This window comes from Melanotaenia boesemani, chromosome 6, assembly GCF_017639745.1.
Source record: "Melanotaenia boesemani isolate fMelBoe1 chromosome 6, fMelBoe1.pri, whole genome shotgun sequence".
Taxonomy (NCBI): domain Eukaryota; kingdom Metazoa; phylum Chordata; class Actinopteri; order Atheriniformes; family Melanotaeniidae; genus Melanotaenia; species Melanotaenia boesemani.
The window spans coordinates 11,338,202-11,399,149 of NC_055687.1; the positions used below are offsets into that span (position 1 = coordinate 11,338,202).

The following is a 60,948-nucleotide window of genomic DNA, read 5'->3' on the forward strand; positions in this document are numbered from 1 at the left end:
ATGTATGTTAGGATAGTCTGACTGTGTTTCAAGGAAGTTTTGTGAAAGACAGAAATACATAAAAGTTAGGATGCATGCCGTGTACACAGTACACAGTTTTCTATCGTTTAAACTCCACTGTTGGCTGAATACATCTTCTGACACTGATAAATTCCCACATTAATCACACTACTCCAGATCCAATCAGATTTCTGTAATTCCTAACCAATCACAGACAGAGAAGGGCAGCGTTCTTCTGTGTCTAAACCAAACTTCACTTCATATGGAGAAGTACTACTGAAAGCTGTTTGACCAACACCAACGAAATAGCTCCCTGAAGGTAAGTCTGTTTATAGATAAAAAAAAAATAAAAAGTTTTTCTCTGGAGATGGAATGACATGCCTTTGCTATTAGCTAATTCTACTAAAGATTCTCACAAGATAGGAAAGTAAGCTGAAATGGCCGCAGAGTGCAGAGGTAGGGAAATGCCCTTTCCACCATTCCACCACTAGGAGGAGTTCCAGAATTGAACACACACATCGGTTTGTTCATCGTCCGCTTAAGCTGGGCACATGCATAAAGAATATCGGGCTGATTTTCACCCCTCCCGACCAAGGACAGCACACACCCGATTATCTTAAGTCTTATAAGATTTTCTTATAAAATTATCATTTGGTCTGAGGTGTGTTAAAAGTGAATTTGTCCCAACAATCAGCTCCAAAACGGGTTGTGGCCGACAATCGGAAGTATTTAACATGTTCATTATTTACGACCAAAAATCTTCGTGTGTGTGTGTGGAAATTCGATGATTTTCGGATTTTGTGGATTGTGACGTGGAACGGAACGTAGCCAATCAGAGAGCGAGTTGTCTGGGGAGCAAGGAAGGATATAAAGTCCGTGTTCACGTTGTATCCAGTCTGTTATTTTTTTTCAGTTCTGGATTTTTCTGTTAACAATAATTGCAAAAACCACGACCATTTTTTCATTATGTTTGTCCTCTGCTATGCTGGGTGTTGTGTTTTCCGTTTGTTGCCATGTTTCTTCTTCTTCGTTTTTGTTAGATCATGTTTGATTTCTCGGTGGACTAGATTCTAGTTCGGCTGCGGGACAGAATCATTATGTGTGTGTTGTTCTGTGCTGAGAATATTGGAGCACACCACATACAGTATGATCAAAAATGTTGAATGTCTGATTTTTTATCTTCATGTGTGGGGTCTCTAGCAGACAAAAAATCTCTGGTACAAAAAAATCTTTGGTATACACATAAGAATTTAGAAAATCCTTCTGTGTGTACCAGCTTTTAGCACTGTGACATTTGTACTTGTGCATTTGGATACGAGGGGTGTAGTTTAGATTGCCAGGTGTTGAATTAATGCCACTGGTTAAATAAAGCACCTGAAACCATGCTGATTGGTCAGGGACAATGACAGAGCAGCCTCAAGCCTATTGCTTGCCAAAAGCATGTATTTTTATACATTTTGGGTCATGAACAAATGTAAGTAATTCTCATTAAATGCTGACAAACTACATACCAGACACAAGTAGACACACTTTATGAGTTATCGATTTTAATGTACTTAATGATTTTGCATTATCGAGATATTTTATAAGGGAGGTAGCCTTCTTAGTGGGAGCATCACCCCATATGTGGTTTTAAAGTAGATCAATGGGGATATCAATTCTTAAAGTTGGTGTCAGTAGCATGACTGAGGTTACCAAAACATGGGCTCACTATATACTGCCATCCATCAGCCATTGCAGGGAACTGCAGTATGGTCACTCTTCCTGTTGGCAATGATTATACAAGATTTTTTTTAATCCAAGGCCAAAAACATAAACTACACATAAAATCAATCAATTAATTAATCAATCAAAAGTAATATGACACTTTTCAAACAAATGAGCAGCAAAGTAACAACAGTAATAATAAATACAGTAATAATTAAATACCAAATTAAGTTTAACAACAAATGAAATAAATTAAAATGAGCCTTCACATGCTTAAAAACACACACCTTATCATTGTCCCTCACACACTCGTAACACCCCCCTCCCCACTCCCCACCCACTCACTTACCAATCCCGTTTTCCACTGACAAACTCCAGTCCCTATGAGCTGTCAGTTATCTGCAGACTAACTATCTTTATAGAATTTAATGGAACTTATTTTTCTGACACAGATCCTTTTTAAGGTGTATTTTTACTGTCACCATCAGTAACAGTAAGAATGCTTAAATGTTTGAGAAATTTTATGTCTAAGAGGACTGAAAATTGCCGACGATAAGGATGTCAGGAAGAACTCCTGACTTTCTTTTCTTTTTGTTTTCCATGCCATTTATTTCCTCTGTGGCTGAACATAACACAAGCCTGTAGGAATTCCTGTCGGGTTTAACGGAGCTACTCCACCCCTTAGAGGTCTAATTGAAAGCCAAGGAATTGTTTCTGCAAGGTCAAAGTCCACACCGACCCCTTTGCAAACATTTGTTGTTGTCCTCTGATATATAAGGAAACCTGTATTTCTAAACACAGATCTGAGAAAAAAGTATACTCTTAACCTCATGCCAGCAGTACAAGTCAAGAGTTTTTGTATGTTAGTTGGTTGCAAAGGTCTCTCTCCCCCCAAACACAAAACACTTCATAAATACAGCTTTGAAGTTAGAACAGCAGTTCAGTGACTTTGAAGAAGTGAAGGTGAATGAATGTCTCTTCTTCCAACTGTAATTACGCAGGACTGGGCAGATATGGCCTAATTAATGCCCTCATTTCTCTTTGCAGTATAGAGCTGTTGTGTCTGGTGATGTAAACAGGAAGGCTCCCTGGGCTGCAGCTGGTAATTACAGGTCTCTGTGCCCACAGTGGCAGCCAAAGGCAATGGGGATGAGGCTTAATTAAAGCCCAACCAAGCACCTGCCATGTTGAAATAAAGACTAGTGGCAATGACCCCAATGCTCACCAAAAGAATAAAATGAATAACGAATAAATAAATTTCAGCATCTGACACAAGTATGAAATATTAGACTGTAATAAATTTTCCTCACCTGCACACTTATTTGTCATACATTTATGTGCTTTGGCATGTTGTGTTTGGTCAGTTATTTTTGTTCTCGTATAAATGAAAATCCTGGCAATAATCTGAAACTGTTAGAAAATCTGTTTCAGTGTGACTGTAAAGTTGTGACTGGTATGTGGCACTGGCTAGTTTTTCAAGTGTGACACCATTTAACAGGGAAATAAACAGACTTTCCAACAGTATGAGCCTTTTAAAAGGTATAGAAAGCATGTTTCTCTTGTTTCTTTAGTTTTTTTTTATTATCAAGGCAGAAAACTTGAAAAGTTTTCACTCAGGATCAATATTTATTTTATTTTAATAATCTAAATCAGTGCTTTCTGACATCATTTATTGGTATCTCATTGCAATTCCCAGTGTGCTGTACTTTTTCTGTTAATTGATTTATGAAGACCACTGATAATCTCCATTTCTGTGAACATGTCCGCTGCCTTATTGTTACTGCCTTTCTTTGCCGAATGTACTGCAATCACTGCAGTGACAGATGAAGAAATAAAAACTGAATTATCAAAATACTGCAATGAAAGTACAAATGGTGGAAAATCTGAATTGCCTAAAGTGTGACAGTAAGGAGAAAATATAGGTGAGCATCATGTATATTACACTACTATTTCTTAGAAAAGATAGAAAAACATTACTTTACAAATTTTCCTGGATATGAAAGCATTCCCAACACACAGTACATGTAATATGGTAGTAAAACAAAGCCAGAAAATATGACAGATATTTTCAACATTTGAATTTCCATATTTTACATACATAAATAAACAATAAAATATAAAAGAAAAAGAAAAAACACAACTCCTTTTTGGATGCCCTGAACATTCAATTCATGACGCACAGTTCACAAATTTATGAAGATGTTTAGGTCAGTGTTGTGAAGGCTGAAGTAAAATATTTAACTATAGTATCCTGAGATGGTCTACTGTGGATTTTGCTTCATGCTTGTGATCATTATCTTTTAGAAAAGGCTATCCTCTTGTTAAAATTTTGAATTCAGTTTCTATTTAGACAAATAAAAGTAAAGAATGAAATAAACTGAATCCATTAACCCTGCCACCGAGGTCCAGAGCATGATTACGTCACCACTGTGTTTAACAAAGGGAAAATTGCTCTTTTCTGAAGTTTTGCAGTTTCCTTTGATATTTCCCCCAAAAACTCTCATTATGACTTCTTTAATTACAAAGAACTTTAAAATATGCTTAACTGGTTTAGATAAAAGAACAAATTAAACCTTTCTCCTTATAACTTGGGGAAAGCAATATTTATGTAGGTGTGGCTGCAAACAGGCACCATCAGTCCAGATCTCTGATGTTCTTTTGCAGTCACAGCTGTGGTTGATTTTGCCTTTCTAGCAAATCCTACAAGTAGTTTAGTTGGTTTTCCATCCAGACAACAACCTGATCTCCACTGTTATTGTTGAAGGTCTTTATTAAATTACATCCCAAACTGATGAAATCTGAAAACACTTGTTCTTTATAGCCTTGTCTTGTTTTGTGGATATCATTAAGTCTAACTTTTAAAGTGCTTGGCAGCAGCATGTGGCTCATTTTCAGACTTTAAAAACTGTTTGACTCCTGACAATAACTGTGAACAAACTAAAGACTGAACAAGCCAATTAATAAGCTGGGTTCTGAGTAAAATTTATTTTGGTCTTTAGATGTTTTTATGAGCCAAAGAGTGTATTTAGGGCCAATTGTCCTGTTTTCCTCTGAAATATTGCACAAAAAACATGGCTCATTTTACATGTTTATAATGTTGAAAAAGAATGTTTCATCTGTAAATTAACCTCCTCAATGTCAGATACTTTGACTTACTCATAATTTCCACTTCTTAAACTGTATACGAAATCTTAAAAATAGTAGTAGAGGTTAGAGATAGCACTACAAAACGAAGAAGTTTAAACAGAAATCTTAATGTCTGATTTAAAGAAAAATAGATGCACTAACAATAAAACTCCACAAACTGCTCCCACAACTTTTTTTGGTTCAGAATTTCTTAGCAACTTAGCAAAATAAGGAAAAACGTTTAAATGTCTTTCATGTTGTATATACTGCACAGGAAACAAAAACAGGAAGGGGCTTCTTCTTGAATTATTATTTAAATTTTACATAGCATTTTCCACTAACACAGTACAAGAATGAGGCCTGTCTCTACCTTTTACTTTTTTCTACCTTCTCAGTTTTTTCCCAGCCTTTCCCTTTTCAACTCCTCTAGCTGGTTCTCATCAGTCCTGACTGCTTAAGTTCTCCAAATGCACCTTCTCTCCTTCCGTCACCAGACTGTTGTTACATGGATGTGGTACAACTGGTCAGTTCTGTGCAGTATCCAATGCAGTGTCTTGACCTCTGTTTATCCAGTAGTTCTCTTCTCTTAAGAGATTGCTGCTGAGTCGTTGTTGCCTGAATCCTGGAGATCTGCATCAGGCCACTGTTGAGTCATCTCCTGCAAGCTTCATTGGTCTGTCAGCTCGGATAGCTCTACTTGTGGTTTCCCTGTTGCCGATGGATCTCCTGGAACCCACCTCGAACCCAATGGACTTTTGATATTTCACTGGTTTACTCAGATTTTTTTTACATCAGCTTTGATGTTCTGTTTTTGGATGTTTTTCCCCTCAAGAATTCTAGTATTAGTGAGTTCTCTCTGCTTTGAGCTGTAACAAAAAATTCTTTTAATCTGCTTCTTCAGTCCAGATCTGTTTCTTTTGTCCAATGCTCCACTTTGTGAAAGACAGGCCTCTAGAACAATATCTTTTGTACAGATGAGACCAAAGTAGAGATTTCTAGCCAAAATACACAGCACCATGTCTAGTGTCAGCCAAACACAACATCACCCTCAAACCATCTGTCAAGCACAGTGATGAAGGACTAATCCGGGCTTGTTTTGTGGCAATGGGACACTTTGCAGTCATTGAATTGACCAGCGACCACAAGCTCGTCTATACCAAAGTATTCTAGTCAAATGTGAAGCCATCTGACAGCTAAAGCTTGGCTTATATTGGCTCATGCAACTGGACAGTGTCTGCAGCAGCAAATCTACAACTGAAGAAGAAAACGAAGTGTTGCAATGGCCCAGTCAAGGGCCAGAATTAAACTTGATATAAATGTTTGGGAGGAACTGAGGAACTAATGAGAACTGTGTACAAATGCCTGCAAACCTCAGTGAAGCAAATTTGTAAGAAGAGCGGACTAACACCCCCAAAATTATGTCAGAGATTTGTATAACAATTTAAAAGTTAAAGTTTAAAAGTTATTGCTATTAAAGGAGGTTATACAAGTTACCACAAGGAGTGTATTGTGTCTTTCACACCTTATTTTTGTTTAGTATTTAAATCTAAAATCACATTTAGCTCACTTTGTAACCAAATATGTTGTCAGATGAAGTCTTGCATCTTCCTAGAACAGTAGGAGTTATTATCTGCATATACTTTTAGATTCCAGAAAGACTGACACAAATGCCTTTTTAAGAGCCTTTTAACAAGCTTCTGTCCAACAAAAGTCAGATTTATTTAATTTATTTGTTGGCAAATTGTCACCTCTTCTTAATGATAATATCCTCAGGCCACATTTCCCCAGATGTTCACAAATTTGCTTCTTAACATCTTAGAATATCACTTGGTTCTCTTTATTGCCCCCAGACACACTCAATCAATAATCACATCATCCAGAAAGAGACAGCTAAGTGACAATTTTTTTTTATTAATAAGAGTAAATACATCAAGTCTCAACTCCCCTGAAGGTCACAGGGACCTGGATGGAGAAATATCAGAATCTATTTGGTCAGAGATGATAAGAGGAATATATTTAACTTCCATTATGATGTATGAAACAGTTCACAACTATATGTGTGACATGTGACCGCTGCAATTAGTACCAACCTAAACTTAATGACATGTTAAAAGACTAATCAAGTCATCAAAATCATATTCAAAGAAGAAGAATATTCAGATGTCTATGTTTCACTACAGTGCCTGTTTCATTGAATGAATGTTGCAATGACTTTTGCAGAAGTGGTTATTTAAACATAAAGAAAAAAAAACATTAAATAACTAATCCAGAAATGCTTCTGCTGCAGGCCTGCAGCTGTAACTCACTTAACGGGAGTAATTTATCATCCACATCCGTAGGGTCTAAGAATGGAGGAAGTTGTTTTTTGTAGTGATAAGCGAGATATTTTACAAAGATAGAGACTACTATGTAAAAAGTAGATTAATTAGACATTATAGGGTTAAGCTTCAATATGTCTCTGCTCTTTGTCGACTGTCTGAATCTAGATAGACTGAAATTCCTTGCTTTTATTCACACTTGGCCAGTAAAGCTGATTCTGACAGAAAAGAAAGTTACAAACTTGAAAACATAATTTCATATTGGACATGCAAGATAAGTCTCATCTCTTCAGTATAAGACCAACTGTGAAATATGATCACAGTCTCCTTTATTCCTCAGATGTAAGAATAGTTTTTTTATGACTTATTAGCTGTTTATCATCAGAAGATGACATGGGTCGCCCTCCTCAGCATGCGCCATTAATATATTACAGAAGTAGCCCAGTGAAGACAATCGATCCCTGGCTCTAAGGCGTGTCTGTTCATTATGATTAAATATAGTAATAAAAGTAATGATAGAAATTTTCTTTCCCTTCAATTTTTTTGTTCCAGACTGTGCTCAAACCAAAGTGTGTCTGAGATGCATGAGAGACAGCATGAAAGCAGTGAAATACTCTTGTGAGGTCCTTTCAGCTTTTATTGATGCAGGTAGTGATTTTCTTGCCTTTTAGCCTTTACACAAGTATGAAGCTACAGGCTTGAAGAGCAAATACTTGACTGATGACAAAATTATTTAAGTTAGCATGAATACTTGTCTCTTTTCTTTTGTTAATGTTGCTTTCCAGTCAGCTTTATTATTTATACAACCAATCAGAACCTAATTCATTTGTATTATTAGATTTAGAAGAGCATTTTAATTATGGTGGTTAAACAATTCTTTTTAAAATGTTTAGTTTGACAGTAGGTTTGCATTTATATTCACATGAGCTGACACATAATGCACAAAATGTAAATAACTATTCTGCATTCAGTGTTCAGGGAATGTATGTTGAACTTACAGACTTCAACATCAGCCTCCCTCAGAGCCACACAGTTCGAGTCAGAAGACCAACAGGGTTGTTAATATTTATCCTCAGGAAAGAAGAAATAAGAGGATGCAGGAACTGGTGAGTCTTGAAAACTTAAAAATAGTCTTGATGAGCTAAAGTTTTGCAATGCTGATTATAAAGTGTTTGATGAGGAATGTATTTGTAGGCATTATATTTTTTTTAGTAATTTGCTTAAAATATAGGGGTCAGGTTTTATAAGAAATCAGACACCTGAGATAAGATCCATCTTGCTTTTTTCCACCCCCTCTTTCTCCAAGTCTTTTCTTCATCCCTAGATTTGATAGATTTGACCACCTTTAGCCAAAAGAAAAGAAGAAACAAACCAGGCAACAGTGGTTGTATACAGAGATAATGAATATTCCTTATAGTATAGTATAGTATAGTATAGTATAGTATAGTATAGATAGATAGATAGATAGATAGATAGATAGATAGATAGATAGATAGATAGATAGATAGATAGATAGATAGATAGATAGATAGATAGATAGATAGATAGATAGATAGATAGATAGATAGATAGATAGATAGATAGATAGATACCTACCTACCTACCTACCTACCTACCTACATACATACCTACATACCTACATACATACATAGCTCTGTTAAAAATCTACAACTGCCTGCACCTTTGAAGCCTCTGTACCAGTGGGTTGCCTGTTCACGGGGAGATAATGAGTAATTTATAACAATATTAGTTTTAAACATAAAATTTTAATTTAAAAAATACCCCCAGTTGTTTGCTAAATTTACTGAAAATCACACATTTAGTGCTGAAACACAGTGAAGTAAAAAGTAGGAGAATCATTTATCACCCCTACTGGTGTTATATTTCAGGCTACAGAGTCATAATTGGTTCCACTTTCCTCCAGAATTTCCAGCCTCAATGTGAACCTATCCAACACCCTGAGTACTGTTTGGTTTGATAATGCAGGACGTACTGTTTCTCTCAGGTGAAACACGTCCTGATTCATTCGCTGTAACATGATAGAAACTGTCTGAATTCACGTTTATTTGTGTAGCTGGAAACTTTAAGCAGCACTCTCCACAGGGATACTTTGTATTGAGCAAGTTCAAAGATGAAATGTCTCTTATTTGATGCTGCCTGCTGCCTGCGCTCACATAATCTGACTCATTATCTTTAGATTCTGTGCTTTCGATTGATTGTTACTCCCTCTGAGTGGCTTCATGAAACTCCAGAGATTTTGACAAAAATTATGTGAAAGATCTATTATTTTTCCTCAGCAGCTCCAGTGGTTTTGTGTCCAGAGGAGTAAACAGAACAAAAATAAAATGAAGAAACTTCTCATTCATTTTTGATGAAAAGTGGGGTGCAGTGAAAAGTTTGGCTTTTGTTATTTCCAAAGACTTAAGATTTAAATAGGATTAAGAGCAGAGTGCCCTGCAAAAACTGCAGATGGTCAAGGATAACTGAATTCCTCATGTTGCCATAGCAACCATAACAGCTGTATAGCAGCTTTTCCTCCCAAGCCACACGCTCGGGTTGGGAATCCTGTCATTACAAAAAAAAAAAACGTAGTTTGTTGCAGCCTGGGTCTTATGTTATCATTTCTCTAATAAATGTGGAAAATAAATGTGTTCAGTTCTCTAAACTAGGCATGATTGTGACTCATTTATAAACTATAAATTTTAATTTTTTTTAATTATCATTATTATGTTTTATGGCAAAATGACCAAATTATAACAAGACTAATTGATCATCCCACCTCAGCTAATCCTCAAATTTCATAGATTCTTGGAAAACACAATTTCCAAACTTCCAATAAATTTATGTGACTTTAGGTATCAAACTGTCTACTCCAAAAACTTTTATTAATAATTTATCATTTGTTTTTATTAATTGAGGCTTGCAAGAATTTGCAGAAATTATTAAATATATTTCCAAGGGCTAAACTGTAGAAATAATAAAATACATGGGTGATGTTAAATTAACATGAGTCTGAATGGTTTGAGAAAATCTAATATTAGGAGAACATCAAATTAAACCAAATTGGGTCATTCTTTAGTGACTTGTGTGAAGCCCGCTAATTTAGTTTTTAGAGCAGACATTCACTGAGCGCACATCTAATTTTTTATAAAAAAAAATATATAACCAAATATTAAAAACATGGGTGATTCATCAACGTTAACTACAGGTAGCACTAATTTTCCTGTCAGAGTGGAAAGTGGAACATGAGTTAAAAAACCTGGCAACAGATGGAAGCATAAAGTGGAAAGTAAAGCTTTTAAATAAGAAATATTACAACTTTTTATGGTCTTGAGTTTATAGTTTTGCATGAATCTCACTGTTCATTCACTGAACCAGTATGTACCTCACTTAATATACTGATTTAAGTAAATAAGTTTTGGCCCATTCCCAAACATAAAAACCTCATGATTTTTCAGATTTAGCCAAATTTATATAATTTATATCCATAGTGAAAAGCTCATAAAAGCAGCTGAATGAAAAGAACTATTTCTGCGGTCCGGTGGTCCTGACCGAGCATATGCGTCTGATGAATTGGGAGCAAGGCCAGACTCGGCTGACACCTTTTAGCAGCTTAGGATTTTATGACTAAACTATGGCGACAATGCTCACTCTACTTGTGAGGAACTCGCTTTATTTTACATTACAACCAACAAAACAGCCATGAAAGCATAGGTTTTAAGTTGACGCATTGTAAGATGATACAGTACATGGATGTGTTGTGGGAGGGCAAACAGCAGTGAATATTTTTCTCTGGCAAATGGATAAATGAAGAAAATGTCTGAGAAAGATAGCAAAAGTATAGATATAAAAAAGGATGAATCAATGAACCAAAACAAATGAGAAAGCTGGCAAATTGATAGACCAAAGCCATCATTTGTTAGTTTCTACTAGTGCGTTATCACAGCAGAAGGCCTATTAGCTGCAATGTGGATTAAACTAACACATCCTGCAACTACAGCATGCTGTGTATATATTTTATCATTAAATGTGTTTTTATATGGAGCTAGGGGAAGATCATAACTGTTAATGACCACAGGGACATATTCAAAATAATAGGCTGGAGACTCATTACTCTATTAAGTTCGTAACAGAAACAAAAGTATTGCAATTTGGACTGCAGATTGTTGTGTAATAAAGACAAAAGTTCCCAGCAGGTGCACAGTGAGTTTTAAATGTGTTTGCTGTTATGCAGTTCTGATTAAAGCAGTAAATTGGTCACTGTTCCCGCTTATTTCCCCCCTTGTTTCCTTTCAATTACATCAGACCTTTTTTCAGAGACCTCAGAGGCTAAAGCTGAATTTAAACCGCAGCATTGAAAGCGTAATGTGTAGGATTTGGCACACCAACTGGTAAGGTTGCAGTTTAAAACAGTCTGATACCTCTGCACCCTGGTGTACACTATGATTTTTGGTTGTTCCTGATGAAAGATAATCAGTTTTTGATTATAGCTTAAAAAACACAATAGTTCTGTAACTAGAGGTAGCCTGGAATACATTTTCTGACAAATTTAGGATGATTATGCTGTAGTATGACAGCTGCATCTAATAATCAGCCAACGGGAATGTAGAGTAAAATCCACAACAAATATGAATAATACAGGAAATGAACAAAGAAGAGTTGTGGCAACAAAAGTCTCCTGCGTCCTCCTGCTCAAACCAAGACTGAACCAAAAACCATAAAGCATGGGAAAAAAAACAGCAAATGATGTGCACCTCCTGAGTGAAGCAAGACAGCAAAATATAAACGAACCCCACAGGAAACAGCCACTCAGCCACTTGCAGTTTGTCAGCTCATAAAACTTTATGTTAAGGTGATGTTTGGAATCTGTTTTTTATATTTGCAGGAAAGTACAATTAAGCAGATGTAATCAACACGCATTCTGCAGACATAAAACATTAAGTTGTGGTCAAGTTCACTTGATGCCTGTTGCACACTGGGGCTTGCAGCGAATTTATAGATGACTAAAAATTGCCCACTGTGCAGCTGCCTTCTCCTTACTCTACCTTTTTACTGTGAGGAATGAGCAATGGAAGCAATGGTGGCTTGCTGAAAGAGCCTATTAAGGCAGCATTTGGTATGTTGTGCTGTAGAAAATGGCAGCACAACAAACCCGATGCCACATCTGTTGAAACAAAAGTCTCTCTAATACATTCACAGTGAATACTGTAAAAGGATTTTAAAGAAGTAAAATAATTTATTCTGAATATGCTGAACTACTATCATGTAGAGTCCCCTTAAATCCTAAACATTTAAACTTTAGGACACCATGTTATACCTTCAGTGGCTACACGCATTCACTCACTATGCTAAAGTGATGCATGTGCTTTATATAAGTGGTCTTTTAATGGAATTTGAGATTCATTACTGGTTAAAAACTACAGAGAAAGAGAAAGAGAAAAAAAGACCAATTAGCCAGGATGATCATTTAACAAGTGTTACATTGTTTTTCATACATTTACAAATAAAATACTTTTTTGAAGAGTTCAGCACATTTTTCCAGTGAACTTTTTGGCTCAAACAAGAAAAACTTTAAATACTAAAGCTGGTGTGAAAGCCGGAGGTCTGGAAACAGTCCGCTGTGGTATGTGAGTTTAACTGAAGGGGCGAGTTCAGTGGCAGTGCTGCATTTCAAACGAGTCTGGATGTCTTTATAGACCTGCTACAAGGTAATGTGAGGGCAGAATCTGGAGAAGTGGTGTCTCTGGCCTTCATTTCCTCAGCTCCTGAAGGGATGACTGGAGAGGGAGCAAAACTAAAGTCAGTAAGTGTTCTTCCATGAACGGATGTATAGCTGGATGGCGAGGAGGGGGTTTCTTTTCTGCAGGCTCTTGTGGAAAATGTCAAAATCGACTTTCCTCACTCTCTGTAGGTAGTCTTCCAACACCACCTGCAGCACACAACACAACAGATGGAGAGTTTAACCAACACCAGGATCCATCCTGGATTTTCACAAAGATGATTAGCCAGAGTAACCAGATCGCTAAGGCCCTGTTTACATGACATCTCTGAGGCAGTAAAACATAAATGTTTTGCTGAGTTTTGGCTTCTTGTTTATATAGTCACAGAGTTTTGGGTGGACGACACTGCAAAGGTTTGGAAACAGGATCTAGTGAGAATTTCTAGAAACGCAAGATTAATTCTGTCCATGTTAACATGAGCTGGAATCTTGTTGTGTCTTCAAACAAAACCTGCTTTTCGTGCAACATTTATACCGTCAGCAGAGACGCACAGATAATCAATACACCTCCAAACAAGCGGTTGTTGTGTCTTCCATTCTAATGAGGATGCAGTGCACACATGTGGTGTCTTGCAAAGTTTCACCGCCCACTACAAGCCAGGCATGCACACTACATTTCCAGTCCTATTTGCATTTTCCCTCTGGAAGGAGGTCATTTTCATTCCACTGATGTGTATATGCAATTTCTTCGAATGGCAAGAGGAGAAGGGAAAAAGTTTGGTGTTTTGCATGGAAATGTCACATAAACAGGGCCTTAGATTTTGTCCTCAGAGCTTTAGTAATGATAATAATAACTGAGTTCTAGTCAGTCTTAATTCTATACATGGTTCCTGATTTATTAAATTAATTAAACATAAAAAGCTAAAAGCTCTGGAGTGACCAAGTCTCTGCACCTACCCTACCAAACTAACTCACTGATTCTGAATGTTTGTTTTAGATTTTAGACACACCTTTGATGGAAAGGTGTGAAAACTTCCCAGGAAAACTTGAGATGGCCATTTGTGCCAAGGGTGCTCTAACCAAGTACCAAATAATAGAGTTTCAATTTACCAGTCTAACATAAATATTTCATTTTTTTTGTGTTTTAATAATTTACAAGGGCTTCAAAAGTATATACAGCAGTTTTAAGGAAGTCTGAAAAGGGGGCTCAGACAACTTTCCAAAGGCACTATAACTTAATGATTAAATTATTGATTGTTGTCCCACTGTGTTCATGTTGTTCAGTTTCTGGTTGGAATAGAGGAGTATTTTGTTTCATGGTGAGCAATCAATACAGACATGCTGTCCTACAGATGTCATTTTCAGAAAACAGAGAATCTGAGGTTGTGGCTATAAGGAACGGCATAAAAAACATGTCTACCATCCAAATGCAATTTAATCTACAACTCTTTCGGCCATACTTTGGAGGGTTTGAACCACAACAATTTTGTTTCACAACCTGATAACCGTAGTGTGCTCTCAATAAGACATTTTTTTTTTTAAACTACTCATCATAGCATCTAATTATTTCTATGAGCTGACAGTAGTGGCTTTCTGTATCCTTTCCACCCACACTATTCGTATTTTTGTTTCATTTAGTTATACAGCTAGCAAACAGTACAAAAACATGGCACTGATTTTTTTTTTTTTCTCATGCCGCCTACAAAGCTCTCTGATTAGGTGACTGATTCTCCACCCTCCTGTTTTCTCACTAAACAAATTGGCGGTAAATCAAAGGGTATTTGAAAAAAATGGGTTTTTCAAATTCTATGCTTCAGGGTCTTTTTTCATTTGAGCACAGAACAAAATTCATCTTAGCCGGCAGAAAGCCGGTTGCTGATTTGCTGCCATATAAAACAAACAAAAAAAATCTGATATAAAAGGCTGCTAAAGAAATCTGCAATTAGAGAGATCATGCAAAACTTTTCTTCAACTTCTAAAGCGTTTCCTTCAAGGTTTGATGTGTATCCTCAACTCTAATGGTACAAAGTCTCAGTAAAGTCTGTGTGTAAAAATGAAAGAGCCACAGAAGCCATTTGCTGTGTTTCAGAGACACACACACAAACACAATAACACACACACACGTGTGCAGGAAGACTATTCTGTGAAGGTCTACTGCAGCATGAAAATCATACTTCTATATTCTGGAGGGCAGAGGGCTTTTTGCTGCTCGGGAATTGGTGCTTCTCAGCTCTATACTGTGGTTATATATCAGGTCAGTACAGCATCATGATTATGGACCCCAGAGATTTGTGTTATCTAGCAGCAGAAAACATCTTCTGAATTCTTGCAGGCCCCAGTTTTGGGTTACATTTAGTTTAATCAATTTAATCCTTTTTATATCAAAATAAATTAATTATTCTGAGTCGTGAGCAGATTTACACTATAAGTTAGAGGGAAGGATTTTTTGGGGAATTTGTACAGTTAAATCTCTCAATCCCCTTTTCCACCAACAGTTCCGGGTCGGTATGGGACGGTTTGGTTTCGTACCTTTACCCAGTAGTCGGCGTATCAGCCGGATAGTGACAGGTGTGTCACATACGTGATTGCATCGCGTCACAGCAGCACAATGCCTCCTTTGAATTATAATGAAAAACGCCACACAGAAGCGAAGGAGAATTGCAGACATTCAACAGTTTGTGTTGTTCCTGCTTTGCATGTGGTTTAAAAAAAATAATACTTAACTGCTTTGTTCTTAGTGCAGAGTCGCGCAGGAAGTGATGACTCTTTCAACCAATCAACGGACTGCAGCGTCTCAATCCTTTTAGGTTAGATCGGTAAGATTGAGACCCCAATCCTATAAAAATCTCATTTCATTAATATCTCTGGAAGGTCTCGATCAAGCAATCCTCAGCACCTTAGCTGGGTTAAGGTCAGGGCTCTGTAGGGTTTGTTTTTAGTTTTTTAAGCCATTTTGGTGTGCTGCGGGCCTTTGCCTTTGTTAGATTGCTCAAACTTTCCTCAGCTTCAGATCATGACCTGATATTCCCCTGTGAGATATCTTGTTCAAGTTTTTAACTCATCCTGCCCTCAATGACTGTGAGGTCAAAAAGTTCTGAAGCTGGGCAACATCCACCACACATAAAAGATGAGGTGTTTTTCAATCAATATATTTTTTTTCTCAGTGTTTTTGGTTTCTAGGAGACATGAACGACTTGGGTAATCTTAGTTAATTTTACTTGGGTGTTTTGTAACCTTTAGATTATTTTTCACCTCTCAGAATTGTATTTTGTACTTTTGGTTCCTCTCCCCAGACGCTCAGTCCTGGGAAAAGGAACAACAGAAATCTTTTTGCAGGCTAATCAACATCCAGGCCATGAAATGTTTTTGTAGCCTGTCTCAGCTTCATGTCTTTACAGTGCATCTTGTGCGGTCCTGTGAAAGTTGTGACTGGGAGTGGTCCAGTAACCTGACTACATCTGGTCCAGTAACCTGACTACATCTTCATCTCTCATAATGAGAACTTCAACAGATCAAACCTTTGATTTCATCTCTTTGTACCTTTAGAATTATTAATGTCAAAGTTCTCAGCCTTTTCCAGCCTGGACTTTGAGCAATTACACAGCATGCTCATTAAAAACATTAAACAGTTTGTGCATATTTTGGTAATTCTGTGCATGCCTAAACTTGCGACTTGTATAAATTTCAGGCTTTAGGAGAAATCAGAGCAGAAATTCTTGTCATCCTTAAGAGTTTTTAAAGTTTTTTTGCGGAAATTTCCAGTCAAATTTATATTTCCAAACATTGCTGGGGAAATCTGCATCAATAATGTGATTCTTATAAAAATATCCCAAAACAACAAAAACCCCATTACATTGTCTTTTTCAAATAAAGCTGTTCTCTGAAATATTTTATGAGACAGATGGAAAAATTCTTCTTTGGGTAAAACCAGACACAGCTGTGAAGTTACTGACTCAAAACACATTTCTCTGTAAAGCAAACATTCTTTCAGTGATTTCCTTCAACTATAATAATCGCTTTATGGAATAATTACATCTATTCTCAGTATATTTTCAGGATCAAGTCTGGTCTGATGGGATTTTTTTAAATAAGCCACAGAATGCAACTTTATTTTTAACCTTAATGGAGAACTGAAATTGAGAAGAAAAATAAATCATTCCTACCAGCCTTGTGCTTTTAAAAATCTATATCAGTGATTACATACAAGCAATATAAATAAATAAGCTTTCAGTAAAAGTTACTGTGCAACCTCTGATAGATGTTTTATTTATCAAACAGAGACAGCCTTAAATCTTTTTATCCTTTAAAGACGCACTACTGAACTTTTGCAGATTTTTTTCAGTGATGCGCCCCCTAACGACGGCTAATTCGACATCCATCTGGCACCCTACCTGTACTGCGAGCTCCCTCCAACCAGTAGAAGACAGTCTTGTCTTGACTCGTTTCATCTCTTGCTCTGTCCCTTCCTCTCTTCCTCCGATAATGTCCTATTGTGTTTCTTTGCTGAATCAGTTGCAACTCGAGCTCATAACAGTCGATGAGTTAATATCCGGTTGCTAGCATGTGATGCAGTTTATAAAGCGAAACTCAGCACTGATGTTACGGAAGAACAAATTCCTGGAAGAAAAAGTTGTATACAGTATTTTTGCATGACGTCATCACCGTGCGCATGTGTAACAATGGTTCACAGTTGTGAACGGATGTAGGTGTCATTCCCCCGATCGTATGCAGCAAAAATTCAATTCAAGTTATACGCATGACTGAGGGCGAGTGGACATAAGAGCTAAGCAGACAGATGAATGTTGACTGTATCAACCACAAAGATTTCCGGCCTTCTAAACTCTCAAAAGTGTGCTCAGATCATTATATTACTGGTACGATAATATAGATTTCATGTAGAGTTATGCATTAAAAACAGAGTTTGCAAATAGAACTTAACATGACTGAACAGGTAACTTTACATCTAACTCTTATGACCACATTTTAGTTTAGAATCATTTGTATCCAAGCACCTGAGCTCACTTTAATACAGCTTAGAGCTTTCAAAGATGTACTTTACATAGAAATCTCAAATATGCACAGATTCAATTTTTTTTCATTATATTTTTTTAATAAAGTAAAAAGCAGACGTCTACCCAAATTTTATCCAGTTATGCTGTATGACAAGACACCCTAGATCTACCATAACATTAAGAATAGTCACAGCTTCATTAATTGTAAGCTTCAAGGGATTTGTAGACTTTCAGTTCCTTCAGCATGTGAAAACTTTTGCTAGTCACCAAGTGGTTATAGATGTCAGCATTCGCAACTTCAGGGAAATTACTCGGTGTCGCGACCACTCATCTGCAAAGTCATCGTACGTATCTTTGCCACTGATAAGTCCAAGTTTTGTGTCATATTATTTGTTAGATGCAACATCCAGACTGTCCCTGTACTTTGTTTTCACTTTCCCTTGGAAAACGAGTTCATGTTGACAAATGAATAAATCCGCTATGATAACAACTTTCCTTTGTGTGACCCACAAAATGGCGGACATGCGAAGTAACTTGTATGTAAATAAAGGTAGCAAAAATGCTCTGTAGTGCGGTTTCACTGCCTCGGGACACTGCTGGGCAGCAACAGCTCCAGAAATGCCCATAACAGATGTCACTGTACGATCAAACGAGTCCAGAGATCGAAGTTTTAAGGTCAGAAAGATACGTAAAGCATCATTAATGCTGGTTAAGATACTAATTCAACGTTTAAGAAATAGCAAAGGGGGTGAGAGGGTGAAACAGCCTCAAAAGTAGCTTAACCTTGCAAGTCTGATATGTTTTGTGATGCCACACATAAATCAAAGATGCCCCTTTAATTAAACCAGTATTCTAAATTAAATATAATTTTAAAAGATTTGAGTGGTTGTCAGACATTTGGCTTTTAGTAATTACTTGTGCACACACATCAGTGATTTTATTGTTTTTTTTTTTGGTTTTTTTGACAGTAATATGACATATTATCAGGAGACTTACTGTTTGGAGGAAGGCCGGGATGGCAGCTGCTGGAACGTTGTGACTAAAAGATCGAGCCTAAAGGAGAAAACACAAACGGAAAAGAAACAAACCAGCCAAAAGATTATCCACATGCCTTTACAATTCATCTTCAGTAAACATCCACACACAGATCTTTCAGGCACTAAAAATAACAAGAAAACACTTAACCTCTCTACAGTGTTGACTTTATTCAAAACCTTTGTAATATAATTGAGATAAACTTGTTTGCTTCAGTTTTAAAAGACAATGATTTACATATTTTACTAATAGACAATTTTTCATTGACAACAGAACAAAGACAATAAATAAAATGTTGAAACTTTAATTTTTTTTACGTAAAATTAGATGCCAACTTTGTATTTGGTGCCATTAACAGCTTAAAAAAACAGACGTGCTACTCATGTCTTCGTTAAAATCCTAGTACTATTTTGAAACAGAGATTCGCTTCTGTCATTTTGAAAACAAAATGTTTTCCTTTTCTTACGTGATGTATAATTTCACTCAGCAGTTCAGATCCTCCTTGGTCTTTGTTATGACATTCTGCAGTCTACGTGAGCTCTGTGCCTCTGCACAGGTACAGAAAGCAGTTACTTGAGGTGCAGACATTCTCTGTCAGCTTATTCACATGTATGACAGGTACCGGGCCGATATTTGGTATCTGTACGTGTTATTTTTGGGCCAGATGCCAACACAAGGAAAAAGAAGGCATGTCAAGAATAAACCTAAAACATACAGAAAAAACAATTTATTTACAGCCTTACATGACAGGATCGTCTTTGTCAAGCACTGGATGAAATTTTTTGTGTGTGAACACATGTTGGCACACATGAACACAACAAGAGGCTACGTCAAGTTCACCGGATGATAGAAAGATGCAGGAGACTGTTCCTGCCTGCAGCCATCACCCTCTAGAAAAATACATCACCTTTTAATTATTTTTACTGTTTTCCATTAAATAAAAACACACATCTGCTACAACATTATGAATCCAAGAGAACTTGCAAAGTAATTTTCCTTCCATTTATTTAATTTAATGTGATAAGTATCCAGTCCTAGAGCTTAAATAAAGTTTTATTCAAGGCTTTAATTGCATGTTATCATATTATGTGAAGAGAGTGTAATTTTGACATCATATTGCTAAAAAAAAAAAACATTAAACTTTCCCAAAAACATATCGGAATGCTAAAAGATGTTTAAACCTGTGCTGAGCATTAATGGTCCCTGTTTTTAGACCAAGAGACACCAACAAAAGCAGGAGCACAGTGGATATATTTACATACTAAGTACTATATACACACTCATCAGTCACTTTATCAGGTACACTTTAGTGCCACGTTGTTTTTGTCTTCGAACTATCTTAATTCTTGATGGCATAGATTCAACAAGGTGTTTCCTCAGACATTTTGCTCCATACTGACATTAAAGTATCACACAGTTGCTGCAGATTTGTCAACAGCACATTTTTCCAATTTGCTATTGTCCAACTTTGGTGAATTGTAGCCTTGGTTTTCTATTTTCTTAGCTGACAGAAGTGGCACCCATGTGGGTCTCTGGTGCTGTAGCCCATCTGCTCTAAAGTTCAACATGTCGTGCATTAAAAGACGGTATTCTGCAAACCTTGGTTGTAACCCCGGTTACTTGAGGCAGCGTTACCTTTCTATCATGTCCAACGAATCTGCAGTGAGTGTATATGTTAGTCATAGCAGGACTGAGACACATTAATAGTCATCATTTACTCAAAACATCCCAGTTTTATTACGAATATCTCAGATGGAGTCAGCAGGGACAATAGGAGTCTGAGCTGGATGCAGGTCACCAAACTGAAGTACAGTCAAGCATATTTGTGCTTTTCCTGCTGTGAGGAGTCCAAAGTTTCACTGTGGAAAAAGTCCACAGAATATGTAAATTTATGCAAAACAGTTAAACTAAATCTTATCATCTGCTCCATATGGGTGCCACAATTAAGTTTCTAATCAGCCAGTTTCCTCCACATTAATCCAATTAGCTAAAGCTAAAGCTTTGATCCTGGTTTCAATAAGTTAAATAGTTCACAGCATTACAGACGATTACAGCAGATGAAGAAATAAGTGTTTTCTTAAGATGACGACATCTCCTTAAATTGTAAAATGCTCACTTCCTGAAATAACTCTTAACTCCTATTGTCAGAAAGGCGTAACACTCTTGATGTTTATTATCGAAGCCGTATTGGCTGGTGGCGGCATACAGATGACACTAAATGACACTTTCGGGAATTGCTAAACATGTTATTTGTACCATTTATTTAATCATATTTTGCCTTGTAAATTTGCGTCCTTGTCACAATCATAAAGCCACATGTCTGTTCTGTGTAGGGTCCTTCATTCTGAAACAGCTCCGACCTATGGGTGAGTCAACAGGGCTCTGGAGCTAAGATGATGGTGGAAAATCATTTGTGTTTTGGAGGTTGCAGGCTGGAGTGTTTGTGCATTGGTTATGTTCTTGTACATGCCTGGAATACTAAATTGGATTTGGGGATATTGAAGGCGAGGTCTAAGCCTCTAGGTACTTCTGGGAGAGGTTGCTGCTCTCAAGAAGTGCCACTACACTGAAGCAATGTTTAGATGGGGTGACATCATGTAGAAGTAACATCCACTTACATATATATATATATATATATATATATATATATATATATATATATATATATATATATATATATATATATATATATATTGTAATGAGACGAACAGATCAATGTTATGCACTATGAACTTTTATTATTAATAATTTAAATAGTGTTTCACTTTTTTAACTGGCCAGGAAGAAAAGGATAGTAAACACATCAAATATATTAATTTATGTTCCACAATTGGTTGCATCCAACGTGATCACATGAGCCTTTGTTATAAGAAACTTCCTAATTAGTGTAAACATGAAGCAAACAAAACAAATACTGCTGAGGGTTTGTTCACCTACTTCATGAAAAAGCCTCAAGTACAAAAATCAATGAGGCACATAAATGGAGACTAATGAATCACTCAACCAATTAGCTCCAAACTTTTAAAAGCTACACTAATAAGTTAGTGGTAAAACATGTTTCCAGGACATTTTCAATTACACGCCACCATGCAGGTGCAAGCTGTAACTCACAGCATGACAGAACATTAACTATCATTCCTGCTCATTTACATTTTAAAAATGGAAAATCTTTTTGTTCCTGCTGGTTAAGTGGCACAAGAGGCATTCAAGAGTGTTCCAAAACATGTGGTTTCTACTTTCACGCATCTATTAATGAAGCCGAAATTTCTGCCGCTGCACAGACATTAAACACATGATTAATCTCTACGTTTTGAGACTAATGTTAACCCTTTGGTTAATCCAGAATTTAGTGATACTTTAAGAAGTTTTTTTTCATTCATAGTATTAATAATTTTTATCAATAAACTAGTCCAAAAACATAGGGTGGGTGAGAGCCATGGAGATGGCTAGGGGTGTGGGGGGTCTTTAGGTGCATCCTTTTCTTCGGGGCGCCTGAGTTTGGTACCAGGATTTGCACTGACTCACGGTGGCTTTGTCTAGGTAGGTCTGGTCCTGTCTGGTTCCTGGACAGGGCTCCACCAGGGAACATGGCTGGCACCTGGGCTTGCAGGGTGCAGGCTCTCTGCACGGCCCACACCTTGCCAGTGCCCGGGGTTTGGGTTAAACATCAGAAGTTCCCCACCAGGCCTGCTTGCCATTGTCCTGTGCTGCTTGGCACCTCTGCTCCGTGCTGCCAGGGGGTTCCAGTCAGCAGCCTCTGCTCTCGGCTGGGTGGGTGTGCGGTTCTTCCTCCATTGGCTCTCCTGCACGAGCACATGGTTCACCTCTGTTGTGTGGTTGCACCTACACGCTCACATGTGCTTGAACACTGAGGTGTTCCTGTTTCCATTTGCTTTCCGCTGGTTGCTACTGCTGTTTGTGTCAACCAATTAGCAATTTACGTGTTTCTGTGTGAATTCAAAGTGGCCGGTGTTAATATCCACTTGCTAGCATGTGACGCGGTGCACAAAGCAAAACGCAGCTACAACATCATGCTGAGAAAGTCGTCCGGAGCGTGAAATTTTAAGGTCAAAAAGTTAGGTGTGCGTCTTTAAAACATCTAACAGCTTTTTGCATTTGCATGACTCCACTGGTATTTAGGACCAATTAAATTCTGCAATGACTTCCAAAGGCTAAATTTATTTAACTATATTGTGTAGCCAGAAATGTGTGCATGAAATATTTGTTAAAGTTTTTTTTAAAGAATCGTTTGCTGTAAATGAAAGCTCTGCCACTGGCTGCTGAGAACATTAGTGAATAATTTTGGACAAGGCATAACCATTTTCAACCCACTTGTCATGCTGCTGCTCATACAGTCATTCAATCTCCAGTTCAATGTTTAGATTTCCCAAAAATTAAACTTAAATTCAAGTTTTATTATGTCCTTGAGGAGAGAAAAAAATAGACCTACCAGTCTATTTTAAATTAAATTGATATGTCTTCCTACACCAAAATAATAACAATAAAAAAGATGTCCAGTAGTATTTAAACTGTTAGTGCCAAAGAAAATACATCCCAGAAAATTACGCATTATCTATGGTAACTATGGTGCTAATGTGTCCTCATATGTATAGGATAATGCATGGCCATTTCTAAAACCTGCTCATACGGGTTTAAAAGTCTTCTCAATTTGCATGATGTTGTCAAATGAAGCAGCAGCTCTATAAGTACTCACTTTGTGGTGGAATGTATTGTTTTGCTCAGTGTTGCATTCCAGCTTAAAAACATAATTTTCTATGGTGCTTAATTACCTAATGTGTCCTGATTTGCTATTAACTTCATGTTTCTTCATGCATCTGTGTCAGGTGGTGCATGGAACTGAGTGTTCTCAACAGTCTGACCTGCTATGCCTTTAGACGTATGCATCATCCGAACAAATTACAGAATATATGTAAATCTTTCAAGCTAGGTTCCAGGAACTGGTGAATCATATATCAAAGCCACACATCAAAGCCTGTGACTTTGTCATCATGTGTTCAAGTATGTCATAAGGATGTGTTGCTCTAACGTCCAACTACTTTTGATCTTACTGTGTAAATGTGATACATACGTGTTGCAGGTGTACATGAGCCTGACTGGCGATGTCATACACAACATCTCGGATGTTCTGCTTCTGGCTGCCACGGATAAAGTCCTCCTGGGAAGCTCCGTGCTGCAGAAACATAGAAAGACACAACCCGTGATGTTTGTGTTTTCAGGTCACAGATGAAGTGTCAATTTAACAACAAGGCATATCTCTGCATTTCAGCTGAATCCAATTTAGCTTCACTTCACACCACGGCCGAGAATACGCTTTAATCTTCAGAAAGACAAAGTTTAAAACAGCCTGAAGTTGAATCTGGCTCCTGATACACAAGCAAAGTGTGGCAGTGTCCCAGGAACAGGGTGAAAACCCTGAAGTAGAACCAACTCAGACTTTAGCTTTGGGCACATGTCCAACAATCAAATTCACATACAGTTACGGTCAATGTGGACAACGGAGAAAGATCTCATATTAAAGCTGTTTTTAACCCAGACATGTATTAGTGACTACAACATTTAAGTCTGCATTTAATTTCTGCATCTTCCATAGTAAATATTGTGCATGCAAATCTTATCTTACTGTATAAGATGAATGTTATACTTGCATTAGAAAAAATGCTTCATGCTTCATGCTTTCTGTTGATCAAGTTTTCTGTTGATGGAATTTTTTGCTCTCTGCTGTTTATCCCTTTAAGAGACTGAATATCATTGATGTTCCTGCTAATGGCAGCAGTGAGGCTAAATATGTCTACAGCAGCTTTAACAACACCTTTTAGCAATGCATTATTTATTTTGAAACAATTCATTGACATTTGAAAAACAAAAGTTGAAGATCTGTCATGTGTATAAGATAATGCATAATATGCATTAATGGACTGAATATGTGAATAAGGTTAAAAAAAAACTAATCTTACTAATTTTATTATCAGTTTAATTCTCATTTTTTCTTTTTTATCTTTTTTGTTTTAATTGATTTTAATGTGTTGGTTTTGAGCTGTTCTTATGTTTGATATTGTCATTTGATTTATTATTATTTTCTCTTTTTTATATATTTTAATTTTACTTGTGTGCAGCACTTTGTTTAGCTGTGGTTGTTTTAAAGTGCTTTATAAATAAAGTTGGTATGTATTCATTATGGTATAAGAAAAGTAGTAGGTTTCAGGTAGTCATGGTTTCAATCTGTAATTTAAGTAAGAAAAAGTAATGGGAAGAAAAGTCAAGTGAATGTATTAATAATGGAAGAGCAAATCAAAACAACTGTTTAAGTATTTCTCGGACAGCTTCTAAAATTCAGCATCACAAGTTTGCAAGCCAATATTTAAACAAGCTCAATGCATTTTGGAAATGAGTCCAGCAGAAGCTAAAGTATGTTTGGAGAAAAACAGCTTGCAGGATTTCAGTGAAAATAAAACCTCTCCACATGCTCAGCCTGGAGGGTGAATCAATCCTGCTTCGGTATTAATTTACAGCCAAAATCACACGGCGCACTTCATGATACTCAACACACTTCAAGAAGTGAACAAAGCTGAATTCTTGCCCTGAAGGTTCCCCCAAACCAAAGCATCATCCAATGTCTGCACACAGATTTCAGAAGAGACAACCTGAGAATCTCTCAGAACTCGAAGTCTTTTCCAGAAAAAAGGGTGACAATCGGCGACCAGCTACTGACTATTTTCTTTTTTTGTTATCTTAAAAATGATAAAATCCTCTTAGCTGCTGCTCTTTGTACTTCACACAAACTGGAAGCTTGATTCCTCTGAGGCATGTGCATGTGTCTTTCTGCAGAACAGAAAATAGAACAGCTTTCATGCACTAGTGACAAGAACGATCACAGAAATGACAATCTAAAACTTCAGACACTTGTAAACATATTTTTATAGATGGCCAGTAATTATTTAAAAAGACAGTGATAATGGAGATTTTAAGAGAATTAAAAACAAAAATCTGTTAGTTTCCATAAACAAGAGTAACAGAAAACAGACACTTGCTTAGAGAAGGAAAGAAGGAAAACAGAGCAAAAACTAAGTACACGTTCCTGTCTGCAAACAACTTATGTCAAAATAAGTCACAAAAAGGACAAGACGAAGATCTTGGCATAAAATAGAATAAATTCTGTGTAAAAAGAGGCTCAAAAACATTTAAAGATTTTGCACATAAACTAGTGGCCACACTAATGTTTTTGGCCCAGATTTCTCTGATTTATATCACCAAATTGGAAAAATAAATTAGGTTTCTTTGTAAAGATTACATTTCATATTTTTCTTAGGAGACGTGAGCCTGAATGAGGTATTACTGTTCAAGTGCACGAGGACCACTAGACATGAGAAGAAATGTGACAATGTCATCTGAATTAACAAAAATCATTGTAAAATTCTTCACACTAAACAATAGTTGAATTAATCAACAGTGAACCTCAGTTTAGATTTTAATAGCATCTTTATTCTACATCTTTAGAAAGCATGGAACAGGATATGGAAGTCTAAAACCTTCTGGCATACAGAATCTGGTTCCCCTATTTGTACATCTCACATAATCGCCTCTTTGTGTCTCAGACCTCCATCTGAAGTGATCTGACCTCATCTTACTCTATAATATGGGACCAAAATAGGCGACCAATTTCCACTCTGAGAACAATTTCTTCTGTTCCTGTAAAATCTAGTAAATTTGCCTGGGGTTTGACTCACCCTGCAGCTCCCTCTAAATGTTGAGGAGAAAAACAGGGCAGGTAAAAATGGATTGCTGAAAATGGTTTTCTTTTTAAGAGAGAAAAACTTTTGACCAATGATGCTTGATGCTTCTTTTCAAACACCGCTTGCCTTGATCTTAACCACCTGAAATTACTTCACATCAAACAAACTTTCATCATCATTGTCATCAAATTTGATCCACCTTTAGATAAAAGCGCCTTCAGTTCCAGCCTGTGATCAGTTGTATAATTTCAAAATTTTCCTTCTCATCCATTTTAAAAAAGGTTGGCAAAAAAAAAAAAAATTACCCAAAAAACTATTTCATGCAGAAAACAAATTAAAGAAAATCATTAGATAAAATCCAGATAAAATAATCCCTTCTTGACTATTATTTTGCACTTGCATTATAAAATGTGTTATTTGCTGTGAAGCCTCGATGGATTTTTGCCCTCCAATTAGCCTTTTCAGACAAATTGCCTCAAATTTGTCTGTTTCACAAAAACTGCATTCATCATCATAAAAGGGGTGAAGAAAGAGTCAAATCTGTGACCTGTTACATCTTTTTCTGAGAAAAGCTGCACTTTTAGTTTCAGTATTGTGTGTGTGGTGCCAAACTGGATGAATGCACACAGCCAATGTGCACGGAGCCTTGACGTGCCTCACACCTGAAACACACTGCAGATATGGTAGCGTACAGGAGAAAGAATGGGGCAATCCAGGGAGAAATTTGCTTAAACTGCTGCTTTTGGCTGAATGAATCATTGTTGGAAAATGACTGAAGCATATTACAATGTTTTTAAAGAATTTACAGACTCATAATAGAATCTTTTGGTACATAAAAAGCTAAGTACTTGGTTTCTATGCTCTTCAAACTACCTTAGCTCTGCCAACGCTTTCCATGCATGGGCATGCAATTGCTGCCGTAGGTGTGGTAACAGCAATTTTCCTACAAGTCCTGCCTGCACAACAAGCATCCATGCTTTTCCTTCTGCACCTCCTCTTTTCAGTCTAGTATGATATTTTTTTGAGTATACTGTAGACAGATCCAGGTATTTGTGGCGTAGTGATTGTATTTAAAGCTGCATTTCAACTACATGAACCATTTTAAGGATTTAAGGATTTTGAGTTTTTTTTCACCTTAAATTTCACACAGAAAGACTCAAGGGGAGATTTGAAATAGGAGCCTTCCTGCTGTGAGGCAACAGTGCTAACCATTGCCCTGCTGTGCAGCAGTAAACAGAGTCACTGGGGAGAAATTCAACCCCCAAAACTCAAGTAGGGAGGTGGTATTTATGAGGGGATTGAGATTATTCTCAGTTTTTTATTTGCACCTTCCTGTCTCAGACGTCTCAGTTTTTTTTTCTTTGTTTTTACTCCCATAATAGGATTGTAATCTGTTAACTTTAAGTTGTACTACGGAAATAACTGTTGCTGTTTGTAAACCAAAATTTCAAGCACAGTCATTCATTCTCACTCCAGTCAGCTAAAGAGACAAACACCATGTCCACCACAAGCAGCGATGCAGCAAGCTCCACAATGAATGAGAATATAGTGTTGACCCTGACAAGAAAGCAGCTTATAAAATGTTTTTTTCTAATCTCTACTGACTTTTTCATGGAGGTTACCTTCTAAATTACAAACACAAACACACACACAACCCAGAAATGCTGCCATTTTCAAATGCTGGTTCTCAGGCTCATGGGTCCCTTGGTCATGCACTCGGCTCATGATTGGGTGTCCAGCGCTTGTACTCTGTAATCATTGTATGTTAAAATACTGTTTAGATATTAGTTACTACTGCAGCTTAACTGAATTCTTTATTTACAGTGTTAGCCATCTCACTTCTTCTTTAGATGGCTTGCTGTTGGCAGATCAACACTGCTGCATTACAACCACCTATCAGATGTTAAGTTACAAATCCATGCATGTGCTTTCTTCACTCCGGGTAGTAGCCCCACCTCTTCCATGACAAAATGACCTCTCTCTCACTCACACACACACACACACACACACACACACACACACACACACACACACACACACACACACACACACACACACACACACACACTATAAGTTCTCACTAAAACCAGTGTCAGCTCACACATACACATATATAACCTCTGACAAACGGTACTGTCATCACTGATTCAAAGGGGTGAGGTTTTAGTAGTATGTGTACTACCAGTCGAACGTCTGGACACACTTTCCCAATAAATGTAATGGGAACTCGTGAATTTTCATTAATTATTATGTGAGATGTTGCTCGTGTGTGTATGTGAGAGTTGATTTTATGTGAATGTGCAAGTGTACAGTACTATATGCATGGTTTCTGGAGTGTACATGAGAGTTAAAAATGCTAAATTATCAACAGCTACAGTTATGTTTACATGTTATTGTTGCTGCTCATGTTTTTCTCATTTTGTCTTCATATAGGTGATTTTCTGCTTTGTTTTCTAGTAAAAGCTGTAAGATGCATCACATTTCTTTAAAGATGTAGCAGCTGGTTGTCTGGTTTTTCAGTTTGGGTTCTGTTTGTACAGTTTTTGCTTTCTATCGTTTGTAACCGTGTCTCCTTTTTCTTTTCTTCACTTTCTCCTTCCCTCTTCTCCTCACCCTGCTCGTCTGTCGTTCCCACTGTCAGGTCCAGCACCAACATGAAATTCAACAACAACCAAACTAAAACATAAAAAAAACTATTCTCAAGTATCAAGGGGAGCCTCATATCTGCATGCTTCATTCGCTTCATGTCCATAAAGCTCCCACTTGGCAAAGTAAATTTGCTCGGCACAACAGGACAGTCAGACTATCATTCTGCTCGCTATGATGTTGAACAGGATGAGTATAAAAAATAAAAATAGTAACAGTAGTGACAGTAATCCAGTTGAAGGAGCTGATGGTGTTGCATGTAATATCACAAAATGACAAAGGAGCAGCTTTATGCACCACAATCTACTTTTAGTTTAAGGCTGTACTTTCCTAAATCAGGCAAGATAAAGATATTTTTGGAAATTGTTTTGTTTTCTGCAGCTTGTAGATACCCTGTGGCATGACATTGTGTTTCAAGATATGTTGGTTTATATAAACATGGTGGCAGCAGGCTTTACTGTTGTCAGAATTGGAAAAGAACTGACGCAAAACCCAAACCACGGGCAAACTGAACTGAATCCAAGCTGATATGAATAAAAGGACTTTGTCACCATCAGAGCGAAAAATTGAGAAACTATTTATTGCTGAGACTGTGTCACAGAGTCCTGCAGCCTCTGTTGTGACAGCTAGAAATAAACACCAAGAAAAATCTTAACCTCTAAAAGCTTTTTGGAGATAAACTAATTCTTTGCTACGTATACGCTCTGCTTGACACAATAAATTTATTCTAATTCAATTTAATAAACCATTATCATATGAAATAACTAGATTAATAAAATTCCTCTGAGCCCGTTTAGGCTTTGACTAGTGCACTACACAGAAAATTAAAAAAATACGGAAACATGGAATAAAAAAATAAAAAAAAGCTGAAGTACAAAATTAGAGTTATGTAAAATTAGGAGTAGGATGTTTAAATAAGTGTGGCTCTTCATTCTGCTTATTTTTTCTATTCTCTCCACAGTTTGTATGAGCCCTCTCTTCCATTTTGCATTCTCAATTAAATAATGCTGTAAAATGGGTTCATTCTGTTGCCTTTTTGCTGCATCCTGGATAAAGTACTTGACTGTTAATTAAGGAGATGTGAAATTTTGTCTTTTTTTTCCCTTTTTTCTTTTATTTAACATCATGGATGGTGTGCATCAGGCTCTGTGTGGAGAATGTGTAGGAGTTCAGCATATTCCAGTAAACCTCCAGCCCCCTCTTGAGGAAGCAGAGTGTAGGTGTTACCAAGCGAGCGTGCTCAGAAAGTCTGAGGTATGACACGTCGCCCAGAGTGTGCATGCTTCACACAGGAGCCTGAATACATCTGCATGCTGTATACATCCCCTCAGATGCTCCGGCAGCAGCAGTTTATCTCTGTGCAAAGCAGATGGACCAGACAGGTTGGAAAATGTTGGTAGCATTATTTATCTGGAGGATTTAAATCTTTTTGCCTTATGATTGCTCGGTAACAATCCTCCATTCTGTTCATAATTTCACTACTACTTTGACAGGACTGCCATGTGACATCATGTCAGAGCAGAGCTATGAATCAGCTTAACGTCTGAAGACGTGTGCAACACTGCCCTATATCACCTTTGTGAACAAAAATCTGCTGTGAACCAGCTGAGTGAAAGCAAAGCTAAAAGATCCCCTTTTGAAACAGGTTTCGAAATATATAAAATACTGTCACATGAATATTATATCTTCATTTTATTTAAAACCACAGACACTGAATTATCTGATAAGAATTATTGTAAAGAGCTCTGAGAACTGAATAGAAATATCACCAGTTAAACATCCAGAGATGCTGGCGCAGCACTGAAGATTTTCCTTAGGATGGGAGATCATTTTTAACAAGTGGGTGTTCATGCAATTTTAAATAAAATAATAATATTGTTCAAAATGATCTCACAAATATGAATATATATATATTAGCTGCAATGTGATTAAAATTTAAAAAAAGTTTTCTTAGCAAATGTTGTTAAATGATTGTGTATTTCATGCTTTTTACAAGCAAAACAGAAACAAAATTTCTTGTTGAAACGTTTAAAAATGAGAAATTTCAGTACTCTGAGCATTCAGAGACTTTGGTAAACTCACATTTTATTCCTCACAGCTGTAACTTTTTGTTTGCTTCTACACCTTGTTGCAGCTGGATTCGAAATTCAAAACCTTCAAACTTTCAGTCGTGATGTATAAATAAAAGAGTTATGTGTGCATACCCAAACTGATAAAAAAATACAGTTTTAGAATCTGTCTAATAATATAAATGTAAACCAAGATCTTCATGATTTTAACTGATCCATTCAGACTAATTAAATTCATGCTGACAATTCTCAAAATGAGACGTCTCACCCGAGATTCATCAGCTCACGATAAATTTCTCCCTTAGACCGAGTGGTTGGACTCACCAGCATGCAGATGTCCATGGGCAGGTAGACTTTCCGCCGACTGCTGTTGTAAGGAGTCGCTCTCAGACACGTTACGATCCCCTGAGCTTTACCGATGTGACTCGCCGCGTGGTCTGCATGGACATTTTTCACGCCTGCAGAGAAAAAGAGACACACAGTTTGGCATCAATTACTTCATTTACTTCAAACTCACTTGTAGGAGCTTTAAAACATCAACACTTGATTCTTAACACTAAAACAAAATCATGTTCCGACAATATAAGAAATCACAATATGAAATTCTAAATACATAAAAAGATTTCTGCTGAAGCAGCAATGCTCAGCAGGTGTTTCTATTAGCAGTGTATTATCATCTCTGTAACAGTGTATTATCATCTCTTCGACACTGGACTTGTCTGACAGACTCTGATTAGGAATTACAATTAGAGTTTGTTATTCTTCAGAGGTTAAAATGAAGATCGGAAGCAGCTGAAACAAGAAGCTCCTTTCTTGCATTTATCTTTGCTAATGAGGAAGAGGACGGGCGGATTTGGTGAGCTAAGAGGCTTAGCGACTTCTGCCAACTTGTGAGTCAGAACAGAGACAACCACTGGCGTGAAGAAAAAAAGATTTTTCTCACATTCACACAAAGGAGTTTCACACTGACAACCAGAGGAAGACTGCAGCACTACCATTATAAAAAGCAGCAGGTTCATGTGAAAAAATGCAGAACAGTTCAGAAAAAACTAAAAAATTCTCATTTTCACAGGCTTTATTTTAGCTGCTACAGATTCATTAAAGTATGACTGATTCAGCTTCATTACTAAGTTTTAGGATTAGCTTGTAATATCTAGTTTATAATAATTACTGTTTATAAAACCAGCAATGTTTGTTGCCCTCACCTAAACACTCCAGCAGCAGGTAAATTAAGGAAGACTGTGTGTTCTCTGAATATGTCTCCAGTTCCTGGAGGGTCCTGTAAGCTCTGTCATCCAGATCCTTTTCCTGTTGAAGCAAACCATTTTAATGATTGTCAACTTTAATAATAAAAGTGCACTTGTTCATTAAAGCAACACTAAACAACTTTTTGACCTTAAAACTCTGTGCTTATGACTTGCTTTTATGGCACACTGGCATTCAATTTGCATTTTTCTGGAGCTATTGTTGCCCTGCAGCGTCCTAAAGGCTGAGAAAATGCACTGAGGCCTATTAAGTGATTCAAGAATTTATCAGAAAAACAACAGATTAAAAGCTTTGATAAGCACAGTCTTACTAAAGGTAACGGAGGTAAATGAGAACAAAGAAAATATAAACCATCTCCAGCACCAGGGACTTAAACGTGTGTAGGCTCTGATCAGGATAACCACAAACTGCAGAAGTGTGAACTTAAAGAAACCAATCATTGTAATATTCAGAGGCATTGTGTCTTACTCTCTCTGTTACGATCCTTAGCAGCCATCTCTTTGTCAGGCTGTGAGCCTTCACTGCCTGCAACACATCAAACTGTAATTTAAATTAATCTTGACCTATAATAAAAAAAAAGTTTACTTATGTTCTTAATTTCTTTTAATTTGTCCAAAGTTGACCTGGATACTTTTTTTTTTTTTTTTAGAGCAAAAGGATATTTAGTCTCTGTATGCAGATTTTTACCCTCCACAGCTCATGGCTGACTGGCTGGTTTGGAGGATCAGCTCTGTAGATATCCTCTATAGCCATCTTCCAGAACTGCATCCGCATCAAACCAATGGTCTTCTGGGAAACAGAGTCCTTCACCTTGTGGATATAAAGAATTAAATGAACTGTTAGACAAAAATTGAGAGTTTTTAAAGTATGTGTGTTTACTCAACTTTTCTTTACAATTATCATCACAGCCACAGAAGCAGCAGCAACAAAACAAAGAAATAGAAAAAAAAGAAAAGCTCATCCAGAATGACTGTAGGAATACCTGCCTGTGCCAGCTCCACATTAAAAGCTCTCAGAGCCAGAGAGGAGCGCCGTGCCTCCTCGGGGAGGAGGAGAGATGACAGAAAACCTTCATAGTCTCTGGACCTGAGGAGAGCGGAAGGATGTAATTCACCCAAATTTGCTGCTGGATGCTATTAGACAGTTCCAACACCTTTCAATAATCCAAGAAACTGACATAAACTCATGTGTAATGTCTTCGGCCTGGTTTTAATTTGGCTTGAGCTTATCACAGTAACTTCAAGGGCGCAAATATAAGTAATCACACAACAGTTAAATAAAAATAAAGTAAAATAATGTTAAATTGTCCCAAATCCAACTATTAGAACGTTGTTTTCATGAGATAAGAAGTCAGGTAGAATTACGTTTTCAATTATCTATTTGTGTCACTGTAACATTGTTAGAGATTTTATGTTTTAAAGATGTGTTTCTCATTTAGACAAAAGTTCATGGGAAGATTGAAGCAAGCCGATATAAAGCGTGAACTTGAGATACTCACACCGAACATAAAGGCTTTCTGACACTTCGCATGAACAATTGAAATATTGAGTTTTCTGCTTTTGTATACCGGACTTGAATGGAGTCTTGGATGGAGAATGTTGCTCTACAAAACAACGTTAGCTGAATCCATGAACTTTACTTCATTCACGTAATTACTAAATATATCTTAAGGATCGTGCCGAAAATAACGCATCTTCTCATAAATAAAGCGGGGACATCTGACCCGTGATTCAAACAAATACCATGCGTGTCGTTGCCAGTCAGACCCACCTGACCAAGTCCAAACAGTACTTTTCATTGTGTTGAGGGACTACAGTTGCATTGGTTGACGCTCTCACACTCTGTATTCCAGCCGCTCGTTTGATAAAAGCATTCTTTGGCGCTATTTTTCTGTGAAGAGAGTAAATCAAGGAGGTTTTACTGCTTAACAATCTATGTTGAACACTGATGCCAGCTGCCATGTTCCCCTTCAACTTGTGCTGTGTTTACTTTCCCTCGGAAATAGGACGGAAGTGTCATAATTACATCAGTTTCGACATGGACAAAGCGAAAATAGCAAATGTCTACGTCCGGATTTGCTTTTTAAAAAAACAAGCGCTCATCAACAAACATGTTTTAAATTAATTAAGGCCGAACCAGAAAAGAAACACGAGAGTGAATCTGGAGGAAATCGTATCCTTTCTCGTCTTATTAAAAAAAAAAATAAATAAATAAAATAAAAGATTGTATTTCAAATTGACATTACAGATTTTCTTTAATCGTCAATAGAGGAATAATAAGAAACCTTGAACAAAGTCTTCATTTTTTATGTAGCTTTCTTTAATTTGACGAAGTTTGAAAGCTAGAATTCCGAGTTTCAAATTACTGTCGAATGCATCATTGTGCTCTTGCTGGTGTTACCTTAAAACATTCCCCCATCCGGCACAAGTTAACATTAAATGTAGTTTAATGTCGCGGAAAGGCGTCTAAATATGTCACTTAAAAGTTGTTAATTATATATTTACATAATATAACAAGAAATAATAACATAAACTGGTGTAAGGCTAAAAATGTAAAGGTAACCGCAAACATTTAGTCAAGTATAGCAATCACAATAGCGGAAGTTGGATGAGACTACAGCCAAAATAAAAATAAGTAGTTACATAGCTTCCCTACTTTTAAGGAAAATATGGTTTATTATTATTATTATTATTATTGTTGTTGTTAATAATAATAATAATAATAATAATAATTCAAGTAAAATATGATTTAAGTATTTTTTATAGCCTACTGACATAAGAAAGAAAGAAAGAAAGAAAGAAAGAAAGAAAGAAAGAAAGAAAGAAAGAAAGAAAGAAAGAAAGAAAGATCCTCTCCAAATTACAGTTAAGATTGAGGAGGCTTCATCATGGTCAGCATCCCCCGTCTTCCTTGCATCTTGCTCGTTTTTCAACACAAGCACACACACACACAAAATATGCACTGGTAACGAAATGATAAAAACAAATGACAACTAGTTTTACATCAAGACTCAAAGGAACTGCTCAAATCAGACTATGATAAAATATGTTTGCACTTTGATCGGCTTTATGTGTAGACGTGACTACAATAGCAAAGTGGTTTATGTAAACTTCCCAACAGGAGAATAATTTACATTACAATTACATACATTAATGATAATTAACAAACTCTTTATTGGACCAAACTCATCCACTGAATTGGAATACTCTGTAAACAATATTTATAAAAAAAGAAAAAAGAACAGGTTGCAGCTTATTACTCTTACTTTTTCACCTTCATGCTGATTTGGTGTCAAAAATGTTTTCAAGAGAATAAAAATAAAAAAAAATTTGGAGAGTCAAAATGTACTGTTGCATTCAGACTGTCTGGTCGATGTATGCAAGTTTTTTTCTGAAGATGTAAGTCTGAATCATTGTTCTTGAAAGGAGTGCCATTATTATTATATATAATATTAGTTTTATATTCCCAGACAAAAGAAAAACTAACTCTTTTAGCTATTAAAAAAAGCTGCCTTGAAGTAACACAGTGATGAAGAGAATTTTGGAGGCTCATAAGAATCTCCTACACTTTTTATAAAAAGAAAAACTACTGAATAGGTGATAAAATGATCAATGATCATCTTTTTTATGACTAGTTGAGTTCAGCCTACTAGAAAACAGGTCAGAATATAGTGTGTAGATGTTTTATGTACATTCATAAAACAGTTAAATATCATCAGATTCATATCTTACATTTATTGGTCTTAATATTCTTGTTGTCTAGTTGGGTGATGATATGTGTCTTGACACCAGAGAGCTGAAACACACATTCATACTTTGGCCATTCTTCATGGAAAGACGAAACTTCCAGGAGCAGCAGTTGTTTGAACCAAAAAAAGCTTTTGTTGAGATCAGAGGGGAGTGGACAGATTGGTTGGAGATGATAGAAAGGAAACAGTTACTCAAATAATGGCATATGAGAACCCTGGCATGCAGAATACCATCTCTGAGTGCAGAGCACATCACACCTTGAAATAGGTAGTCTACAGCAGCAACAGACCACATTGGGTCCCACTCCTGTAAGCTATACACAGGAAAATGAGGCTACAATTCAAGCAGGTTCATCAAAACTGCTAAAATTGTTGCCTGGTCTGATTCAGAAGGTAGGATCAGAATTTGGCCTGAAAAACATGATTGTATGGATCTATCCTGCCTTTTAGCCACAATTCAGGCTGGTGTTGGTGTGTAATGGTGTAGGAGATATGTTCTTGGTACACTTTGTGTCACTTAGTACCAACTAAGCATTGTTTGAACACCAAACCCTAGCTGCATATTGTTGCTTACCATGTCCATCCTTTACCCACCTTGCACTTCCAGCAGGATAATGCACCATGTCACAAAGAACAAACCTACAAGTGATTTATTGTACATGACAATGAGTTCACAGTATTCCAATGGCCTCCACAGTCACCAGATTTCAATCAAATAGAGTACCTTTGGGATGTGGTGGAACAGGAGATTCTCATCATGCATGTGCAGTCGACAAATTTGCAGCAACTGTGTGATGCCATCATGTCAATATGTTCAACATATTTTAAATATACACCATGAAAGATTAAGGCAGTAAAGTACTTAAATTTAATTTAATTTAGTTTTAAATGACTGTTTATTTCAGGTTAAGCCTGCTATGTTATGCTTTTGCCTTTCTTAAATTATTTTTGAGAAACTGTAAAAATATTATTTGAATATAAATATTTTAAATAAATAAAGAAAGAAAGAAAGAAAGAAAGAAAGAAAGAAAGAAAAAGAAAGAAATGACTTGGTTGACGAGGCTTTTATTTTCTAATGTTACCGGAAGTTTTATTATTATTCCCCCCTGTTCTTGTCCCCAGTCTAATGTTCCGTGAATGGTGTGGGGTGGTTCAACAGGAGGAGGAGAGGGGAGTTTGACAGGATAGTTTTCCGTTTCATATGGCAGCACAGTCTCTGAAATGGTCATGCTTGTGGATGCTGTTGTGGCTCTGCGTTCAGGCTTCCGCGACAAAAATTCGGTAAGAACATAGGTTCCTCTTGAGCTAACGGGTAATGTTAGCTTGCTAGCTTCTATTAACAGAGTCTACAGACTAAAAGAAAATATTATGTCTTTTTTTTATATATATCTTTCCAAGTAATATCGACTTTGTTTGCTATGAAAATCTGCCTTTAATAAAGTTGAGATAATCGACATTGATATCATATATTTTTGTCAAATTACTAAGTACGGAAACTACAGTTTACTTGCGAGCTGTTGAGCAACAGCGTTCAATATTTGAACGCTTGTCAGTATAGTTTAAAGTACCCAAATTGACCTTTTGGTCTCAAACTATCAAGTCTTTTAGTCTGTTCATGTGACCAACTTAAAATAACTCATAGAACTCAATCATATTTATGTGGATTGTTTGACTACATGGTGACGCTGGCGGTGCAACTTCTACATATGTCTAAAACAAACTTTCAGTCACAAGATAGGCTATCACGTTTTGCTTTCGTTACTCAAGAAAGCTACAGTTCATTGTAAAATGTGGCTGCAGTTGGACTTCATAGCCACAAGATGGCGCTCTTAAATCAGATCTCGAGTTCACAGTCAATTAAAAAAGTACTAATTCTAAATATCTACAATAATGACCTAGTTGAGAATCATAACATAATCAATTAATATGATATATTTTGTTTATATTTTATTACGGTTTTTGTTTATTTTTCAGATTTTTTTGTATTTAATTGTATGAATTGCATTGTTTTTTTAACAATTCAGAAATCTGGACTTTTCATGGACTCAGATCTGAATTTCAGCAGCCACATTAAAACAGTTGTGAAGTCAGCCTGCATTCACTTAAAGAACATTTCAAGGATTAAAGGACTGATGTCTCAGCAGGATTGAGAAAAACTTGTCACTGCATTTATCTTTAGTAGACTAGACTACTGTAAAGCTGTTCTTACAAAAAGTCTTCCGGTTCTTTATAAACCAACCAGATCACTCAGGTCGTCAGAGTCAGGTGTACTTTCTGATCCCAGAGTCAGAACTAAGCATGAAGAGACAACGTTTAGTTTTTATGTTCTACATATATAAAACAAACTCCCAGAAAACCGCAGGTCTGCTGAAACTCAGAGCAAAACAAGATACTCCAGTTACTGGCTTACCGTTTTTGTTTAGCAACATCCTATTTCATATTATTGAGTACTCATGTGTTTGACTGCTTTTGATCATTTTACTCCTGTTTTAGCCATCTTGCATTTGTTCCCATTACATTTCAGAATTTATTTCAAGAACTTACTATTCAGTTTTAAGCAGTTTGAGGCCTTTTACCTTGTTATTTATCTGACATTTATGGACTAAATGAGCTTTTATGTAGACTGGGATCTTCATGTACAGAGTTTTTTATGCATTACAGAAACAGAGTTTAAGACCGAAGGTAGAAGAGCATTTGTAGTCAAAACCACTTAAAACCTGGATCGAGCTACCTGAGGTGATTCGGTCGGCAGAGTCTGTCTCTTGTAAATATATAATGAAAACATACTTTTATCAGAGCCTTCACTGATCCTCCCTGACTTTATAGTCTCAATTTATTTATTGATTGAATTCATCCCAACTGATTTTATTATGTTTTATATTATTTTTATGTTTTTTTTATTATTTATTATACAAATATTTTACAGATATAAAGTTTTAATGATATACTGTACATTACTATTCCAAGATGGACAAATACTTAGTCTTCTTATTAATGTTATTTAACAGTCGTCCTTAGATTTAATAGACTAATAATAAGCTAATCTTCAGTATTATTATTCTGTAATGAAAAGCATAAGAAATTGTTCCTCTATTATGCCTTTAAAAGATATTTATTTTAGACAACTATAATCAAAACACAAAAGCCCATATTTCTGATTTTCAATTTGAGGTAAAATGCCAACGAGGGTGTCTTCATCCTTGTGTAATACACATGACAACAGAAGATAGGGATTAAAGTTAAACATTAAGTTAGATGTAGATTAAGTCGATTGTTTATGAAAAAAGTACAACTTAGTTTTAAAAACACATTACTTCATGTGATTAAACGCTTGATATGTCCAGCAGAGGCTGTGAAATAAAATGTAACCCCTTAAATGGGTCAGCAAAGGATTTATTTCTTAAGAGACCAACAACATATATTTAATTCTACAGAATCCAATTGAGGGTGATGGGGAAATTAATTTTCTTATCTGTTTTATAGCTCTGGGAATGTTTTTCTTCCTTATAGTGAGACAGTAAAAGACAATAAGATGCCACAGATTTAGCTGACATTATATGACCTTTTTCTGTGATAGTAGGGAATGTGTTTAATAAATAGCAGAAGATAATTTAGTTTGGATACGAAAGATTCACGATTTGCTGTGTGTAGCATAAACGGCAATTATTTCCTGCTCACCTTTGTGTATGAACAAAATCATTCATTTTATAGAGCTTCTATGGACGATGATGTCCTCCTGCCCTATGCCCAAGGACATGGCCCCACCCACTCCCACCGCTACATCAGAGATTGTCAGTCCATCAAGTATGGCAACACCACCCATGAGAGCTGGGCCTCCAGTAACCACAGCGGGCAGCCGGTCGCTGAGTCCAAGGTGTTTGTAACAGACGTGCATGGAATCTCCAAATGGGTTTATGGTGGGTGATGATATCACAGAGTAAAAGTATACACAATCGTTTTATTGATCAAATGCAGAGAGTTTGAACTGGTCTGTGTTGAATCAGGACCTGATACATGTTTGTTTATGTATTGATCCTTCATTGACTCACACAGATTTACTCAATACATTCAGTTTAATATTAATAAAATTAAAAAAAGAGGTCATGATTATGTTCATTTAATCAGACACTGATTATGGATGGTGAAGAGTTTGTTCAGAGGAGTTTATATTTGGTATTTAAATTTTTGGGAGTGCAATTTTTCATCTAGTTCTCACAAGTAATATACGTTATCCCATTCTGCTGCAGGTCATATGACTGTTGTCCATGACCCACTGAGGACCGTGTCTGTGTTGGAGCCAGGTGGGCCGGGTGGCTGTACTTTGAATCACACAGTCTCTGTGGAGGAGACGGCTAAAGCTGCTGGGTGTCTGTACGCCCAAAACGCTGGTTTCTTCAAGACAAAGTCACTCAAGTGTCTTGGAAACGTGGTGAGCAACGGCAGGCTGGTGCAGGACAGCGGCGGAGTGCAGAACGCTCAGTTTGGGATCAGGAGGGATGGCACTCTGGTGTTTGGGTAAGAAATTCTGAATATATAAAACTGAAAAACTCAGTTTCTTTTTAGGAATTGTTTCAGTTATTATCAAACATCAGAAGAGGCGAGTGAGATACTTGGTATCGATCATTTCAGTTATGGACTCTGCAGCTTTTTGGTTTACAAGTAACCTTTGTTTTGATCAGGTTTTGACCTTCATGACATGTAGCATCTGTTTTTTGTGTGTCTGTAAGGAGTCAGAAACTATACTTTTCACAAACACAATTCACTTGCTTCTCTGCACCTGACCTCACACATCTAAAATACCGTCTGTTCTCATATTCAGCCGCTGGTCTCTTGTTGATAATGTGTGACATTAACCACAGTCGCGACTGTGTGGCTTCCTGTTTGTGTGTAACCTCTGGTCCTCATGTCTTTATGACTCGCTGTCTCACCAAATGTTTGTCATGGTAATATTGTCTCAGCACAATAATTGACTGCAGTGGATATAAATTTATGGTTGTTTTTTTGTTATTATAAATACCCACTGCAACTTCGCCAAAACCTTAGGTAGAGTTTAAAAATCCCAGTTGAGTAGTCTACATTAGGATAGAACTAGAGTTAAAATGCCACTGTGAGGGCAGCACTGATCCACATAAACAACATGCTATCACACTTTCCTATAAACCACGAAGAAAAGTATATTTAACTTGTTTGTTTGATTACTCAGGTCAGCAACCCCAGGAATTCACACACAATGAAACTGTAATGTGGTTGTGGAAAACATTTCTCATTGTTCTGCTTGACTCTTCTGTTTCCCTGAAGACTAATAACAAACCAGCCTCCAGTTTGAAATAGAAGATGTGGCATCAGCCATAAAATGCCTGCTTGTGGTGTGATGTAACAGTTGTGTTGTGTTTACACCTTCTGGTTCTGGAGGAAACGAAGTCAGCAGCAGCTGTTTCTTTGTAGATGTAACATCTGAAACTCAGTGGATTTAGCCTGCGGAGCTCCGGAGTTCTAACACCTGTTCAACATGTGGATAATTGGCTGCTTTTTAACTTCAGATAGCATGTCAGTGTTACTGTTTTTATTTATCAGCCTTATCAGTGAGCAGCAGCTAATACAAAACACAATCATGAGATTTTATTTGTTAATATCATCCTTTTTAATTTTATTTGATCTTCTTGTAGCACTTGCTTTACAAATTATTATTATTATTATATTATATAATAATAATAATAGTAATAATCAGATTGACCTAGCACTACCACTACTATTAATGAGAAATTACAGCATGATGTTCTGATCCATCCAGGTATCTGTCACAGAGTGATGTTTTGGACCAGTCCAACCCTTTTGTCCAACTGGTCAGTGGTGTGATATGGCTGCTGAGAAATGGTGAGATTTACATCAACCAGAGTCTGGAGGCTGAATGTGACAAGACACAGGAAACAGGTAAATGCTGCACATCCACATCACAGTAATTAAACAACTAAGGAAAAAAAATAAATATTTTTTTGTAACATTCAGGTTTTGGTCTTGGACCAGTTTTGAGGTTTTGACTTCAAGATTTAATAAAGATATTTAACAAAAAAGAAAAGAAGAAATCAGAAGATAAAGGTTATGTCAATCCATGGTTTATGATCAAGCTGAAGGTAAAAAATCTACATCAAAACTTGTCACATTATGGCAGAAGCTTTCCTATAAAAATAAATGCAGGAGTTTCTCAGTATTTCAGTTTAACATACAAATACCTTGTTCTGGCATATCCTTTTCTTGTCCAGGATCAGTTCACCTGACCTCAGCTCAGGCTGGGCATTAGCAACTGGATCAGCTACAATTCTGCAGTAAACAAATGTAACAGTATCTCAGATGCTGCCCTTTGCTGTTTGCATAACACAGAAACTTGTCTGCAGCCTTATGTCAACACATTGCACCACCAAAACAAAACACTGCCATGTTTGATTAACAGTGACAACTGAAAGTATGTGGACCTGCCTCAGTTCACAGCATTGGACTTTGTAGGCCACACCCCACAATCATAAACACACATTCGCAGTAAAACATGAGGATTTTTAGAGCTTTTCCTGGAACTGTGATAACATAAGGGTGACACTTGCCCACCATGTTGCTTTTATTTGGATAGCAAAAGAAAAGAAGAAAAAAATACAGCTTTAAATAAAGTAATTTCTACCTTTTTATTTAAACTTCTATGTCAGCAAAGCAAAATTTTGATGCATTTATTTTACACTTACAGTCAATAATGGTAATAATTTACTGTCTTTTGAGATTACAAGTACTGGTCACCCACCAGTATTCAGACCTGTGGAATCACCGATCAAAAAAAATATTCATGTCACTGCCGTCATGTCCTTAATAAATATAAGATTTTATTGTTTAAGAACTATGAAACACTTAAATATTCCTGTTTTATATACACAATAATTATGTGAACTTGCACTGCCACCAATGATGGATTACAAAGTCAAATTGCTCACTGGAAGGACCACAAGAGCCAAAACAAGAGGAGACTGTAGTCCCCCATAGATGCACCACTTTTGTATAGTCTGTGCTGTCAGTGAGAGGTAGTAGCATCTGGAACACCAAACCACCTGTAATAAGAGAATGCACCTCATACACCACTTTTAAATCCCATCTCGAAACCTGGCTTATAACCAACCAAACTAGGTGCTCTACATGTACACATCTGCCTTTCTTTTGTGTGTTGAGTGCTCCATTTTCATTATATTCATTTATGTTTTGTGATATCATTATATTAGAAAATATTACAAAAGTGTTATATTTTGTTTTATATTGTAATTTTAAAACTCACCCCAACCTCACACACTTGAAATATGCACTTTAACTCTTGAACTTTAAATCATGTAATTAATGCAACATTTACTGTGACTGGTTAGCACTTTCCTCTTTATTATCTGTACCTTGTTGTTATTTATGTAGCTTTAGCTCTGACCCGCCAAGGGGCAAAAAATGCATATTAGCTATTGTTGTGTTGCACATTTACATTGTGGATTTTTATTTGTGTTCATTAAAGTGCAATTTGTCCCTTTCATATAAAATAAATAAATTTGTACTATCCGGACTGAGACACACCAGCCATTTTGTAAATCCATGTAAAGTTTATTTATTGATTCCCTTTAAAGTTTTACAAAAGATAGACTTTAGTGATGTAAACTGATAATTGGGAAAAATGTTTTAGCCTCAAGTCACCACCATGTAATAACTGCAGCCAAGGCCGTAGCAACCATTGAGGACACCGAGGTCTGGACTGTGATCATAATAAAATTAATCAAACAAATACTTCTGAGCTACGTGGTTATCTGAGAAGACTAATTAGCAGTGATGTGCGGATTGATACTGACATATCTATTCTTCCCAAACCAACCTTGTTTATATTCTACAACTGCTTTAAAACTAAATCTCTTTCTCATAATAATAATAATAATAATACATTTTATTTATAGGCACATTTTTTGACTCTCAAAGTAACAGTGCAGAGAAAAACAAGGTAGAAAACACAGTAAATAATAAAAAAATAACATGTAATTAAAATCAAAGCAATTTAAAATGGAATAAATCCTAATTATCATTAACATGAGCACAGTGGAATATAAACTATCAGGATAGGGAAGAACAACTGCTTCTGCCGCCTGCCGTTGTCGTATGAAATAAGGCACAACATTGCGTTGGAGCAGCACCGCTCACTCACTGATCAATCAGTCTGAAGCGCTGTCATGTGTGGAGATATTTCAGCTCCACAAACAGACTTACAGTTTGATGTGTGGAAAGACCACAAACCCCCTTAAACATCAGAGAATTAATCAGAACACAGAAACAGAGGTGATGAGGTGAGGAGGAGGACAGGTGCGAGACCAACATCACTCTGGTGTCCTTTGGAGCCGCAGGTAGATTCTATCTAGATACTATCAGGTATCCAGGTGCAGATGGAGAAAATGTGGAGCTGTTGAAGATGTGAGGAAAGTTATTTCCATCTGTCTGCTAGGTTTAGGTGTTTGTGCTGATAATCAAACAGGAGTTCCCTGCAATCTTAAAACTAATTCTACCCATTTTGCTCCAATGTGCCATAATAAATATGGTTATGATGTTAGTAATAAAATAAGGAAATGCTACAGTAAAAAGCTGCATGAATTCAGCCTGGAGTGTGGAGTTGGTGTGAACATAATAATATGTCCCTGAGATCAGCTCACAGTTCAATAGGTCCAGATAAGGTTGTCTGCAGAGTAAATATAGCAGTTGATATTAAAATATTCAGAGTACAGGCAATAAAATGGTTAATATGGATGGACGGACAGACGGACAGACGAGGTGTATGTCCCTGCATTGTTCAAAACATACAAAATCTGATGGCCTCATTTCATTCAGTGTAGACTACTGACCACAGAGAGATGTGTTTTATTATTCCAGATAAAGACAAACTAAAGAAAGTGTAGATAACTAAATGTTTTTAATATATTTTGACAGGAGAGATGTGGGAGGAGACAGTGTTCAGAGGGAAGTAGAGAAGAAAGAAGAGGACAGAATAGAGGGAGAAAAGAGACAGGATATAAGAGAGGGAATGGTTTGTGTGAAACATAATTTGCTTTCATTTTAAATGGATTTTGTGCTTTATTTTGGTCTCTTGAGATGAGTGGGCCATGGGTGGTGGACCTTGGTATTTCTAAAACCCTGTTAAATGTTTTAGCAAGGTAACTGGCAAGAACTGAAAAGCCTTATCTGGTGATCTGTAATCCCACGTAGATTGAAAGTGACAAATGTGCAGTTAAATTCACGTCACTGAAATGATCAAGTTGGTGCAGACTATCCCATATTATCCATTAATGACCAGCCCGCTGTCTCTTTCCAATTACATGATCCCGGCAGGACAGATGGACCCTTTACTGTGCTTTACTTTTTATTCTTGCAACTGGAAAATTGTTCAGCAGAGACTATAAAATACATGTATTATCAAAAACAACAAAGAATCAAATGTTAAACAACTAGAAAGACAACTACTACTATGAATTTTCTAACAGCTTTTATTGACATTAAAAATTGTATTATTGCTCATTGTTGAATTTTATGTATTTTTAAATACATATAACTCTGTGTTTGAATACATCCTAATGTTTCGTACATTGTCTATACTAGAGGTGCGCGGATGGGATATTTTTTCATCCGCAACCCAACGCAAAATTTCACAATCCGTCCGCTATCCATTTGCACCCAAGTTTTTGACCAATTTTCAAAACCGCACCCGCCCGCAACCCGCCGATTGATTTTAGGTCTACAGGTGATAAGTGGGCCACAATAATGCTGGCAATAGCCTACAAGCAAACTGGCATATAGCAAACAAACTGTGAAGCCTCGATAAGCCTAGCTCATTCATTCCAAAATTATTTCCACCGCACAGCGTGCACGTTCACATTCTTAATTGTCCATATACCCAAAAACGTATAGGCCTATTGCACCCCAAAGCTTGTCTTGCATAGCTAATTGGCCTAATTGACAGTGTTTTCCGAGTTGGCTATTCTTTCTTTGCTATGTTATTGCCAAAGATCATGGAAAGTGACCTTTTACCGTCTTTGTTAGCCTTGCATTTTGCGCTGCCAATGCCCGATGTCACTTTAAAGTCATATCACTCCATCTGTCTCTCTGTAAGTTTTAAACGCCTATGTCCTACGCTACAATGTCTGACTGTGTTAAAATAACGGATCGAAACAAAATAGCCAGGGAATCTCTAGAATCGATCAATTACTTGCACAGTATTTTAGGCTATACTTTCTCCTACAGTATCCACAGAGGAAATGCAAATAGGCTACCTTTATAGTGAGTATGTGTGTGAGAGAGACGGGAGGACGAGGGGGTGCTCAAAATATCGGAAAACACCAATTCTGTCGCACAGATTAACCTTTATTGATCTCTTTATCAGGCAATACCAAATGTATGAACCAAATTAAATAGCACGAAAAAAATATATAGGCTATAAATACAGTATATATACAATAAATAGGCCTACATAAATAAATATGGCCCATGGCCTATAGCCATTAATGTTTTGGCAAACAGTTGAAATAATAATAATAATAATAATAATAATAATAATAAAGTAAAATAAACGGCATGTGTGCCTTGTAAGCCTTAGGATCAATTATCACATAAACTTAAAATTAGCCTAGACAATGTACCATCCCTCTTTGAAGAGCCAGCTTCTCAGCAGGCTAATTCTGAGCATTAGACATCCAGAACTTAAAGTATACTGAAATATGTCATCACAGTCAAGACAAACTAAGTTTGGCAAAATACAACAGTCAGTTAGGCTACAAGAGTAGTAACGTTATAGCCTACATCTGGCCTCGCTTCGGAACAAAATGATGCCAAATAGTTAAGACACAGTATGTCTAGAAAATAATAAACCAACAAACAAGAAAATGCTGACTGTATTGAAAATAGAAGACATAGGTCTAGTTAGATTTTTTCTTCGCACTACGCAGGAATAAAATGGCATCTACAGTGTCAGGATTCAGGCGAGAGCGCCTGGCCTCTATGACGCGCCCTGCTGCACTGAAGGAGCGCTCGCTAGCCGCACTTGTTGCTGGAATGCATAAAATTCTCTTGGCAAGGTGCTGGAGTCCTGGAAATGACTGGCCTTGTTTCTCCCAAAATGAAAGTAAATTTTCCTCTACTGATCCATCAATATGAAAGACTGCAGAGGAATACTCCTGTACTTCATCCATAATTGGGCCTCTTGTATCCTCCTCCCATTCCGTGAAGTCAACCCTTGACTTTTTCGATAGTGCACCACCATCAGCTATACAAAAGATCAATAAAATATAATTTAGTATAACGGAAAACATAAGCTAATTGAGGTAGTCTAATGAAACCAATAGCCTTGGCCAATTATCTACCTACCTTGCTCTGTTGTCGTCATGGGCTCGGTGACAGGGTCACTTTCCTCTCTCTCATGTCTGACGCGGGAGCCTTCCTCAGGTAGAAGTTCGCGAACTTGCTTCATGACTTCTTGTCTATCCTCTTCTATCAGCATTTTCAGGGACTTAAATTTCGGGTGGAGAAAAGTGGCAATTTTGTGCGTAGCTGTAGGGGACATCTTCTCATCAAGAAGGGCAGACGCGCGGGAGCGCAGACTTCTCATATAATGTGGGTCTCCAAACTTGGGCTCACAATGTTTTTTGAGTTTCGAAAACCACAGAAGCACCATGTGAATCGTTGCGTAATTTTCCCCTTCAAGCTCGCTGATCGCTAACTTAAAAAGGGTGAGAAACTCGATCAAGTGAGCGAGTTGATCTTGGTGGATTCCATCCAGTCGATGCTCCTGGTCCCTGCTCTCCAGCAGCTCTCTGATGTCCTGATACTGCTTGTGTATGGATTCCAGCATAGTAACTTTGCTGTTCCATCTTACTTCACATTCCTGATTGACTGTGTGCTTTAGGCTAGCGACCGCACCAGTCCGCTTCAGGTAAGCCACAAGATCCTTGCAGTAGTCGATCATTTCCAATACATCCTCAATGGCATCGACCTCTGCGTCTTTTGCGCTGAACGTGTGTCTCAGTACTGTGTTGAGAATGTGCGCGGAGCACGGAATCCAATGATAGGACCGGAGTGCTGCCTTTATATTTGACCCCTGGTCACTGACAAAAACTATTTTGTCAGGCAGTATCTCGTAAGAAGTTAACACACTGGTTATCTGCTCATGGAGGTTTTCGCTGGTTTTTTTCAGGGTAGGGTCAAATTCCACCGTTGCCAAAATACGATTCACCAGCTTCCATTCACAGATGTAGTGACATGTAAGGACCGTGTATGCCCTCTTTTTAAAATCATCCGTCCACATATCTGTGGTTATGGCAATACCGCCGTTCATGCTTACAGCTCTCTGGATGGCCTCCGAAAGTTTCTGTTTATCAGTGGATGCCTGCGTCTTTGCACGATCGCAGACAGTTTGCCTATGGGGTAAGATGGCAGTAGCGTCAATGGCACCGAACTTGGCACCTATGTCAATCAACGTCTGGGCTACTTTATGGAATCCTTCACCAGACACTGTATCGAATGGGCGCATATCAAGACAGCACATGTCCACACATGCATCTGTCAGTTTTGATTTAACATCCTGAGGTACTCTGTTTGAATCTCGACGGAGGAAAGCTGTCAAGGTGTTTGTGGAGGTTTGGGGTTTGACACAAGTGTGATGCACCATGTTAGACGTACCCGTCTTATGACTGTCATAAACATAGACAGCTTCACAGCTTTTGCATATGACATAACCTGCACTGGTGTCATCCTGATTCACCACCTCGAAAAATTTGTCCCAGGCAGCACTTTTTCGTCCTTCTTTTTCTTTGGTTTTTAGTTCTCCACTTTTAAGTTTGTCACGTACCACTTTCGCTGGCGTTGCCATCTCTGTTCTCTGATCTGATCTCTGGTCCAAACAAAGCAGCATGCGTAGAGCAAGTAAGCTACTAGGCCAAATTACTGCCTGATGAAAAGTGTGCTCAATTTTTCGAACTTAGGCTAACATATGAACAACGTAGGCGATATAGGCCTATATATATAGTTTTTCATTTGATAGTTCAACCGCCACCCGCCCGAATTTAATTAAAATATTATTTTTCGTCATGTCACCCGCCCGACCCGCGGATTAGCTGCGGAGTCCGCAGCTGTAACCGCCATCCGCGCATCTCTAGTCTATACACCTAGTTGGAAATGATTTAAAACATTTTTTGTCATTTGTCTATAAATGCACCTGTACGTGCAGTTTCTGGTAGATTGAAAATTAAAGGTATATTTATACAGACTCTTTTTTGTTGTGTTTTTGCAGGTCAGTTGCAGTATTTTACAGATGTGGTGTCAGCCAGAACAGCAGTGGGCCACGATAAAGAAGGAAAACTAATCCTGTTTCAAATTGATGGACAAACAGGAGTGAGAGGGTAAGGAAATAAAGACGAGCTGAAAGCTTCTTTCTGCTAAATATCTTTTCATCAACAAATATTGATACAGTGGAAGCTGGAGTTTCATATTCAGCTCGGTATGAGTAGTTGAGAGTCCTTTCTTCGTCTTGGGGGGGAAAGGAACAGCTGGAACAGATGAAAAAGAGGATCCATCCTTGGAAAAACGAAAGACGATCCACCATCGAACCATGAATTTTGTATACTTACCATACAAGCAAAGGATTGCAAATCATTTTAAGTTTTGAAATTAAATGCCATTTTCTTACAAATGCACAATTTCTTAATCTAAAACAGGACACTTTTATTTTTAAAATCAAGTTTAGGCATTACTGCAAATTATTTACTAGAATATAAAAAGAAAACTTTTGTTGAAGGAAAAACAAAGCATCTATCTGCACAAGAACCTTTTTCAAAGTAGATAAGAAAATATCAGAAATAATATACAAAACAGATTATCTAACCAAGTGTCCAATTCCTCCATACAGTCTTCAATACGTTTGAAGATGCTTTATTATTCACCTCTAAATATAAGTGGACAGATTGAAAAAGAAAGAAAAATATTTTTTTGAATATTTAAAAAAAACAAAACAAATAGAAACTCAAGTGTAGGCATTTAAATGTAAAAGTGGTCATGTCCAGTTTTTAAATGAAAAAATAAAGAGACAATTATGAAACCTGCCATGACACCAGTAAAATGGCCACAAAGTCTTTCAGTTACAAGAAGACGTTTATATTTTCAGTTATGTTCATATCATCTAAATGCTATTCAGGAAGTGTCTAGTTTGTTAAATGTTAAATGAACATATACAGTGCAGGAGAGGAGTAAACACTGAGATGATGGACAGATGTTTTCTTAATGAGAAAAATACCAAATTGACAAATGCCGTCAAAACAAATTTAAACGTAAGAATAAAAGCATATCTCCCTGGGTAAGATAAACCGTGATGCAATGAAAGGACATTTTAACTCGTTTGTGTGATGAACTCACCCTGTCAGGCCAATGTCACCCCAACCCACTTAAGGTCGTTCCACAAATTGATTGTATTGATTCGACTTTCCCTTCCCCCTCAGAGCAGTGACCCTGTAACCCTGCAGCAACTCAGTAGATTGTGTTGTTGTTGCCATGAAAAGCACAACACTCTGACATGTCTGAGCATATTCATTGCCCTCTGAATATCTCCAGTCAATATCAGCCAGCCACGGGCTCAATAAAATATGTCGAAGTCAACTAAGTCCAAACAGTGACCTCGGAGGACGTCTTCCTGTCCCTCAAAAACAACAAACCTGCACTCTGAAAGTGTAAAGTAGTACCGGCTGCTGAAGCTGCTTTGTTGTTTGTATTCATCACAGCCTTAAAAACGTTATTGTAGAAATCATGTGCTAAGCGTAGACTGTAGTAGTTGATGTGTTTTGGTACTTTAATGATAAGTCGAAGCTGAGAAATGAATTTATTATCAAATAAAAGTACAGTAATATTAATTAAGTCTAAGTCGGGCTCAGTTTTACAGTCCTTAGACTTTAATTAGATGTTAATCTTAAGATTAACATCTAGACCAGCTACTAACCAGGCACAGCATAGACTAAATGCCTGGATTGCAGTTTGCCAATCGTTATTAGGGTCCGAGCCATACAAAGTATTTGATTTTTTTATATTTGTTTTTCCACATTAGATGTTTGGGTTCTGTTGTGTTGGTACCATTTGGTTGTTTGAGTAGCTTTGTAGCATTTTTTCTGATTACAACGTTAATCTACAGTTTATGTTTTTTCTGTTCATACAGGATGACTCTCTGGCAGATGGCTGAGTTTTTGAAAAAGTATGGAGTGATCAATGCTATTAACTTGGATGGAGGCGGGTCTTCCACGTACGTGATTAATGGCTCACTGGCCAGCTATCCCTCAGATCACTGGTAAGCAGTGTTGAGCACGTTACTTTGAAAAAGTAATTAGTTACAGTTACTAGTTACTTCTCCCAAAAAGTAACTGAGTTAGTAACTGAGTTACTCCACTATAAAAATAACTAGTTACCAGGGAAAGTAACTATTTCATTACTTTTTAAAGTTTAAAAATGTCAAAGAAGTTTGATTTTTTTCAGAACAGGTTTCACAGGCCAGGTGCATAGAGTAGAACAGCAAAGACTGGTACCTGAACAGAGGTTTTAATATTTATTGCACCTCAAAAGACCACAACTGGTACAACTGTACTTCAAGAATTTTCTTCATCATTTCCACCTCGAAAACGCCGTCTTTCCCTGAGACTCCGGACTCGCCATCTCTGATTTTTTGTGTGTGTGCTTCTATGTGCTGGGTTTGTGTGTAAACATCCGCCCACCTGGTGTCTCTGATTGGCTTATAAAATTTTCCTCCAATCATCATTACTTAATCGCTTACCCCTGTTTTCACTACAGGGGAAAACACACACACATTTGGAGCTCCTGTGTCTGTGAGCCAAGCTAGCGTTAAACCAAGTGGGACGACCACTTCGTAGCTTCACTCAGTAACTTGTAGTAACGGCATTTTGGTAATGGTAACGGCGTTGTAACGATAGAAAAAGTAATTAATTAGATTACTCGTTACTAAAAAAGGCAACGGCGTTAGTAACGGCGTTTATTTTAACTCCGTTATTCCCATCACTGCTGGTAAGCTAGTGAATCCTTCACTTATGCAATATACATGTGATAGGTTAATATTCTCTACCATGGAATGTTAAAATAAAAAAGAGAGTGAGCTAAAATGAGGAACGACTGATCTCCCAGGCTTGTATCCTTATTCTCTTCCCATCTATCCACTCTTCAGCAAACCAGACGACAGGTGGCGCTGTGGCAGGAATGTCTCTAGCATCCTGTGTATCCATGAACGGCGATGTCAGCCGGCAAACTGCAGCGGGCACGGAGACTGTATGGACGGACACTGTCTGTGTCAGAAAGGCTGGCACGGTGACGCCTGCGACTCTCTAGTTTGTCAGTCTGCCTGCGGACCCCATGGCTTGTGCACTCCCAGTAAGGATGGACATGGACAACTTGATGAAAATTAATACACTTTTTGTGTTATCTCTTTATTAACTTAAACCTAAAAGTTTTTAATTGCTGTTTTCAATTAGTACTTGAAAGATAAGACAGCTGTCAGTAACAGCTTTGGTAATAGTTGTACTTTGGTTGGACTTCCTTAACTATCCGAAAAACACTAATAAACATGCTTATGTTTGTTAGGAGCAGTTACCTGAAGTCTCTTTTCACACTTCTATAGTTCCCCTCAGAGCTCTCATACACAAAGCTTATAATTAACTGTCGGGCACGTCTAGTGTTTCTTTAAATGTCTGCCTCTCCTTTATTTTCTCGTATTTTGTCGGTATTGTTGGACTCCGCTGGTGGTTTTTCTCAGCCAGATCATCTTGTTTAATCGGCATCAGGTTTGCCAGTGAGGGAGCCCACTTTGTTGGCCTGTTTTGCTTTTCACTCTAGAGAATGAGTTCATAAAGAGGGCAGCAGTAGTGATGGCTAACTCTTTACTCTCTTTTCTTTTGTCATCCTAATTTCTCAGAACTAAGCAATACATATCACAACAACATGGCTGTGTTGAGTCGTAGAGTGAAAAGAATGTGAGATTATCTTAACTCAAGAGAAATCAGCTCAGTATGACATTACCAATTTTACTTTTTCTTAAACCAGCTTTCTGGGTTTATTTTTTTGTATAACATACTAACACTTCACCCCCCATCTACATTGTTAAGCTTTGTCATCTGTACATACGGGCTGTGCTATAAGTGTGTAATATAAGAGGCAACTGCTCCCTCCCCAGATTATTTTGATCACATGGTGGATGCCCATCTAAAAACTCTTATAGAAACACGTCTTGTAATGTGTACCTGCTTTGCTTCATGTTGTAGACGGCTGTGTCTGTGATGCTGGATGGAGAGGAAAGAACTGCAGTCAAGGTAAAAACACATTTTATTCTGTAGACACACGTGCATACTTTCTGTTTGTGTACATATGTGTGTAAGTAACATAGAAGTCAGCGTGGTTACTCTCATTTTATTCATTCATTAAAAGCATTTTGCTTGTTTCTTCCTTGCAGAGTGCTCACCGGGCTTTTATGGAGATGGCTGCAATCAGACTTGCTCATGCGTTAATGGTGGTTTCTGTGACCCTGTTAACGGACGCTGCACCTGCCCTCCTGGTTTCCAGGGTGAAACCTGTGGACAAGGTAGATCTGTTATATTTTATTGCTAGTTAGGGCACTTAACACCAAATTTAATTTTGGCAATTTGCAGATGAAGTTAGTAAGATATTATACAAAAGATTTTGGGTATTATAAGATTTTATTTCAAAAAAAGTCTAAAATTGGTCTGTTATTAAATATTTCCTTATGTGACTTATATTTGTTGGGAGACTGTTTAGATGGTAGATTGTGGTGATTTTAATAGTTTAGCTATCACCGTCAGGCCTGCAACAAATACCATGTCTACTGTTACCTGCAGTAGCTAAGAACATAATATGTAAAGTATTTTATCAGTGACAAAATTTTACATATTAATGAAATAATTACCTTTAATAATCACTTAATTTAATTCCACTGAAAACATCCTTGAACTAAGTTGTTAGAATATAAATTGATGACAAATAATAAAAATAAAACACTTTACTTAGTAGCAATATATATTAGTTGTGGTGTTTTTTAGAGTATAAAAAATGTCATCTGATTTTAAAATTTCTACCTCTCTCTTTCTGTCAGTGTGTCCTCTGGGTTTCTTCGGTCTGTCCTGCGCTAAGGAGTGCCAATGTGACGACCTGTGTCCATGTGACCCGCAGACAGGAAGCTGTAATGCCACCCTGCAAGGAAAGAGCAACCTCACCTTACACAGAGGTGCACACACATTTTTTTTAACTCCTCTTTGCACCCAAACATTCATGAATACCTTGTTAGGACAATAATTAGATCAGTTAGTTGTTGTCTTCATCCTGTAATTCACCCTCTTCTGAAATGGTTAACAAAAAACTCCATTTGAATTTGTGTTCTGCTACATGTTGTCATCGTCATCGGGTGTCTTCCATTTTCTTCATGTGTGCGTGTGCTTACATAGAGCAAGCGTTTGACTATTTGCAAAGAGACGAAGAAAGCTTTGTTTCTGTCTGTCTAAACAGAGCAGCACTGTGCCAGCTCAACTGGGAGAACTGGAACTGCTACTTTCCTATACATCTGCTACCAAAGCATAATACTGTAACTCACACCAGCATGCCTGGTTTATCAAATGTAAGCTATTTAAAAATCAAACCTTTAATAGAATCTAGTCTAAAATATAATGTATTACATATAATATATGTGTATTACATAGAATATATCTGTATTTTATTTTAATTTATTTTATTAATATTTCCTATTAAATTGTGACTCATTAGGGGGACACACCTCGTGTAGAAAGAGAAACCATACACTGAGCCAAGTTTTGTTTCTGTGTTTTTTAGGTCAGTGGCACAACTTATTGTCATTTGAGCCCAGAGATAATCTGACTGTTACAGAGGGAGTAAAGTCTATCAAAGGCATGATCATTAACTAGGTTATAACAGAAGAAATAAAGGAATTAAAGACAAAGTTTCCCTAGGGGTGCGCTGGAGAGGGGTGGCAAAGTTTCTGCATTCAATTTAAAAAGCTTAAACCTGGAATCATAACTTCAAATTGGACACAAAAATGAAAGACAGATGTAATTAAGGGGAAATCAAACTTTTAGGGAGTATTATTTTTCTGATTTTCTAAAGCTGCTGGATAAAATGTGTTACCAACAGCTGTTATTTGACATGTTTCAGGGCGCTGAGCCTACTTCATGAAATGTAAATAAATCCGACAAAAATATGGTGCTCAGAGGGAAACTAGCTAACGTTACAGGAGTTCATTTCATGAGCATTTCACTGGGTCTACTAAAACTAAAAACTGCCATGGTTAATGCAGTGTTGTTTTTGACGAATTTATTTCGTTGACGAACCTTTTTTTCATGACGATAATGAGAGATGACGAGCTAAAAATGGCTCTCTGATGACGAAAACATGACGAGACATTTGTAAAATTTTATTGACGAGACGAAAGTGTTCAAGGGATGATTGTCCGACATTAAAAATGCACATTTCTGCCTATTGTGAGCGCAATCTGTCAGTCAGCAATGATGCTGCACCTTGGCCACGCCCACCACTACACATGCAGCGCACACAGACAAGTAGTTTATTCATTCATATGTTAACCTTTCCCGTTTTCCTCTTCTGACCGTGGTTGGAAGACATGGGGGAGATCCTTCTTCTCCAGGCCCGAAGTAGCATTCGCTTTGGGGTTAACTCCCTACACTCCTCTCTACACTTGTTAACAGGGTGATACACAAGGAAAGGAAGGCAGCGGTTGCGCTGAGAAACGGCTTTATTACAAGACCTCGTTCATACTTTTTACACCACTTCTCCGCTCTCTTCACTCCCTATGCGCGTTCACTCACGCTCACACACGCACTGAGCTGGCTGAACCACACACACAGCAGTTAGACAAATCCCATAACACATAGATGAATCATGACAGCAGCGTCGACAAAGGGGTTTGGTGGAAGCGACGAAACGATATATGGACATATTTTAACTATAATCCATCAGAATTTCACTGGCAGCCCAGGTCAAGTTGAGCGTGTGTTCCTCATCCTTTGCTCATATTTTGGGCATGTGTATGTTCAGGGTGTAGTATTGCACTTCAGAAAATTCTCAGAAATAAAGCCACAGTTCCCAAAGTAAGGCTGTTGTTGCTCTTTGCCTTTTTGGAGTAATTGATTACAGTATTTGCTGTTGGTTGGGAAACCTTCTAAGTCTAAAACCATTCCTTTTAATTTTGTAATCATTGATGAAAATAACCAAACAACAAGCTCACAATGTGTTGCTACATGTTGAACATGTAGATCTGCTATTTTCTTGTGTGACATTTTTGTATGATGAAGTAGGGCATCAATTCATGAAAAAAGGTGAAATATAGAAATAAAACCTAACAGCAGTTAAGTATAGCACAGCAGCATTGCATCCCTGTTGATGGGAAAGTCTCGGCTAAAGCCATCAACCTGGTAAAGGATCTGGTTATTATGCAAAAGCTTTAAGGTTAACTTGTTTTATGAATTGCAATACTTGTTAAAACCTGTAAACCTTGATTCCACTTTTTAATACGTATTATTGACCTAAATTAATTTGTTAAAAACTAATGCTTTTTTTATTTGACTAAAACTAGACTAAAACCTTTTTGAGTTTTCGTCGACTAAAACTAGACTAAAACTATTAAACTTAGACAAGACTAAAACGTGATCAAAACTAATAAGCATTTTCGTCATGACAACTAAAACTAAGGCTAAAACTGAGATGCCTGCCAAAAACAACACTGGATTAATGTGCCCTGAAACTGACTAATTTCTTCTTTCCCCCCTTTTCTCCACAGCTGGACACTGCCTGGCCAAACAGATGTTTGCACATTGGAAACAAGAGAAAGACGCTCACAAAAAGGAGCCTTATCTAACAGAGTAAGTGGCAATGATCTGATGAACTCAGTGTCATCTAACCATTTACCTCTACTGTCTGTACCCACTCAAGTTTCCCTATTGGAGCAGCTTCAGCTCTTAGTTTAACTTGAACATATGAAACAAAAAGATGGGATAAAAAATGGATGGAAAAAATCATGGAAGACATGATCTGTGTCATATTTCCTTGCCTAAGTCACAGTTGACATATAAAAAAGACCGCAGTGTTATCAGATGTAGAAAATGTTCCCCACCTGTCTGCCAGATGTTTATAAATTTAAACCACAGCTGGGAAAGTTATATTTCTGTCTCAATGTTAAACTCTCCGTGCTATTATAGAAATAAAATAAACCTGTCAAATCCTGTTCATTTAAACGGAGACATTTGCAAGATGCTGAGAAATCACAAACAGCAGTGCTACATTTCACAGTTTTATGTTAGATATGTACTAAAGAATGCTGAACACAACAGTCCTGTCCTCTACTCTGAGCCTAGTGAAGAAAGTGAGGACAAATCTGAGGCAGTCCAGACCCTCGTTTCCCCTGCTTTCTTTTCTCCTCGCCTCGGAGCTTCCTTTCCATGTAAACGAGGCTGTCGCTGTGTCGACAGGATGCATTCATTAGCCTCCTTAACTTTCACATGCAAGTTAGGGATTGTTAGTCGTTGCTATGGTTTTTGGAGAGCCATTTTTGAGGTAGTGTGGTCTCAGATGTAGAAAAGCACAATTAAATATTTATTTTTCATCCTTATTTTACAAGTATCTCAAAAGATTCTGATTTATCAGTCACTGGTTGGGTTTATTGTTTTATTTATGGACTGTCTGACTACATTTTGAATGACTATAGAGCACTGGAAAACTCTTTCCCCTGAAACCTGTCTGACATAGGGGGTGACTGGAAATAGGTGTCATCCATTATCTCGCAACTTTCCAAAATCAACTTTCACTCCCACTTGACCCAGCGATTGGACAACTATGTCTCAGTAGTCTTGTCCATTTCTATTTTTGTCAGTTCGACTGTGAACAATCAAGCTAAAGACTTGCGTATTTTCCAGGGAAAAAAACATAAATATTTACTCCCTTTTCTTAGTGTTTTCACAACAAGTCTCCTGATGGTGGATTATCTTTCAGGATGCTGTTACTGAGGCATAGTCATGCTATCTTATTTGCAAAGTCAAAATCAATCATTTTCTAGCTATAATTTAATTTGGTGATTCAATTACTTCTCAATGGTTTTTGGCACCCCAGAAAGCCAGTGTAGTAAAAGATAGACCTGGCATGTAAAGGCAGAGGAGAAAAGGATCCTCTATAAGTGCTCTGCTCATGCATCCAGAAAGCAATGCAGGTTAGTATTTGCCATTATGTCTTGAAAGTTAGTGTGTTTTCAAACACAAATGAAACCAGAACAGTCAGTTTTCTACAGTACTCAAGTCACAACAGGCAGATGTCTCTTGTAGAAAAAATATATTTTGGCCGTATATTCAGGTGAAAAGATCATTATTATTTTTATTTCTTTTATTAAGCACCTCTTAAAGTAACTTTGGGTGATACTTGGATTTCAGTACCTTCACATCTCATAACATCATTCTTCTCATTTGTTTTAATCACCAAGACACAGTTTTAACAAATTTCTATAACTCTTTCTCCTCTTAGGCTAACCTGGCTGATGATCACCCTCACCCTGGCTTTTCTTCTATCAGCCAGCGCGACGGTTCACATTGTACAAGCATGTCGCAGCTCAGTGACTTCCCACTTCCCTGAACGTCGGGATTACTCCTACGTGCCACTAACAGACATCAATAAAGAAGCTCCGCATGCTGGAAACGCTGCGAAATCTTTGAATGGGGAATTTAGTTTAGAAGATTCAGACTCTCAGGATGAAATCTGGTCTCCATCACGCTCAGGGAGGTTGTAGCTGCCAGGAAGATGGAGGGTAACGAGTGAGAATGCTGTTATTGCACAAAGAGACAAGCCTCTTATTTTTGATAAATCTCTTATTGGCAGTTCTGCTGAAATGAAACAGGACTAAGCACAACATTCACAGCACAGATCATATCAGAAGCTTTTGACTGCTGTAGAGGTTTTTGCTATGGATTTTTTTTATTATATTTTTTTTTTATTGACAAAAGCTTTGAATCTGGAGATGAATAGAAAGCCGTCAAAAATTTATCAGCAGTCTTATTGATCCATTCCAGGTACGACAAGGTTTTTTAAAAAAAACTTTTTCACATAAAATGGTGAACTGTGAGCCCTAATTAATATCACAAAGTATTTAGCGGGTAGTTCCGCCGTATTTTAGGTTCACTCAGCTTTTCTAGGTTACCATGGTAACCTTTGGTGCAGTGCCTTAAGCCTTAATACTGACTCATTATTACTGTTATCAGTAACAGAAGCAAACACATGAAGTGATAAACTCTGGAGGCACAAATACTGTTACACTGATGCCACTGATATTTTGATAAAAGTATATTCAAGTATTAAAAGTCTTTAAGTATTAAATGCTTTTCAGTACCTCAAAACTTCACAGTAGAGTTACAAGTGTCTTACTTAAAATGTCAAAATGTTATTTACAGAAATGTACCCATGGTGTCATCAATCATTAAAGTAGTTACAGATCAATTTTCTTTTGATTAGTCAAATTATTGTGTCTCAGGTTAAAATATTTTACTGAGAAGCACTAAAATATATAAAGATGTAAACAAAGTCTGGCACCTGGTCTGTTTGTCAAAACTGATTTTTTACTCATATGATCAGTAATCTGGCCCTAAATCCAAATATCAAATTATTTTACATCTAGAATTAAATGTCTTTTGGTGATCTTGTAGAAAGAGAACATGAGTGTTAAAACTCAGTAAGGCTACAGAATCCAGACATACCCAGACAGTTTGATGTGCTTTGTGATGCACACTTGTCATGGGATGAACTTCACAGCTTGATGCCATGTAATCAGATAAACTATGACTGTGGGGATCCTGGCGTTCAAAGCGAAGCACATTGTTTTGTTTTTTTTATCTGCTTTCTTATCAACATTTTGACTGTTTATCTTGTTTGAGTGCAAACTAACTTCAAAGGTGATTTGCAGAAAGAACTTTGTATGTAAACTTGCATGTACAAAGATGTCAGATTTGTATCAAATCAAGATTTCTTGGTTTTTGATGCAAAAAAATATTTAATACAAATCATTTTTACCAGGTGGTTTTTGCTCATTATAAATACAAATGTCAAGAATCAAATCATGATAGTTGAATCTGGAAGCGTTTTTTGTTCACCTGCATATTGATTATTGTTGGACTAATGGGGCAAATATGTAACTTGTGTAACTCCATAGAAAACAGCATGAGAATTGTTATTTTTTTCTTTTTACAGTTGCATGTTGGATCAGGGTACTTTGATAGACTTTAGTTATGTTGCCATTAAACACAATAGCAAACTGATGCTAAATGCTCTCATTAAAATCTGCTCCTTGATCATGGTCATTATGAGGTGATTGCAAAGTTTAATGGAAATCCATCCAACATTTGTCTTTGAACCGGAACACTGGAGTAATGGCTCAGATAACTGCTATGCCTTCACAATAA

General features: G+C 37.2%; 2 protein-coding genes across 4 annotated transcripts; one reads left to right on the forward strand and one right to left on the reverse strand.

Moving 5' to 3' along the window:
• Positions 1–10,945: 10,945 nt before the first annotated feature.
• ndufaf6 (NADH:ubiquinone oxidoreductase complex assembly factor 6) lies at positions 10,946–34,648 on the reverse strand. 2 transcript variants are annotated; one of them, XM_041988907.1, is made up of 9 exons: positions 34,420–34,544; positions 33,632–33,735; positions 33,337–33,459; positions 33,118–33,174; positions 32,589–32,691; positions 31,708–31,841; positions 24,007–24,108; positions 18,879–18,935; positions 10,946–13,080 (listed from the first exon to the last, which is right to left on the reverse strand). In XM_041988907.1, exons 2-9 carry the CDS (start codon positions 33,650–33,652, stop codon positions 12,952–12,954), a joined length of 726 nt encoding a protein of 241 aa, XP_041844841.1. In that variant the 5' UTR covers positions 33,653–33,735; positions 34,420–34,544; the 3' UTR covers positions 10,946–12,951. The 2 variants fall into 2 exon arrangements, with proteins under 2 accessions (XP_041844841.1, XP_041844840.1); XM_041988906.1 differs by having other exon boundaries at positions 10,951–13,080; positions 33,636–33,735; positions 34,420–34,648.
• A 2,869-nt stretch (positions 34,649–37,517) lies between these two features.
• nagpa (N-acetylglucosamine-1-phosphodiester alpha-N-acetylglucosaminidase) lies at positions 37,518–60,405 on the forward strand. Of its 2 annotated transcripts, none has more exons than XM_041987864.1 (12): positions 37,518–37,678; positions 40,109–40,314; positions 40,645–40,912; positions 42,189–42,328; positions 49,725–49,833; positions 51,633–51,761; positions 52,647–52,849; positions 53,737–53,784; positions 53,925–54,053; positions 54,582–54,713; positions 57,294–57,375; positions 59,024–60,405. In XM_041987864.1, exons 1-12 carry the CDS (start codon positions 37,599–37,601, stop codon positions 59,283–59,285), a joined length of 1,788 nt encoding a protein of 595 aa, XP_041843798.1. In that variant the 5' UTR covers positions 37,518–37,598; the 3' UTR covers positions 59,286–60,405. The 2 variants fall into 2 exon arrangements, with proteins under 2 accessions (XP_041843798.1, XP_041843799.1); XM_041987865.1 differs by having other exon boundaries at positions 37,592–37,678; positions 40,150–40,314.
• Positions 60,406–60,948: the final 543 nt, after the last annotated feature.

Excerpts from the sequence above, each read along its gene's own strand:
- ndufaf6 (XM_041988906.1), bottom strand. The coding sequence starts at position 34,610 with ATGGCAGCTGGCATCAGTGTTCAACATAGATTGTTAAGCAGTAAAACC. Across the intron at positions 33,460-33,635 it reads TTAATGTGGAGCTGGCACAG|GTGAAGGACTCTGTTTCCCA; the intron begins GCAGGTATTCCT and ends TATATCCACAAG. Across the intron at positions 32,692-33,117 it reads TAAGGATCGTAACAGAGAGA|GAAAAGGATCTGGATGACAG; the intron begins GTAAGACACAAT and ends TTGCTTCAACAG.
- nagpa (XM_041987864.1), top strand. The coding sequence starts at position 37,599 with ATGGCAGCACAGTCTCTGAAATGGTCATGCTTGTGGATGCTGTTGTGG. Across the intron at positions 53,785-53,924 it reads AGGAAAGAACTGCAGTCAAG|AGTGCTCACCGGGCTTTTAT; the intron begins GTAAAAACACAT and ends TCTTCCTTGCAG. Across the intron at positions 54,714-57,293 it reads CAACCTCACCTTACACAGAG|CTGGACACTGCCTGGCCAAA; the intron begins GTGCACACACAT and ends TTTTCTCCACAG.